Source organism: Ambystoma mexicanum, chromosome 7q (assembly GCF_040938575.1).
Source record: "Ambystoma mexicanum isolate Mex_15411 chromosome 7q, UKY_AmexF1_1, whole genome shotgun sequence".
In the NCBI taxonomy this organism is placed as follows: Eukaryota; Metazoa; Chordata; class Amphibia; order Caudata; family Ambystomatidae; genus Ambystoma; species Ambystoma mexicanum.
The window spans coordinates 401632704-401704792 of NC_090941.1; positions in this window are offsets into that span (position 1 = coordinate 401632704).

Below are 72089 nucleotides of genomic sequence, written 5' to 3' on the forward strand. Positions count from 1 at the left end.
GTTGCAAAAAAATCAATTATTTGATTAAAAATTGCAAAATAAAAAAAAAAAATAAAAAAAAAATATATATTCACTGAAAAAAACCATTGTTAAAAGGACGTTATGGTTAAGCTGAACTAATAAAAACCTAAACAATTCAATGAAAAAACTTTGTTAAAGGGATGTTATGGTTACAAGTTAAACTGAAAACCCTATGAAAGTCTCCAGTTATGGTAAGCTAAGCAACCATAACTTGTGCCACCACTGTGCACTGCTAAGACTAACACCCAAGACATCAAAGATGACATCACAAATGTCACTGATGACATCACATGTGAAATAGAATTTCAGAGGTTTTCAGTAGTGCAACTTAACCATAACGTCCCTTCAACAAAATGTTTTAAAGAATATTTAATAGGTTTTTATTAGTGCAACTTAACCATAATGTCCCTTTGACCAAGTTTTTTCAGTGCATGCTAATTTCCTACAACTTACTAATATCATACTTACACCAAAATAGCAACATGTATGTCCAATTTACAAAGTTTCACCTTAAAACTCTGTCATTCCCCACCTTCTAGAATAATTTTGAACAGTTCGTCACACTTTTTGCAACTTTTTCCACTGCTTTTGCATCTGTCGACGTCCGCCATTGTCTGACCTCATCGCAGACTTTCCAGTCTCACGTGACCTTGTGCGCGTGCGGGCGGAATGATGAACTGCATTTTCTGCTGATCTAGCAACTTTCAAGCTCAAAATTTACCCCTGCACTGCTACTACACTTATTCTTACCCATTATCCATTAAATATCTAGTACAGAGCACATACTTGGAAGAATATTAGCAAGACTGCTATTTGTTTTAGAAATGGCATGAGCTATTGCCATTCCTCCTCCCCAAGAGCTGCCACCAACACCACCACCACCAGCTGGAAAACCCACACAACAAAAGTGCAGTACTTCCAAAGACAATGAAGAGGACCAAGAAGATGAGTTAGAGAAAGTGACTACCTCTAGCACCCAGAGTGAATAATGTGTGTGGCAGTTTTGTACCACTGTTGGGAATGTACCAAAGGCTAAAGCTGCTAAAGTGAAATGCACTGATTGCAACATTGTACTCAGTCACAGACTACCTGCACAGTACTCCTATGGGACCGTCTCTATTTACTGACACACCCAATCCAATCACTGCAATGCTCTCAGAAAGGTTGTCCCTTTCTCAGCAACTAGTAGGCTGTCTTCCTCCACCTTATCTTCCCCAACCAATACTGTAACCACAAAGCCTACTTCTGTGGGACACAAAATTCCACAAGCTACCTAGAAAGCGATAAAAGAGGCTGTTGATCCATATCTTTCGAAGACAACAGTCCTCTGTGTATACTTCAACACACCACTCTGCAGGGGGGAGAAATTTTGAAGTGCTTTTGAAGCTGTAATCAAGGAGCATGAGAAACACTACCCTCTACCTTAAATGTCACACACACGCAACATCTTCCCCTGTCCACCAGCCCCTCCATATCAGTGCTTGGTGCCTCTTCCCTCATGTCCCTCCCCACCTTACTTTCTGACCTCGCCTGCAAAATAAAAAAAAATACATTTAAAAAAAGGTTGTTTTAGGAACGAGCTTGCACAGATAAAAAATAGAACTAAAAGAAATACTCATATAGACTCCATCTACTTTAGATTGCTCAATAAACTAGATAGACTCTATAAGATTCTCCAAAATTTCCATTAGCATTCTATGTTATGCTATTGGAAATATTGTGGCGTTTATTCCCCATTGCAGAGGCCGGAACAGGGTATTATGGCCCGGCAGCCCAAGTTATCGGCCAAAATGAAGCAAGGGCAGATAACGAGAGCTCTGGGCTGTTATCCCCTGTTCCAGCCTCTGCAACGGGGGATGAAGGTCATTATCCCCCCGGGTTGCCAAAGCAGTAAACTGGGCTGCGAAAGAAAAACATGTTCCTTACTACAGCGGGACAAGTGTGGCGTCCCACTGTAGTAAGGAAAATCCTTTTCCAGGATGGCCACCATTGAAAGGGAAGGTGGGGTTTCATACGGATTGCCTCTTGCCTTTCTATGGCATCCTGAGGCAGGTGAAGAGAAGGAGCGAATGCGGCAGTGGCACCCACTGCCACCTAATAATGTAGGTAGGGGAGGTGAGGGGTTAAAAAAAAGAAATGGAGTGGAGAGTGGGAGGGAGATGGTGGTGTGGTGAGTCAGCCATCAGGCTCTTTGTACGAGGGCTTGTACTGGAAGTTAAAGCCCACGTTCCTAGCCACCTGATTGGCTGACTTCCCCGCCCAGGGTGCTAATGTACAATTGTATACTAGAGAAACATATGAAAGGACAGAAACATATGACAGAAACAATTTTGTGTCCCAAATACTTTTCTTTAGCATACAATAAGGACCATAATAGATAAACCTTTATAACTATGCACAGTCCTCACAGTCCCCTTTCCAGGCCATGGATCATTAAAAGACGTGGATGGCACGTACACACCATTGCTCAGGGCAGCCCTTCTACCCTTTTGTTTTTATTTTATATTTGTAACTGTCCCTCAATGCCTGCTTTCAAACAGTCACTCATCCATCCACCAATCACTTCCAAAAACTGTATACATAATCCTATGACCATAATAAGCTTACACACACCAACTGCCACTTAACAATCTTCTACAAATCTTTTGCATCTGCATTTTGGATGACAAGTTGGGACGCCACTGGCTAACTACTAGTGGAGGAGAGGATTCCCAAGGGTTGGATGCATCTTAACCATACGATACTTTCCTTTTAATAAAATGTTTTTCTGTCAATTTAATAGGTTTTTATAAGTGAACATGTGTTCATGGTATAACATCACTGTATATAAGTTATTAATAATTTCTCTTTTTATATAAATGAAAGAACTATAAACTCATTTAAGAAACATATTTTTTGCAACACATACTTATATCTGTTGTTATCAGCAATGCATGTTGGGGATGGAAGTCATCTTTCAATTGCCTATGGCATAGCGTTCAACCATGAACTCAGCCAAACCACCCCTATTATTCACTGCATCTAACCTGCATCCTAGCTCAGTCTCCACTATACCCTGATAAATGTAACCAATGTCCAGTGGTCATAGCTTGTAGCCAGGGCCAGTCTCCAAATCCATGGGGCATGGACTTCGGCCATGCCACATTCCCCAATAAGCAAATCAGAGTACACATTTGCGTTTGCCGAAGGCCAGGCCCACTACCCAGACACCGAAAGTATATCATTAGTGTTTCTACTTACATTCCTACACTTTGGAAAAATAAATCACAAGACATATTTCCAAAAACATGCTTTTAGGTCCTTGCTAATGCTCAAGTTTGTTGTAATCTAGTCCACCACTGCAGACTAGAAACAAGCAGAATCTTTTTCCCATTCAAACCTATTGCTTTTTTTTGTACCTGCATTATGACACTTTTCAAAAAATAAAACACAGACATATTTGCAAAACCATGCATTCAGGTCCTTGCCAATCCTCCTTGCATGAATTTGCTGCAAATCCGCCCATGTTTTATTTTTTGAAAAGTGTCAAAATGTACATACATGAAATAGTCATATATCTTAACCCCCACTTAACAAAATCCATTCAGACTTTGCAAAAGCACTTAGAGTTGGGTCTATTATCGGTTCGAAAATTGTTCTACAAATTCATCAAACGGCAACTTAGCTATAAGCCATCTAATAATGTTGAGACCCCACATTTAATTTTGTTCCCTCTTGACAAAACACAACCACACTTTGCAGAACCATTCAGAGTCAGGTCTAGAATGAAATTCAAGGATTTCATGCAGTTTCATTGAATGGTGCTACCACATGCGTTGCTAGAGGGGGGCTGAGGGGGCTATAGCCCCAGGTCTTTTGGTTGTATCCCTGGATATCCCTGGATAGAAGGTCAGGGACTACAAACAAAAGGCTATAGCTAGCCCCAAATCCCACCAGTCCCAACATTAGCTTAGCCCCTGATCTTTTCCAGACCTAGCAACACCCCTGGACGCCAGTGTTATAAGCTATGCAAAAACTGCTTTTCACCAACCCCGTAATGTAGGAATATGCATTGATGTCCCCGAACATCTTAGGTGTTTGCGAAAAAAATCACAGGACTGCTCTGGATATCAGGACTGTTTGCAGACGTCGGGAGTTGAAAAAGCACCTGGATAGACGCAATGTACTGTTTAATACACACCTTTTCAGATCAACAAACAAATTGTTTCTGTTGTGTCTGTCCAGAACAAGGTTTTTGAATAATAGAAAAACAGTTATCATAACATTGATTTCATGCGAATCACACATGTTATAAAGGTACACTTTCTCTCCCTAAACAGGTCAATCACTACTGAGCGCAGTGTGTGAGGATACCTATTTTTGTTTCTGTAGTTTCAGGTGACAGTGAGAAGTCGCCCTCCTTCCTCATTGCTGCTGCACACCTTAAAATATATTTATTTTTCTAGATATTTTTCAATTGGGTTTGCGCACAACCAGCTTTAGGATATTCTTACTCCAAATTCAATCTGTCAGGGCCATATACTGTTTTGCAAAGTTTCATGAGGATTCATCCAGGGAGGGCTTAGTTATAAGCCGTCCAAAAAGTGCTCTTCCTATGGGTTGAGCAACTTAACCATAACTATAGGGCCGCTACCGCAGGCCCTGTAAATAATATATATAAAATGTGGTGTTCATTTGTAAAATAAAGGTTTTTGCCACTTAGTTGTTGAGGATTCCAATCGGGTGTCACACACCAGACCAGGACTCTTGCCCTTAGCCTAGGAGGTAGCGCACAATTAAAATACTTTTTCGTTATTTCCTAGAATTCGGATTGAGCTGGCACACAACCCGTCTCACACCCCCTTTTACAAACACCCCGGGTCACAATGGACCATGAACCAGGCCAGGGGGTGATAATACAATATTTATTTATTTTACATTCAAAGAAAATAACACGCATTTAATATTGGGCAGCAATCACCAATGGGGTGATAATTACACTGTACAATGATAGAATTCACTGAATTTGACCTTCTACTATAACATATCCAAAGCACAAATGAATGGTAGCAATTTTACTGTTCGGGTAAATAGTATCTGAGTTAAGATTTTCCCCTGCAATGCTCCCTCACACCCCTATTAATCAAATTTTGAGTGGATAGAAAGGGGCAGCAAGGCGTCAGGTACACTAGGCAGCAAACAGAATTAAAATCCGATCTTCCCCCATAAAATGTTTTTTAAAACCCTTTGCAATTGCATGAATAACACTCGGAATTGGTAAATAATGAATTGTGCACTTGAATAAATGAGGTAAATATGAGTTCTAACAGTATCAGGGTTATAAGAACACTAGCAACTACAAGGCAAGGTACCAACAAAGGGTATACAGTTCAAAAAACAACTTTGAAGTGACAACACAGTGCAGCCAAAATCACACACTTCGAAATTTCACTTTCTTACTTTCACAGCTGTAAACGTCAAAACGGTTTGAAAAACGGGTGAAAAGTAAATTTGGTTTGAAAAATAAAAGCAGTTAACATAGAAAATCGGCTTGGAAAGGAAAGGACAAGTTTCACTTAAAATAGATTTAGTGGCTAGAAAAGAGAAATGCCACCAGTGAATAGAAAAGTTATGCTGCAGTTGTAACCCTTCATGCAGTGTGTCTCTTTTTAGGGAGAATTAATTTATTTAATCAAAATATTAATAAGGATTTATAAATGATGGAAATGAGTAGAAAAATAGCGCTAAGACTAGGAATCAAGGACATGATGCACAGAGAATTCTGACAGTTTTAAACAAGTTATCAGGGTATTGATGGGATTACTTAGAGAGTGGAACAAAGACAAGGTATCAGGATGGGGTATGCTACATGTTGCTATGGTATGGGATGATACTCACATCAGCACTTGAGTTTGGGGTTTGGGACAGCCAACCGGGTTTCTGGACACCAAGGCAATGTCTGGTCACTGGTCACTGTGGTGGGGCTCTCCTATAAGAAAAGAGCTTGGCCTGTCTGGTCACTTAATAGTAAGGGTACATCTGGCATGCTGGTAGTGGGAAAAGAAGCGAGTCTGGTCACAGTATACTCTGAAAAAAGGGTACCACAGCTGAGTTATTGGGATTTTCAGTGGGTTTCTTTTTGGATCCTGCCTGGATAGGGTCAGCTATGCTCTGGCATGACAGTGGGATCTGGAATCTGGCAGGATGAATATGGAATATCAGGATACACAGGAGCTGGAAAATTCAGAAAAGTGTCTCCCTTGTCTCTGTGAGCTTCTCCCTTTTATGAGGTGGGTGACATCACAGGATTTATTGTTATGCAGAACTAAGCTAGACCTACCCCTAAGAATCGGATAGGTCAGCCTATGTTATGTCACCTCCTCCTTAGAAGCAGATAGGACTGAAGGAGGGGAATCTGTTTTATGGGGTTGGGTTTTTGCGAGGTATAGAGCCATCCCACAGTAAATTTGGATTTTTGCCAAAAATCAGTCAGGTCATAAATCACACATTTTTACAGCCGTGGCACTTTTGCAAATCACATAAGCAAATGACATATTCCACACAGAGCATAACATTCCAAATCCCAAGTCTGTATGACATTGTTTCATCCTTCTAATAGTCTTTTGCCATTTTTGGTGGGAAATATTTCACCTAAAATTCTATAACTTTACACATGTGTACATATTATCATAGAGCATGGTTGCTCTAATTTTCAACGTTCCACCATGGATACCTTTCCCATAATTTACATTTTCTGCTGTTTGCATCCCCTACATCCTAGGGAAAGCTACAATATCTTGCTTTAATGCCCCCAAAATCATATTTAAACTGTTAAACTTTTGCATTACTGCATTGTCTGGTTGCAGAAATAAAAGTCCAAAGTTTATTAATTCAGAACAGTTGTTCGTCCCAAATGGGCTAGCTTTTGTCTCCCATATAAGGACATGCTTCCAAATGTTGCAGTGGAGTGGTGTTTGAGGCTCCCTGGTTTAAGTTGAGGGGAGGTAATACTAACAAATTCACACCTATGTGTCCCAGAATCTATCGTATCAGGTTGAAGTACTGCCACAGAGTCTGATGAGTGTGTTACATTCTCCCTCTTGGTCCATTCATAGTTTCCAGATGCTGGTCCCTTTGGGGGGAGACAGTATGCTGTTCCCAGGAAGCAAATGTCCTTTGAAGCCAGGCCAGGAACCTGTTCTGTGGCTTCAGCACAGTAAATGCATTTATTTAATTATTTATTTATTATTTTTCTCTTTCTGAACCAGAAAACAAATCTGTTGGAATTAAATATCCCATATATGTTTACCAACAAACCCCCCATCGCATTCTGTGCAAAGACAGTTCCTTAACTCAACATTTCACTTTTAAACAACATTGTCTTTGTTTGTCAAAAGCACATTTTACACGTGGGTTAATTTTGCTGGGCTGTCACTTTCAAATGCGGCCTTCTCACATTCATTTTCTGAATCTTTCCAAAGCCCCAATCATGTTTCCAATGCACAGGCATCTGTCCAAATAAAGGTCCCTTGAAACTGACATGAGCTAGGAGAGAGAGAGAGAACTTTTTTATAAAGAATTTTAGTTGTGATATTTTGTTGCAAAGTAAAGCATTTTGCGCACAGCTTGAAGTGAAGTCTCTTTGTTATTTAGGAGATCTTGCCTGACACAGCCTGTCATTCAGTGCTTAATGCTTTCTTTTGTTGGAGCACAACCTGAATATGGCTGGGCATAGCTTGGTCTCACTCGAACCAACTGAGTACTATTGAACAGATGAAAAAGAGCATCAGGCACAGTCACTTTAAATGTAAAATGTTTCCTTTTTCAATGGGAAATTTTGAGTTGCATCAAAGCAGCGCTGCTTTTCAATTCTTTTCTTTGGTGCACATAAGGAAAACACTGACAGCCTTTCTCTGGGTGTTCCATGTTCCATCTCACCCAATATGTGTTTGGCAAAGACAGAACAGCCATCATTTTTGTAGCTGCAAAACGCAGTTTTGATGTAAGGCAATGGTGCTCAAAGGAGCCAGCGCAGCCATTCTGCTGGTCCTACTGAATTACAGCTTAAGGATGGAGGGGAATTCTGCAGGGTTGGTAAATGTGCCCCACATAGTACTTTTTGAGTGCAAAACTGGCATGTTAAAACACAATTAAATGCTTGTGGGTGGATTCATCCCTCCCATAATTTCTACTTCATAACTCTGGGGGCCTATCCACAGAGAGAGGCTGGGAGTGGAGGGTGGAGAGGACAGTAGAGATGCAATTAAAATTCAGGGCTAATAAGCTAGCTCCTCTTAATAATAATATTTTGGAGGTGTGGCTTTGAGGTTAAAAAGTGGTTGCACAATCCAGAGAAGGGAAGAACTGTGTAAAAGGCATCTGGGTGAATAAGAGGGCTGCAGAATTTAACCTTGCCAGGACAGCTACTTAAAGTCATCCATGGGCCACTATTGAAAAATTATGGAGATTTAACTTTGCCTCGCATACAGGATTATTATTGCCTAGGCTCCATGTTTTAGCAAGGTAAGGCAACCTGCCTGACCCCTGTATTGATATCTTGCCAGCTTAGGGCTTTTAGAAATATTTAGGGCTTTGCACATTGGAATATATTGCACTAGCACCATCTACTGCCACTTTCTGCTTGGAAGCCTGCTCCCTTCTTCCAGCCCTCCCACCTCCTGTGTTTGGTCTGCATAATCCATTTAGACCAACCTCCCAGACCACCCCCTTGCCTGAGTTTCGAAATAGGGATTGCCTTACTGCCACAGGTTCTACAGGCTAAATATAATGGAACAACAAAAATGAACCTGGGCGAAATGAGATCAGAACATCTGTACACATTTAAACAATACCAAGTCTTGTCAAAAAAATATATATTTATTTATAAGCAATTTACACAAATATGTATTGTTCTCAACATCCACATTTAATAACCACCATTCATTCCATCATTCATTCACAATCTCACTATATATGTCAATATTCCACACTTGTGGTACTAAGACCACCTAGAACCAATATATTAACATAAATTTCAACACCTCTTGGGGTACCAGAATAAGAACATATCCGGACTCGGGCCACATGAGGTGAGGCGAATTGATAGGAGGTTTTGATTACCTCCAGTGTTGTAGCCCACATCTGTCAATCTGTCATTATGCTTATATTCTGTGATAAATGTTGCTCCTGTCCATTACTGCTGTATTCCAATTGTAGACGTTTCCTGTGAGAAACCTGAGGGTGTCCTCACATCTACTCCCCTTTGGTCCTCAACTCAGGTGGCCAGGGAAAGGCCATTGCTTTTGGATCCTGACCCTGGAGGTGGAAAATGGAGGGAGGATCACCTGGGTAAAGGTCCTTGGTGATTGGGAATGCAATGTCCTTATGCGAGACAGAATATTCTGCATTTCCCCTTTCAGGAAGAACCCTCTAGCCCAGAGACAGTTTTGGGGTATTGCTATCCCCATCCTACTGACCAAGAAACTTCCCAGAGATATTACCACTCTAGAAGCACCAAAAAGAAGGTAAAGAAGAGAGGGGTCAACGGTGACACAGTCGAGACATTTTATTCCCCTTTGCCTATTGATGACCAACCTAACCCTCCTTTGGACTTTATGGGCTATTGTCATACATCTCCCCTATATTTCCCACAATTTCCCTATGACAGTACTGGGACGAGAAAGAAGCAACTGTGAGTAATGAACGGTAAATCCTAATTTTACCACTCTAGTACTGGTATGAGAAAGATGCCTGCAGAATACTATGAAGGTCAGGCATATCCCAGTCCAATTGGAAGCCCACACCTGCAACCAGTCAAGTGCTTGCAGGTGTATAAGAAGGGACGAAAGGAGCAACAAAGACAGCAACAGGGAGGTCTGTGTGGGAGAGACCAGCAGGGAACACTTCTCATGAAGAGGCAGGCATGGAGGGTCCGGAGAGGAAGCCAGGACGCCAGCAGATGTCCCAGAAGACCTATGGAGCACAGGGTGATTTGGGCCGCTCAACTTCCCGAAGTGTGAGAGCCTCTGTGGTCAAGAGAGAGCGCTGGAGCTGCAGACAGGGAAGAAGAAAGAGAGGACCATATCCGTGGAAAGAAGCAGAGCTGCCAGCATGTGCAAGGAAGCACCCGGAGTGCGAGCAAGTCTGGCAGTGTCCGGCCTCCAGCCACCAAAGCACAAGGGCAGCCGCTGAGCCACCAGAGAGAAATGCCAAAGATGGGTGTGTGCAGAGAAATGTCACGCGAGGCCGGGGCAATCCTAAGGGCTATGCATAAGTAATGAAGTGCCGAATGAATCAAATTGAATATCAAACGTTATTAAAACTTGAAGCAAATTTAAATTATCCATATTGAATAATGACCTGAAGGAAACCTTTGTGGGCAAAGCTATTCAATGATTAAAGTTAAAAGGAAGAATGCCCATTTGAAATCAACCTACGAAATAAGAGTGCATTTATGTAAGACCATGACAAAAAGGTGGGGAATAAATAAGACCACCACAGAGTGACCTTTGTGAATGGATACAGTGCAGCAAGCCCAAAGACTGGAGTAAGATTTGTGACATGTTGGGGCAAAACCAAGACGCTAACTAGGAGAAGCCAGGTGAGTGTGAACCTGCACATAAAGCCACTAGGCCAACAAGCAGAGGCTACGTGAATGTGAATTTGTACACATGGGTAAATACAGAAGAAACTGTGTTGGCTGATGGGCCTAGTGTTCCTGGTTGTGTGACCTGTGATGGGTGGACCGTGTGGTTTGACAACTGTGCTTAGACCACAGAGCCCTAAATTGTGAAAGCCAAAAACATTAGGAAAAAACCCAGAAAGAGCTCTGTAAGTGAACAGTTAATACAATTTAGAAGAAGGGCCAAGCTGACCTAAAGTTATGTTGAACATTATAATACTTAAACAAGTACAAGTTGCTATGTTAAAGTCTTGAGGTAGGGAACCCTGAGACTTGATGAACTGAACATGTTGTCCTGAGCACGGAGCCTCAAGATCCTTTCTTTTTTTAACTGTGTGCCTTGAACTTGGGGAAGGGAACCTCAGGGATCTGTGGAACTGTTTGAACTTGAGGAAGGTAATCTCAAGACTTTTGTGGAACCTTCTTGAACTTGAGGAAGGGGAGCTGAAAAGGTAACTAAAAGCTGGAAGAAGCTCAGAACCTTGTGTTGATTACCATTTCTTTTATTATTGACATACCCACACATTGGTTAGTTTTAGTTGTGAGGGCAAGGATGGGTTTTGGACGCAGAAAGACAAACAAGTTGAACTCTTTGACTCAGACTTTCCTTAGTTTTGTTCAGGTGGGGAAATCACACCTTAGCATAGGGCAAGTTAGGCCTTCTATCATCCTGACATTTGAGTTAATTAAACCATTTCAATTTTAACTTTTAATCTGTTTTCTTTGTTTTGCTTTATGATGCCTTCACATTCTGCACTGCTACTATTTTTCCAAACTAGGTGTTTTTCCAGTTACTGCTCTGTTTCACATCTCAGTGTTTCCCCTCTTGTGCTGTGTTTCAAATCTAGGCGTTTGTCCCATTTCCCCTGTACTCCAATTTTAAGTGTTTCCTTACTGCTGCTGTGTTTTACCACTACTGCTGGCCTAAATATAATTTGATAAATAGTAGTTAAATTAATTCCCCAATAGGCAAATAACACAGGGTGATTTTGTAAACATTCAAAATTAACAAAATTCACTTCCAATGTGAATAGAAATGATAATTTTTCTCATGTAATTGGGTTCATCTATTTTCCATGTCAACTCCGTAATCCCCTAAGAGAAGGGGTGGCATTGTCTAAAATCGAAATGTTTTACTGTCACAATTCCTCAGATCTGCCCTTTAAGCAGATGTTTGCTGAATGTAACTGAAGGTCTGGGTTTGGTGTTGGGTAGAACAATGCTTTGCTAAATTAATCAAAGTGTAATTCCTAATTGAACAAGCATTTACAATGCAAATAGATGTTTTTTAATTTTTTTGTTGTTATTGTTGTTTGGCTGAGATCAATGCTCAACCTTTCAACGTATAAAAAAACAAGTATACATCAGTATTTATATACAATATTAACATAGCTAAAGAGAAAAATTAAAAAATAAAATGTGAACAATAACACATACAAATTAATATATATTCCATCCGAACTCTCAACTTTGTGGTTACAGTGGGGGTCACTACTCAATAACAAATTCTTCATTATTTTACAAGTCACCGGGATATTCTTAAGGTTTTCATTGCCAGTTGTTATACATCTTCCTTTAGATTCAGCTTTTGTAAATAGTTAACAATAGCATATCTGATCAGTCTCATATCTGCGTGGAACAATGCTTGCCATAACTGATGATGGGTTAAATCTGCATATACCTCAAAGTGGGATTTAAAATAATTACACCTTTGGGATAACAGTTCAGGACATTCTATCATCAGGTGTCTTAAAGTTTCAGGAGCTCGATGACAAAATTGACAATGTTTATTTGTGCTTAGCTCAATTCTTCCATTACACAATATTTCTTTAATTGCCCACACATTCAATCTAAAGCGAAGAAAATCTGAACGATGCTGTGGGTTTGGCGACTTTATCAAATATGCCACTGTAACTCCAAATTTTTTTGTGGGCAAAAGCATTTTGTTTAAAGTTTTTATAATGCATGCAATGCTCACTTCTGTTTGGCTTTGTCAGGGTTCTCAATTAAGAGGATGGCAAATAGATTTGGCATTTACTGACATCATTTGCATTTTGCATTTATAGTTACCAGGGTGAAAGGAGAGTGCACATTTAGAAAGGTGGGTGCCAATATGGGGGCAGGTGTCTATTAAAATGAGAAGAGGAATAGAGTAGGGAGGAATCCATTGATAGAGGGTGCCATCAATGATGAGCAAGAGGAAACATGAGTGGAAAAGGGTAAGAAATAAAGAGAGAGTGTGAGAGGAAGGATGAGAGGGGTTGGAGAGAGGAGGTAAGAGAAGGAATTATGGGGTAGGATAGGTGGTTGGGCTAAAGAGAGAGGTGGTAGGCTTAAGTAAAGAAACAGGGGGTAGAGTGAGTGGATGGGGCATGGCGAGGGGGGTGGGTGGTGGGGTAGAGAGATTGGGGTAGGGTGTGTAACAAGATATTGAGAGACCACCCTTACCTGGTGAGTGCCTTCCCCTCAGTCAAGGTGCCACACAATACATCATTTATGTGTAAGTGACATTCCTGAATGCTCTCATGGTTACAAAATTGTTCCCCATAGTAGTCAGCTGGCAGGGCTGATAGCAATTTATCAAGCTGGCATCACTACCATAAACCACCAACTCATCAAACTGGTATTTATCACTTATTCTGACTACATCTGTAGCACGTTGGTGGAACTCCTGATTAACTGGAATAATTAAGGGATGCTTTTTGTAAACAATACACATTAAAATGATGTTCAAACAATATGACCATCTATTGGAAATTGATCAAATGTCATTCAGAATTAGAAGGTCCCAACAGGACAGGACACTATTTAGATCACCAACTAGACAAAACAGGACCTTGAGAGGGTATTTCAGAGATACTGAACCTCTCCTAGGACAAATACAGGTCATGGTGCTGACCAGAGAACAACCTCCACTAACAATGAATGTCCAGCTGTTCAAATGAACAGAGATACTCTGGTTTCAGGCTGGATCACGGTTCACGGATCATTAGTTTCTAATTTTGGGAAATCCTACCAACCCCTCTTTCCTTTTTGGAAGCACAATCTCCAGGGACAGAGCTCCTGGTCCAGATGAAATTCCAGAAAATATTTTAAATACAAGATGAACTGTTGGTGAGGAAACTCTGATCTACATATGATCAGTGAGTAGCTTACTACATAATTCTGCAGTATAATGGTAAATCATGACCATGATGCAACAACAACCAGTCATAACAGATGTCGAAAGACTTTGGAAATCTGAAATGAGGTTTCTCACTGGCTATTGATGGGTCAAACTAATGAAATGATGAATCATTCTGCTCAAGGAAACAAATGTATGTTAGCAGTGCCATGCCTGCTCACAAAGTGGATTTAAAGAGTATCTGCCCAAAGGATGAGTCTGACAGAGATAGTCATTTTACCAGTGAGGTGATGACAAAGATGTTGGAAGAAAGAAAACTCTACTTTGCCCAGTGCGCCACATCCACTGCATGCATGGAGAGATGATATCAATCAAGTGTGCATATTACGCCATATCATCTGCATCCTGCTCCTACAAAGGACACCTTAAAGATGTTTAATAAAGTGAAAAATATGGCTTCTGAAATCCATAAATATGTTCGAGGCATTGAACGTTTCTGGCACATTTTTAGCAACGCGTAATATCCTGGTGGGCGGCATACTGCTTTTATTGGCATGCCGGGATGTAAACATGCTTTCTATTCCTCAGGGAATTAATTGACAATTCAGATAATGTCATTGAACCCAGCAGCAGGAGGTCACACTTTCTGAAGAATGATATGCGAGATTCTCTTCTGCGGCCTCTTTTAAGTGCAATTTCAATAGGGATCTAAGAGGCACGGCTTACTCTTGACCTTCATGATATTGTACTGCCGTTAGAATTTGTGGTTACTGTTAATGAGTTTTCATTTCATAACAAATATATTTCTGTAAAATACAAAGAGGAACTCTTAGGTAGATGCTGGCAGCCTGCATGAAAAATATTCATAAGAAAAGAGAGACCCAGGATGAGACTGCGGCCAGTTTTACAAAAATGGTTTAATATATATAAATGCCCCTTAAAATGGCACTTGTTTCGGTCCCTATATAGACCTTTCTCAAATCAGGGCTCGGTTTCTCTAATGCCCCTTTATTTTGGTTTAGCAGAGAATATCCGCTATTCCAATGTTGGGTTAGATCCCTTTTCCTATGTGTCTCACGTTCAATCGCATGCAGCCGAATGTCCGGAGGGGCCATGAAAAATACTCATGAATGGAGATCTCACAGACTACCCAAGTTATGGAGAAAGACATGTGCATTTTCACCTGAAAACAAAATTCCAATTAAAAAACCTGCACAGTCTTAAGGTATTATTCAAAAACTGTACATATGTGTGCGATTCTATAGGACGCCAACAGCACTGTTCACTTGTCCAGATAGCCTTCTTTTTTTTTCTTTTTTTTATTTACTTGTCTACAATCAAAAGAAAAATTTGATTTTTACAAGAGATCACATCCCATATCTCAGATGTGAATAGATCATCAGAGCTGTTAAATTGCAGAACAGATAGGATCAAAAGAAAGATAAAGAAGAAGAAGAAGAAGACAGTGCAGCATGAAGAGAGAAGAGATGAGATGTAGGACTGCATCGTGGAGATTTTGTTAAATGGAACCGAGTGCGGACCCACTCTCTGATGCTCGTTTAAGAGCCGCCTCCAAAATGTTTACAGCCGCGGTTGCCCATTTAGTTTTTTCGCCTGCAAACAGTCTACACCACCATGTATCTTCTTCTCGGAGTGACGCGTCATGCATTAATGGTAGCAAAAAAGCTTCACGCAAATATGCTGTTTTTGCACAGTTTAAAAGTAGGTGCTTTACAGTTTCCTCCTCTTGAGTCTCTGGGCATAGTCTGCATGTTTTTATGGTGGATTTTGACCGGATGGCTTTGATTTCCTGAGTTAGCATGAGATTAAGTCTCAATTTCATGAAGTTCTTCTGTAGCCTTTTGTCAGGGAATTTGATACAGTAATTCAAAGGTCTGTTCAGCTTGTTAGTAGTTGGCGGCAAGTGAGCAAGTAATTTATTTTCCGTCGCTGCCTCGCATGTTTGAATCCAGTCCTCCTGGGCTATTTTTCTCTTTAGCTTGGCAGGATTGTGGATTAGGTCTTCTGATGTAAAAGCCAAATCAGCCAGATTTTTCTGTAATTCTTGCTCCCATTTCTTCAGAGCGATGCAATGGCCTTGGGTAAGTTCCTTCTGAATTGCTTTGAATAAAGGTAAAGCATCTGGAGAAATGATTTTACACAGAAGTCTCATTTGGCTTTGCTTGACTGACGCTTTCATCGATAGGAGGCCCAATTCACGCCTGATAGCTGAGATAGATGTTGATTTTGGAAGGCCTCTTTGGACCTTTCCTGACTGTCTCTTCAGTGTCAGGACCGGCAGGAGGCATGGCAATAACTACCCCCCCGGACCCCCAAGCATCCCTCCATCACTGTGTGCTCCTCAAAACCTGTTGGCCTGGTTTCACAGCGGACATAATCACATTATTAATAATGAAACATAAATTATACATAGGAGATGGCTGAACGTAATGCTGCTGCTCGTGGCAGCCCATAGGTTGCTTGCTCTTCTTAGACAACTAAGTATTGCTCCACCAAGACTGCATGTCCCATGTACTTCTGCTTTCTATAACACAGTGATGGAGTCTGGGTAAGTTGAGTCCTGCTGCCCATGAACCCAGCCAGACCGCAGAACTTGACTGAGGCAGCAGGCTCAAGATAAGGTCAACATTATATGTGTGCATCAATGCAAGTTTTGAATGTTTGGAATTTGTATTTATTTGTAAGAGTTTGAATGAGCATGTGTGGGTGTGCACAGGCATGCAGGATGGGTGCATTTGTTTATTTGGCAGTGGAGGGGTCCATACCAGTAGCATAAAAGTAAAACACAATGAAACTGCTGGAGTAGAACATCTTCAAAGTTATTTATGGTATGACGACTTCTGCCATATACTGTGAACATAGCTTCTTGCAATGATTTACGCTGGAAATGTTGTTATATATGGTGAGCAGGATGCAGGATGGGTGCATTTGTTTATTTGGCAGTGAAGGGGTCCATGCAAGTAATTTATTTTCCGTCGCTGCCTCGCATGTTTGAATCCAGTCCTCCTGGGCTATTTTTCTCTTTAGCTTGGCAGGATTGTGGATTAGGTCTTCTGATGTAAAAGCCAAATCAGCCAGATTTTTCTGTAATTCTTGCTCCCATTTCTTCAGAGCGATGCAATGGCCTTGGGTAAGTTCCTTCTGAATTGCTTTGAATAAAGGTAAAGCATCTGGAGAAATGATTTTACACAGAAGTCTCATTTGGCTTTGCTTGACTGACGCTTTCATCGATAGGAGGCCCAATTCACGCCTGATAGCTGAGATAGATGTTGATTTTGGAAGGCCCAGTACTGCTTTCCACAAAAAGCCCTCCAATTTCGGCCATATCGAGTCTTGGATGTTTAGTGCTGCATCCATTGCGTAGATCATTGATGGGACCACCTTTTGTTTATAGAATTGTATCGCTGGAAGGAGGGAAAATTTTCCCTATTTCCGATCAACAAGTTTGGTCTGAGTGGTTAATGATTTTATTTTCAGCCACAAAGCCACTAGCAACTGTTTTGATCTTCTTGTTGTTCAGGAACCAGCGATCGTTGCTACGTGTAGATGGACAAGTTTTCCCCATGACCAGAATCTTAGATTTGGCGGTGTTTATTTCCAAATCGTTCTCCTCAACGTATTTGGCCAGGTTGTTAAGTTGGTGTTGAAGCCCAATTTGTGTCTGATCCATAAGGATTAGGTCATCCGCGTAGAGTAGTCTAGATATTGCGGTGTTTCCTACTTTTGGTGGAAAGACTCTTAACGCCGTTTGGGTGTGTTGGTAGTCACCCAGAAATGCTATGAAAAGGGCTGGGGCAAGCGGACATCCCTGCTTCATGCCTCGTTCCGATGGAAATTGCGCTGACATCAGGCCTTGTTTGTTGAGACGAACTCTCAGCTTTGTGTCCGTATGGAGAGCGATCATCGGTCCTAGGATTTCTCCCGGGCAATTCCAGTTCGATAATTTTGACCAGAGCTTCCGTCGCCCAATTCTATCGAAAGCCTGCATCAGATCAACGAACGCTATGAATACTTTCGGTGCACCATTCTTCACATTTTCTTTTATGATATTTAGTATCATAATGTTTATACTTGTACTCGTGTTTTTCACAAAGCCTGTTTGAAGTTCGTCAAGGCATGGTGCGGTTCTTGCCCACCCGTGAAAGCGCGAGAGGAGAAGAGTTGCGAAGATCTTGCCCATGATGTCTAGCAGGGCTATAAGCCTATAATTCGCTGGATTGTCTCTACTTCCCTTTTTAAAGATGGGCACTATCAGTGCTTCTGTCCATGTTCTGGGGATCTGTTTCTTTACCTGACATTCATTGAAGATTTTGGATATTAAAAAAGGACCATTCTTTGGGATGTTGCTTTAAGTCCATGTTTGTTAAGCCATCGGGGCCCGGTGCCCTAGAAGTTTTCAGCTTAAGAATTGCGGTCAAAATTTCTTCTCGATCTGCAAGATCTGCCCATGTGGTCATTATCGGAAGAGCAGATGGTTCTGATGTTTCAGGCAGAGATGCAAATTGAGCAGAAAAGAAGGATGTCCAAGTCGATTCTGGTATAACATTAGATAGTTGGTTAGCTTTCTCATTGCTTTTGTTTTTGATCAGCGCCCAGAAATCTTTCGAATTTTTGGTCATCAAGGTTTTAAGCATTTTTTCGGCATCATTCTGATACATGACTCCTTTGTGGTGTTTCAGCCATGCTTTGTATGATTTTGCGGCGGCTATAGCAGTTTCTTTTTGCTTGTTATTGTCAGAGACTCTAGCCAAACGCCTCAGTTTACGGAGTTCTCTTCTTCTCAGTAGTAGTTGAGAATCATATTCATGGGATCTGTTGTCATTTGATGGGTTTTGGATTCTTTGCTTTTTCCTGTACTTCACAAGTAACGGCAGGTAGTTTGGTCTGGTTTGCGAGGAAGTATTGTTGTCATCTACCTCGTCAAATTTCCGGGCAATATCTATGATATTTGATGCTGAAAGTTGTATTCGCGAAAGGTTGCTTGAAACCTCCAAATCAAATGGATAGAAATCTTTTGGAGTCCACACTGACTTCAGTGTCATAGACAGCAGATTATGGTCGCTGGCTTTTGTACGGTAGACTTCATAGGAGTCAATAAATGACAGAAGGGAATGAGAAGCAAAAATGTAGTCCAGAGTTGCGAAGGTGTCGAGTCGTTCCCAAGTTGGAATCAATGGAGGGCTGCCACGCCACACTGCTACATTGTGGAAATTTCTAGAGTCCATGAAATCCGACCAAAGGACACCTCATTCCGAGGATGGTAATAAATGAAGGCTTGTCTTAGATTGTTCACACCTAGCGTTCAGGTCTCCGCAGATAAGGATATAGTCAGTGGCCAATTCGATGGTAAATTTGTCTAAGATGTCTGTGACCGCGTTGCAGAACTCCGAATTTGTTGTTCTTTGTGGGTTCCAATAAACATTTATGATGGCTAAACTGGATTTAGTTTTCTTTCGCGATGGATTTTCATGGTGGATCCATTCTGTTTGTAAAGCCAAAATACCGTAGGATTCTGCCACTTTCTTTTTAATGGAAATGCCTGATCCGAGTTTAACTGTGGTTAGAAGGCCAGACGATGGTCTGCCAAACAGGCCCTTACTTGCCGGAGAAATACAGGTTTCATAGCCGTCGATCGTTGGAAGGTCCATCAACCAAGTCTCTTGGAGGCAGATGATGTCGAACTGTGCTAGGTCAAAAGCATCTAGCTTGGTTAAATGTTCATGGCCTCTCGTGTTCCACGAACACATTGATGCTTCTTTTGATACAAGAGATTGGCGAGATTCATGCGCTGTGTTGTCGGTTGGCGTTTGTAAGGTGTTTCGTTGTTATGTTTGAGTGTTAGGATTTAGCACCTTCTTTAGCCATCTCCATGGCCCCGAGGATTCGCGTTTTTTGTTGTGGGACCATTCCGCACTTTGCTCCGTCGATGCACCATGTCTTCGTTTATTCTCCCATCTGTCGTTCTTACTCATATTTTCTATGTAGTTTGATCTCTTATGACCTTGGTTCTCCATTGTTACATAATGTCTAGACTGAAATCTACCTCGTCGGCTCTCCCCGTCCCTCCTGTACGTGTAATCTCTTTTCTTTGTCATCTGGAATTCTGTGCCCGATCGATGATCGTGCTGGATTTCTGTCAGTCCACGCGGGGAATGCAAGCGTTTTTCAAATGGCGACGACAATGGTTTTGTAATTTCTTCCAGGGCGAAATCCATTTCCTTCAAGGATAGACTCACGTCTGGTTTAAGATGGTTGCTTGCTGCCTTTGTTACGTGAAGATACGCTTTGGCCATCTTGTGTCTATGATAGGGTTCAATCAACACGAGATCTGCCGTCCCCAAGGTTTTCAGCTTCGGTATTTTTGCTAAGATCTTAAGAATTGTTTTCCTGTTTAATACTACATAGTTTTTCCCGGCCGTCAATTGCTCCATCTTGAAGGTTCGTGCTTGGGGGAGCCTTGCACTCATGGATAGACCAGACCGAGGTTTCACCATGTTTTGTTCCTTACCAGGATTCTGCCTTTGTTTAGGGATTTCAATTTTTGCTGCAGTAGAGTTCTCGTTTTGTTGAATTTTCTTTGAAGGGGCCAATATAGCTCTCTTTGCTTCTTCACCCGAGATGTCTGTAGGTCTCTGAGTTTCAGATATGATTGTAGTTATAAGTGGTTCTCTCAGATTTACCTGAGTAGCAATGTTTTCTGGTGTGTTCGTTTGCAAATCTCGATGTTGATCAGAATCATCTTGCGAGTCATGGGTTCCTTCATAATCCAGGTGAACTGTTAGGTCTGAAAGTGATATATTTCCCGATGAATCGGCTAAAGATGTGCAGGAATTGTCCAATCCAATTATCTCTTGTTCCTTTATTGGGTTTTGACAGACCGGACCTTTAGACATAGTAGTAGTTTTAGGTGGTAGTGCAGAATTGATGGAAATTGGCAAAGTTGCCTTTGCAGTATTGAAGATTGTCGCTATTTTAGTTTGGTTTTCACTTTTTTTTTTCCCATTTCGGCATTTTAGACCAGGGCGTTGGGTCATCTTAATAGGAATGATATTTATCCTGTCAGTTTTTGGGTCCTTCGGAATCGACGTTAAAATTTGCTCCTTTTGGGTCATCGAGTGTGCTTCTTAAAGGAAGTTGCAGTAATTTTAGCTTCAATTAGGTTTTGAAGCTGAGCAAATTTGACATCTTGTTGTTTTTCTTTCTCTGTGTTTTGTTGGATTAACGCTGTAATAAAGCCCTCTAAGAACGTTACTTTGGTGTTTATTGAGGTTGACAGAGTTATAGATTCTTTCATTGAGTCATTTATTGACTCATACCGCTTAACAAAAGGAGCTAGTCCCACCGTGATTGCTGACATAATAGTGAGAAGATCCGTTTTTTTTGATGGAGTCTCTTTATGCAAGGTTCCAGAACTACTGCTGGATCTTTCGTTTCTTAGTGGAGTTGAGATATTGTATTGAAGGCCACTTTGAAATGAAGGTCTCCTGACTGGGGAGTCTGTGTTGTTCATTCTTTGGCCCGACTGGGACGGGACTGGTTGGCTCTGTAGTGAAGAGCGTGAACTTCTTTGCTCCCGTCCCTCAATTGCAGAGGTATTAATTGACGGAATTAGAAGCTCGTTTCCAAGTCCCGACCTCTCCGTGCAGTAGGATGGAACATCATCATCGAGCAGGTTGATTTGAGGCAGGACTGTGTCTGTAGGCGGTAAATTTTGAACGTTTTCTATCTCCTTCATCTCAACATAGGTTTCTGGATCTGGGACGGCGTCCTGCGCCCCTGTAGGGGCTTCTTGAAGTGGAGGGAATGATGCAGGTATGGTCTTTCCCTGATTAGAAACTAAAAAAGCTGGGGGAGCTTCAGCGACTGCATCTAATAATTCGGCATCTGAAAGTTCAACCTCAGATTCTGATTTCCTTTTGGTTTGTTTAAAAAAGAAATCTTTTAAGGAGTGAGTCGTCAAAGGGTTTTGTAAAAATAGTTTTCCTGATTCTCCCTTTTGGGTTGTTCCTCTAGAACCTTTTCTTTGGTGTTGGCGATCTTGGTTTAAGAGTTCTCCTTGTTCCTTGAGGATCTTTTTTGTTAGCGCTCTTTTTTTTAACAGCGCCAATGCTGTATCTCTTTTCTGCTTGATTAGTTAATTTGTAGTCGCATTCAATGGGGTGAGTGTTGGTTCTCAATCAAAATCTGAGTCCGTATATTCCTTCCCCTCTGAATTATGGGGGGTGTTTTGAGTGCTTTTCCTCTCTTTGTTTAGGAGAATGGGGCGCAGTGCGACCGCCAAGACAGCAGAGGGCGCCTCCATTCCAGCGCCGCATTCGCCAGGCGGCTTTCCCATCTGACTGGGCTGGGGCTCCGTCAGGGGAGCGGTACGCGAAAACTCTCCCTTAGCCGCTTTACCCGTGCCCGGGTCCGATTCCTGGATTGCACACTCATGACCCGCGGCCGCTTTCTGTGCAAGGTCGCACAGGGCACCACCCGACCCCCTGCCCACTGAGGACTCACCGGCCCGCGGGCGGAGGTTTGCCTCGATGCGTCCTCCGACACCGATTGGCTCCGCCTCACTCGCCACGGTGGAGGCCCTCGGACCGTGAGCAAGCAACAGCGGGAGGGGTCGAGCCGATACGGGCTCCTCCACCGGGAAAGGCGGCAGCAGTTTGGATGGCGAAGACGAAGACGGCGAAGACTCTACGGAGTGGCACACCGCATCCAGTACTGCAGGTAAGGGCAAGGGCGTCGATTTTACGAGCAGAGCAGTAGAAATTAATTGGGGAGATGGTGAGTCAAATGGTCGGAAGGATGTTTTGGTGGAAGGTGAATCGTCCCCACTCGTGTCCTCGTAGCTCTCCTCTCCCTCCTCCACGTCCTGCGAGTCCTGCAAGTTTTTAGTCACATCTTCTGGGAGGCAGGGGGTTGTCTCAGAAGGAATTGAGCACATTTGTGCCGACACGATAGATGCTGTTTTTTGTATGGGTATGCTCAAAGTGGATTTGGTAACGCCATCAGACCCCGCACTCAAATACGAGCACGGTTTCGAACTTTTACTAATTTCTTTCCGATTTAACATGGGGGCATACTTACTCCTCAGCACTCTACCGGAGGGGCTTTTTTGTAGAGCCTGGGGATCCGGTTTGTCCAAGATGAGTGGATTATCACAGTGTGATTGCGTCGTTTTGGGGAGCAGCAGCAGGGTTCTAGAATCGGCTTGCACCGACATGTCCTCTCGCCTCCGAGCCTCTGTAGACTGCTGAAGACTGCTCGCAACTCAGCGAGCCAACTCCACATGCCGCTCCGCGTAGTTTCAGGGGATTTTAACCTCTGATGCAGGTCCAGTAGACAGGGTAGACAGACTACCAGCAGGAAAGCAGGGACTGCTGAAGACTGCTCGCACCTCAGCGAGCCAACTCCGCGTGCCGACCGCGTAGTTTCAGGGGATTTTAACCTCTGATGCAGGTCCAGTAGACAGGGTAGACAGACTACCAACAGGAAAGCAGGGACTTCTATTCTGGCACAGAGGTAAATTGAGCTATTTTAAATATTAGTCGCAAACCATTTAAGAATAGGACATGCATGCTTATTCTTACAAACAGAACAATATATAAGTCAAACAGAAATAAAATGCACACTTTAAAAAAATAAACACTAGACAACATAGAGAAAACAGCTCAAAGGCATGCAGAGCACTTAGACTCTCCTGCAATTTCTCCAAATTTTTAAGGACCAGAGATAGAATAGTAATCCATACCCATCCTAAAATATGTGGGGAAGGTTTTTAGTGGTGCAAGGAAAAAAATTGCATACCTGGCGACATTTTCCCAGGTAATATTTTCACATAGGACCGGTTATTATCATTTGTAATTGGTAGTTGCCTAGTAAGTGCTTACTAAGTGGAACTTGGATCTCTTTTGAGTTTATTTGCCAAAAGCAGGACCTGGCCGCTTAAACAATAAGACATCCACAGAGTGACCTTTTCAAAAAGGGAAGGCTTTCTCCAGTGAATACATTTGTTTACAAACAGAAATACATGACTGTTAAAAGCGTTTTTATTATTTTAAAGTTTCGTTTTGGTTCCATTCAAGCAAAGCCTATATCAGAAGGAACGGTTGCATGCCAATGAGCATGTGTGCAGACCCTGATCTGCCTCCACAGAGGCGATTCATCTAAGCCTTTTCATCCACTATCATATTTCTTTCTCGAGTGTGGAGGCGGTTCTGAAAGAGGAAAGGTCACTACATCCTCACAAATTCATATTTGCACTTTTACATGATTCGTTCTTGACCAGAAGGAGTGTTTCCTTTGTAAAAGAAAATGACCTCAGTGTTGGGACAACAAATTACTGGAAGCAATTAGCTCAGATCTTATTATATGATATTTATAACGCGCTTAATACCCAGAGGTTTCTAAGCACGGACCCGGGGATCGAAACTGTGCTGCCCCGTGTCGTTTTGCTTCCAAGGCGAGCACGTTGCAGCTGAACAATCCTCCCGGGAGTGATAGCCTTCTTTGGACCATTCCTGACTGTCTCTTCAGTGGCAGGACCAGCAGGAGGCATGGAGATAACCCCCCTCAAGCCTCCCTCCATCCCTGTGTGCTCCTCAACACCTGTTGGGCTGGTTTCACAGCAGACATAATCACATTATTAATAATGAAAAATAAATGATACATTGGAGTTGGCTGAGCGTACTGCTGCTGCTCGCGGCAGCCCATAAGTTGTATGCTCTTGCTAGGCAAATAGGTATTGCTCGCCCAAGACTGCATGTTCGTGTACTTCTGCTCTCTGCAGCACAGTGATGGAGTCTTGGTAAATTGAGTCGCCATGAACCCAGCAAGACCGAAGAACTTGACTGGAGCAGCAAGTTCAAAATAAGGTCAACATTGTATATGTGCATCAATGCAAGTTTTGAATGTTTGGAATGTGTGTGTATTTGTAAGAGTTTCAATGAGCATGTGTGGGTGTGCACAGGCATGCAGGATGGGTGCATTTGTTTATCTGACAGTGAAGGGGCCCATACTATCAGCATGAAAGTAAAACACAATGTAACTGTTGGAATCATCTTCAAAGTTATTTATTGTATGAAGACTTCTGTCATATACTGTGAACACAGCTTCATGCAAGTGATTTACGCTGGAAGTGTTGGTATGTATTGTGAGCAGAGCTTTATAAAAGTGATTTACAAAATCAATACTGGCATATATTGTGAGAAGAGCTTCATAAAAGTAATTGAGAGGGTCTATGGAGGCAACTCCTTTGAGCACAGGCTGGCGTGTATTGTGAGTGCAGCTTCTAAAAAGTGATTTACAGGTTCAGTAATGATCAATATTGTGAACGCATCATCATGGAATCAATTTACCTTGGCTAAGATGACTGAGATGTGTTGTGTTGTCTTGAAAATGTTATAAAATATTCCTGAGTGTTGTTGGAGGTCTGCCAGCATTTGTTCGGGTGTTATCCTAGAGAATGGATTGCAACTCGTCAACTCGTGTTACTTTTAACCCTATTTTCCTCAAATATTTTGCTGTAAAATACAGCATTTCTATCCAAGATTTCAAAATGTTCTTGAGGTGAGAACCCCCCCCCACAAACCCCACTACAGTATTTGGAGCTCCCTCGTTATGTTTGTTCACTTGCACTAATTCAGTCATTTTTGACCATCCACTGAAAAAATGACCAGCCACCAATTGACTCTGAATCATTTAAAATTCTGATTAAGAGCTACCCACCCTCGCACCAAAAGTTGCATCTGTCGCTGTGACCTTTTGCCACCATTCCCCCACAGCCAATCCAATCTTTGAAGAGCACTAAAAGATAAGGGCAGAGAAAGTGAGTCTTATAGAATAGACTTAGAGAACCCCGCCCATCTCAGTAGAAGTAGAAGACATATTACCGACCGACATAGGAGGCATGCTACAGTAACAAAGTGGTAGAAAGTACTTCACTCAACACAGATTTCGAATACATCTGAAAACACCTTATAGATCCAATGAGCCAGTTATGTGGAGAACAGAAAGATAGTAATCTGAGCATTTGAAGATGCTGGCTTCTGAAGAACTTGATGCAGTAGCGACCAGCTTGACTTGTAGACTTGATTTGTCTACATCATTGCCAATATTAGTGGACGGAGGATAACACTGGGGCAACACCAAGCAACTGAGGTTCGAATCCCGTATCGCTTAGAAACCGAACTGTTTAGTTATAAAAAAATAAATAAATAATTAAATAAATATTATCAATGTATAGGATGAACATCATTACCCTGTATAGCTTGCTATAGTCAAGTGGGATGATCCAGATCTTCAATAGGTTTATCATGTTTGGTTTGGTGAAAGTGGGGGACTATTTATATGCAGTATTTTTGTCGTTTTGGCTCACAGCTGCACCTACTCAGCGGCCGTTTGGCTCACAGACGGGGGGGCTTTAGCGCCTCTGTTGGTTTTGGCCACTGGGCAGCACTTTATTTCCAAACAGAGGGAGTCAATGTTATTTTTATAGATAGGCAGTGTGGCATGCAGGCCACAGTGCGAATTGAAAGGAAATGAGACGAAGGATGAGGCTAGGGAGTGCAGACTGCCTCTTCGACCTCTGCATGGGATCATTGAGGACATGGCAAACGTGTGTGTGTGCTCCTGCATGCAACACACTCATGATGGCACGCATCTTTTTACGCCCCATTGTTGTTCATGTTGTGTCTTTGGGCAGCCTGTATACAATTTTTAAAGGGTCCTTATACTCATGAAAACTTCTCTTAACCTCCCATAGGCGACTAGCTGCCACGCGATCCGTGCGATTTGTAAAGTGTACGCCTGCTGTAGCAACAGCTTCTCTGGTGTGAAGAGGCATCATGGCGGTTATTTCAATCGTTTCTCATTGTGTACTCCATATCCAGAAGCTGTAGTTAAGGGGGAGAGCCATGTAAGACGGCAGCCGAGGACTTATATATAATGCACATGATATCATTTAATCCCGTGTCCACACATGCGAGGACTTGTCCTTCTATGGGACAGTTTCGAATCATAATACAAGTACATGTACGCATACATAACGCAGTTGCTTGTTCCAAATTTACAATCACAGCCCACTCCACAAAGACCTCTTAAAAACGTTGCATTGGTCATTGAAAAGTACCACCTGCAGAGCTATTTCAGTTGGTCATAATCAATGGGTGATCGGTGCTATATCGGAAATATACTATATACAAATTCAAAATAGCGCACTGTTAGGCAGAATCACCTGGGAACACTACAGGCAATTAGGACTACAAGTGTAAGCACAATTTCACCTTTAGTACAAGCCTGTACTACACAGTAAAGTGGTAGCGATGGCTGAGCAGCCAGACTTATCTCAAGTTTTAAGTGAGCATTAGAACAAGTTACACATAGGACCAACCAATACAGTGATTCAAGTACACACTTACTCAAGGTTTCTTGGTAAAAGAATATACATTTATTTACTCAGTTATAAAACATTACACCAGCATAAGCAGCTGAATATCACACAAAGATACAACACAAAAATCCAACCGGTAAGTAACTAAACAAGTTTAGCTCAAAAATTAAGTGTGAGCAAAATGGCACTTTAGATACTTAGAAAAGGAGGGAAAAGACAATGTTATATGAATAGACAGCCCAAATACAATCATAGCCAGGGCAAAGGGTTCAAGTTAAATACAACCAGCAATTCTTCTCAACAGGCCTGGGCCAAAGTCAATGGTTCAGAGTCATTTGTATAGGATAGCACAGTTCTGGTATATAATGGTTAAGTCTTTGCCACTGACTTTTGAAGGATTTGGCTAGGTGAAAAGTTTGACAAATGTTCAGGGAAGGAAAAGCCTTTGTGGTTGAGGAAAGTTTCACTCACTTTCTCGATGGCCGAAAAGACTTCCGGACTGTGTTTGCACATTACCTTTTTAAGTGAAGAAAGCTGTAGCTGAGGCAGTTGTTCCTGGCAGCAAGTATCGCTGTCCTGTGCTTCAGTCATGCGGACAATTAGGAGGACGTCAGGAGGTTCCTGCACTGCCCAGGAAAGAGGCCAAAAGCTGTAGCAAGACGTCAGCTTAAGGTTTGAGTGCCTTAAAGTCCCTCTGGTTTCCTTCCCTCTGGCTATCCTGTTTTCAACAGCACTCTGAAGAAAATTCGACCATAATAGGACGGTGTCCAGGTGGCTTACGAGTTGGTTGTTCCCATCAAACCCAAGGGAAGAAGTTAACCTTGAAGGGCTTCTCTGTCGATTGGAGTTTCAGGCAATTCGGACCTGCAGCCGGGTTTCACTGGTTGTCCAGGAGTTGCAGAAGTTGCAGAAGTCCTCTTCCTTCAGCTCGTCTTCGGTTCTTTCGTTCCAGTGGTAGACTCTGCTTTCCACACAGAAAAAGATGATGCCGCTGGGGTTGTTTTAAAACTCCATAACCAAAGAACACAAAAGTAAAACACACACAAAATACATGGAAGAGTGGGAAAAAAAGGCTCACACTCTTCCCAGATAAAAAATCACATTTGGAGAATTCTCCCTAACACGCACTCATCGTTATGCATTGTCAGCTCACTTGAAAGCAAAATACTGGGTTCAAGTGGCAGCCATTTCACAATTCTTTTGTTTATGTATGTCCATGACAGTCAACACGCCCACAAAGAATAAAACAATCAAGATGGCCGGCAAACTAATTACAAACTCCTTATGCACCCTGACCCCAATCAGAAGAGAGCATTGACACAAGAGACTCCATTCTACCCAATTTAAGTGCACAGAAGTCACATTGATGCCAAGGTTAACGGCAAACGTTATTTCCAGGTTTCTATGTGGCTTCATCAACCACCTTTTTGTTTGAGTACAGTTGATAATATGATTGTTTTGCCTTTTAATGGGGGTCCCACATACCGCTTCTATACTTGCCTAACTCTTTCAACCCAATACCCACAATTAACCTGAACATGCATTCATATGTATGTTGGTCATACGGCCAACAAGATTCGAACAAAATTGGTCGAGGTAACTGTGATCGATTAAAGCACTGACAACCTATTTTCTAGAATTTCTAATCTTTGCGTTTCTGTACTCTCCTCACATACACAAACACACACTGCGCAATTAAACATTTACCCTTCAATGGTGTTATCGTAGCATTCCATATATCACGATCAATCTGCTGAGTAATGTATAATGATGTGAAGTAAGCACCGGGACAGAAACATTGACTTGCACATGATGCCATCGTCAACATGTCTGCCATCGACTCTTCATAACACGTTAGTAATCAGGTACTTCGCATTGCTATCACTGCACTGTTGAATGGTATAGTTGGTTTAGTGTCTGCCGTGGATAACTGTGTGTACCCTGTAGATCAGACTCCCATTCTGGCAAGGCTGGCTCAGCCGTTTTCTTTCTGGACTTGTTAAAGGAAGCACAGATGAGCCTAGTGTTATTAGCTGAGTTCCAATCTGTTTGAATCTGTGACCTTTCCATTATATCCTAGCAGCAGTGCTGCAATCAATAAAGCTTGACCTACTAATTTCTGTCAATACCTTCACCAAGCCAAAAATGCAATGTACAAGTGTGGATTCGTTCAATCAGACCTGGTTTGGCAGGATTGCACAACACAACTCAGTGTAAAAACCGACTCTTACTATCCTGGAGGATCCTAATCACTCTTGCAAATTGTGCTACTTTGCACGCCCGTCGTAGTGTCATTGAAAAGTGTTCCAAGCATACTGCTACTGCAACAAATATGCCAGTCTGCAGTGCAAGGAAACAACCTAACAAAGTATGCCGTCAGAAAAAGTGAAGCTTCGAATGAACAGAACAGACCCTTCACATAGGATCTTTCAACGTTCTAACAAACCAAACGCTGTAGTTTATTACCTTACCTATCTATTGCTTTCCCATGACCTTGTAGAGATTTAAAAGTTACCAACATAGTACCATATCCTGCAATCTCTTCCTTATATATCCCCAATTTATTTGGTCACGTGTATCATTTCTCGCTTGCACATCCTCACACTGGCCCTCATTACAACACCGGCGCTAAACCATGGCGCTATTAGCACCATGGTTGGTGCCGGTATTGTAACAAGTCCGCCAATGTTCAATGGGGAATTACCACCCCATTCCAAGGTTGGCGGGGCGGTAATTCCCCATTGAACATTGGCCCTTCCCCATTCCCATTTTTGCCCCATTGGGCTCAATGGGACTGGGGAAGGCGGTAAGTACGGTACCGCAAATTGTGGTACCGTACTTACCTCGAGAGTCCCTTTGCGGGTCCCTACTTTAACGGCTGGTCTAGACCAGCCGTTCAGGTCGGGTCCCGCAAAGGGACCTCATAGTAAGGCGCTGAGTGGTTAACGGCACCGCAGCCTTTTACGGCACCGTTAACCACTTAGCGCCAGGGTCATAATGAGGCCCACTATCTACTCTCATTCTATGAGACCTTCTGCGGTCCAGTCTCTGCAGTGCCTTATGAGCCTTTGCCACATTATGCATACAATGCCTTGGGGACTTTCCCACTTCTATGTGCCAACCAACATGGACTACCATTCTCATTATCTCCTTATTTTATTTCACGGGAGTTGAAAAGTACATTTTGTTAAAACAATCCCCCCTTTTGTGCTTTGTGCATGTCATCCATCAAAATACATTATCTGTTTATTTTCAGCTAGCAGAAGTACCCATTCTCCGAATGGGTTCTGTAGACAGACATGATAACACTGATCCTGTAGGTCACTATTCCTATTCGGTTATCGCTTGATGTGTTTTGCATCCTGAAGTAAACTGCACTGAGAATGGGCACGTGGCTGGCTGACATATCCCGCAGCAGATGTTGAGGGGAGACGAGAGTTGGCGTGCTTCTGGATACTGGGATGATCTGTGTCTCTCTCCACCTGTCGCCACACCCTGGCGTGGTGCAGTTCATTGCGGTGCACTGCGGTGCATATATCTTGGAAACTGTGCATCCTGGGTACTGAACCTCGAGTTTTGTTCCTCGTTTCGGAACCGATCCTTCTACAACCACATTTATGTTTTGCTGATTTTAGGCAACTGTCTCATGTGAGAAGGGTGTGGTGTCCAAATGTCATGTAGCTAGTAGTGTCCACACGGTCCTTACAGGTAACCATGCAAAATTTGGTGCAGATTGGTGAAACGGTGTGGAATTGTCGTGGCATAAATGACATCTTAGACAATGTCTATCCACAGGATTTACCATAAAACCGTACCATTTTTATTCCTTCAGGTTGTGTACGGAAAGGTAATGAACTTCTTTTGTGGCCATGATTTTGCCAACAACAATATAGCACAACACTTAAAAGTAATATTAACATTAATGCCATGTCCCAAAAAGAATGCAAGGCTGATCTACTGATTTTGCTGCAGAGAACAGGATATCCATTGAGGTGCATAAGGTGGCTGTTCAATGTGGTGCCTGGAAGGCTCGTTTCTCAGTGTCGTATGTAGCGGGGGAATCATACTACTCGCCTTATTGGGAGACCGTTGTAGGCGGGCACACAGTATAAATCTTAGACCTTAACTTAGAACTTGACCTGCCTCTTACCTGGACACGGCTCCAGTGGGATATGCGCCAGTTGTTTTCGATAGAACGGCTCATAGACAATGGTCACCTGTGAGCTGCTATCCAGAGGCGCTGGTACCTCTCTTCCAACCATGTCAATTTTCATGGTGGTGGCAGTACTACAAGCCCGTTAGGCATTGCCCATGATGTTTGGGTGCAGCACTTGCTGGTAGTTTGACTATATGTGATCTTCCTCTTGAGTGGACTAGCCATTATGGGTGGATGCTGGTTTCCAGATGACTTGCTCACTAGTGGTGTCACTGCAGCCTGGGGCCCATCTGGTGGCAAAAACATGTTGTTTCTGAGCATAGTAGTATTGAGGATTCAGGTGCTCGACTTCCTGATCCTGGCTGGTGTTTCCCACCATTGCATGTGTTCGAGTGTTCAAGGCCTGAAACCTTGCCACGACTCAGATATAATCCAGTTGGTTCATGCACATACGGATGGTGTGGCCCTCCTGTACACACCTGTGGCAGAACTGCCAAGGCTGGAACGGTGCATTATGCCATTGGTTGACTTGGGGCGGCCATGGATCTTGAGCGCGCTGGAAGACCTGGTGTGCTCAATCTCAGGATGGCGGCGTAGAGCCTCTTTAATGCTCTGGCGGCCTGGATGTCACTACAGGCAGTGATTTGACTGGCACCCTCTGCAGCTGCATCACCTGGATGGTTTGGCACAACTCTTCCAAGTGATGTTCCAAGTCAGACTCTGGGGCAGTGTATGGAGACACCAGTTGATTCGGTAGACGGTAGACTGCATCATCCAACTCGCCTTCAGCAGTACACACCTCCCAAACCAGTTCATCAAAGGGCGGTGCTTTCTGGGTCTGGTTCTGGAATCGGATCTGCAAAAGCATGAGCATCAGTGATTTGGAACCATCATTCTCTGTTGCAGCCTGACCAGGATCAGGCTGTTCAGCTCAATCCCCTTCCGTTGGAAAGCCAGCTGTAGAATCTGTTTGGTCCGGCCAGATATTCTGACAGCCGCTCACCCTGTCATATTATTTCACCATCATTTTCATGCAGGATTCAGTGGTTCCAAACACTCCATCCAACGGGTACATGTTGTCCTTTGCTTTGGGGTCTATATATGTGGCAGAGAGCGCCTGAATGACTCTTAATTCAAGACCACACAGACTCTCAATGACGTAAGGCCTCCTTGACCAATCTGGAGCTTTCCAGTCATGTATCATCTAAATTTGTGTGGTCTGCCCACATTCGGTGCTCTTCTTCACACCTCAGGGTTGGTTTCTACTCAGAGAAGGGTTTGAAGTGGAAATAGGGGCCATGCTCAGATGGTTCGGTGATGGCCTTGTGTAAAACGTCCTTGAAGGTATCCACCATGGAGGAAGCAATCAGTTTGGTACGTCTGCCAAATGCCTGGGTGCAGCACTGAGCAAGACAGGATTCATGTTAGGAATCAATGTTTTGACTGGTATACTAGCCTGCAACCCTGTGTTCAATGCTCAAAGAGGATGAGACACTATAGGGTCTGCCCCATAGATGGTAAGGACAGTGTCTCAAGGCTGACTTCCTTAGGTACATAGGAAACCAGGATACTGGTTCCTGCAAGACTTTAGTCAGACGTTTGACCTGGCCGGTGAGGTACTCTAAGGACTCCGTCGACTTGAACATCTCATGTAGAGCTATGCTCCAAGTGACTTCACCTATCATAAGCAATTGTGAGACTTAATCCCCTCACCCTGAGCCGAGCTGGCTATCTGAAGCTGATACATGAGGATGGTGCCTGTCTCTCAAGTGGGTGACAAATGGGGTCAAATCAAATCAAAAACACAATGATTATCACAATATATACAAATTCCTATCCACAACAAAAAACTGATTTACAGGAAAACAATAAAAAACGTGCACTAGAAATCTGTACACTACACCGAGGGCAAAAGGGAAAGTATGAGGTAAGTAGGTAGGATAGGAAGGGTATAGGCACACCAAAGGTGATCTTAGCATTGCCTCCAAAAAGTGTAGCAGGGTAATCATACTACGCACTTTATTGGGAGACCGTTGTTTTCAGGCAGCAATATACATCTAATATGTTATGTTATCTTACTTTGCATTTATATAGCACCTTATATACCATTGGTATGGTCTGAAGGCGCTGGTAGGTTGAACGCCCTTGGGAACCGAAGTTCAGGTCAGTAGAGAGAGTAGAGAGAGTCAAAGGTGCGTGTGAGCACCGGATATGTGTGCAGCTGGTGTGGTAATCGTGTAATAGCTGCTTCTTAGTGGTAGGTGTGGTGGTTGAGCGATCAAGAGTATGTGTTCGTTCTGGTAGGATTTATCCAGACCGATTGTGGCTGCGTTAGGCCTGAGGAGAACGCCTGACTGGGGGGGGGGGGTGTGTAACCAGCAGTGTTTAGTTAGAGTGATGGGTAGTATGAGATAGATGTTAGTATGAGAACAGTTATACCGAATGGTGTCATAGTATCTCTGTGTTCTAGTTGAGTGGTGGTGTAAAGAAGAGAGTATGCGTGGTGATGTGATATGGTGAGTTACATGCTCTTCAACGTTCCATGCACTCCAAACAATTCCATGTCAGTCACGCAATTCTATGCACTCCAGTCCGCTCCATGCTCTCCAGTCCGCTCCACGCACTCCAGTCCGCTCCACGCAGTCCAATTCCTTCTTCGCACTCCAATCGGTTCTACGCACTCCAATCGGTTCCACGCACTCAATCGGTTCCACGCACTCCAATCGGATCCAGGCACTCCAGTCGGCTACACGCACTCCAATCGGCTACACGCACTCCAATCCGTTCTACGTACTCCAATCCGTTCCATGTACTCCGAAACGTTCAGAGTATTTCCAAGTTGATATGCGCACTTGATCCAGGTATTCCACCCGTGCCATCTACATACTTCCTGGTACCTTTCACATATTACACAAGTACTTTCTACATGCTTAGTCTGTTCCATCCACATATTTCACCCCATCCATCCACATATTTCACCGTTTCATCCACATACATCACTCGATCCATCCACATACATCACCTGTTCTATCGACATACATCATCCGTTCCATCAACATACATCACCCGTTCCATCCCCATACCTCACTCGTTCTATCTACATACGTCACCCATTGCATCCACAAACTTTTTTAGTTTTGTCGGCTCTAGGCACTCAACGGCTCTACGTAGACATCTGCTCTACGCACTCATCCGCTCTATGCACTCATCTGTTCTAAGCACTCATCTGTTCTAAGCAATCATCTGCTCTAGGCACTCATCCGCTCTAGGTACTCATCTGCTCTACGCACTAATTCGCTCTAGGTGCTCAGACGCTCTAGGTGCTCATCCGCTCTAGGTACTCATCCACTCTGCATGTTCTAAGCACTCATCTGCCCTACGCACTCATCTGCTCTATGCACTCATCCGCCCTACGCAGTTATCCGCCCTACGCATTCATCGGCTCTATGCGTTTGTCCGTTCATGGCACTCGTCCGCTTTATGCCCTCTCGTGCTTTACGCATTCACCCGCACTACGCACTCACTCGCTCCCATGCACCCCTCCGCTCTCACGCACCCCTCTGTTCTCACGCACTCATTCGCTCTTACGCACTCGTCTGCTCCATATTCTCGTCTGCTCTACCCACTAGTCTGTTCTACGCATTCATCTACTCAACACATTCCACTGCTCTTTCACACTCCTCCGTTCTACACACTCTTCCGGTCTGCGCACTCTTCCATTCTGTGCACTCCTCCGCTCTGCGCACTATTCCTCTCTGCGCACCTGTCATGCGCTGCGCACTTATCACGTTGTGCGCACTAATTTGTTCTGCGCACCCATCCGTTCTACTCACTCATCCATTCCCGGCACTCATTCGCTCTCTGCACTCATTCTTTTTGCGCGCTCACCTGCTATATGTACTTATCTGTTCTACAAAGTCGTTCGGTCATACGCACTGATCCGCTCTATAAACTCTTCCGCTCAAATCACTTATCCGCTCTATACACTCATCCGCTCTATACACTCGTCTGCTCTATATACTCGTCTGCTCTATACACTCATCTGCTCTATACATTCATCTGTTCTATACACTCATCTGCTCTATACACTCGTCTGCTCTATGCACTCATCTGCTCTACACACAACACACTCCTTCACTCTATTCACTCATCTGCTCTATACACTCAACACACTCATCCGCTCTATACACTCGTCCGCTCTACACAGTCATCCATTCTATGCATTCATCCGTTCTAAACCCATCCGCTCGACACACTCATCCGCACAATATAGTCATGCGTTCTATACACTCATCCGGTCAGCGAAACCTTCATCCGCTCAGTACATTCATCTGTTCTATGCACTCCTGCATTCTACATACTCCTCTGCACTTACGTACTCATCCGCCCTACACACTAGTCCGCTCTACACCCTGGTCCGCTCTAAACTCGTCCCCTCTGCACATTCGTCTGGTTTATGCACTTCTGCGTTCTACACACTCCTCCACACTTATGCACTCATCTGCTCTACACACTCGCCCGCTCTACACACTCGTCCGCTCTACACACTCGTCTGCTCTACACCCCATCCGCTCAACACACTCATCTGCACAACATAGTCATGCGTTCCATATACTCATCCGGTCAGTACACATTCATCCACTCAGAGCACTCATCTCTTCCATTGCACTCATTGTCTCTTGTATTCATCTTTCCATCCTCTTCTCTTTATTAATTTTGTTCATTTTGTTCATGTGTCCATTGTACTCATTACATCGATTTCATTAATTTAAACCTCATTACTGTTTTTGTACGATTTGTTCTTTCATCTACTTCACTGCTTCTATTCTGTTAGTCCTTTTAGTTTATCCTAGCGGTTATTTGTTGTCGCTTTCTCGCATGGATCTTGATGTTGTATTGTTATTTGTCTTATTGTTGTTCACGATCTAGTAGTTTGTTGGGTTGGTGTCATTGAGATGCTGTTATTCATTTTGGGTTAGTTTGCGTACGGGTTGGTTTTAGGGGAAGAGCCAAGTTTTCAGAAGTTTGCAGAAACACATTAGATCTTCAGTTAGGCGGATGTGGGGTGGGAGTGCCTTCCACAGCACGGGGGCCAGCGCTGAGAATGATGATCCGCCTAACCTGACTGAGTTTGTTTTAGGTATGACTAGGAGGCTAGCTGAGCTTGATCTTAGAGTACATCGAGGGTGATAGGGTTTTAGCTTGTCTTGAAGATATTGAGGTCCGGTTTTATGCACTGCTCGATGAGAGATGCATAAGGTTTTGAAAGTCACCCTTCCGGCCACTGGAAGCCAGTGCAGAGTTTTAAGTGCTGGGGAGATGCGGTCTCTCGGGCCGAGCGCTAGTAGCAGTTTGGCTGCAGCGTTTTGTGCTCTTTGGAGTTTATTCAGTTGGTAAGCGTGGACTCCGAGGTAGAGGGGGTTAGCGTAGTCTAGTCTTGATATGACAATTGATTGGACCGCAGAGAGTCTGTTGGGGAAGGAGAGATATGGAAAGATGCGCCCAAGGGTTAAACTTAGAACTTGACTCACCTCTTACCTGTCTCCAAACCCCATTTACCAGGGTTTAAGATCACCCCGGTGAGCCCCGCTGTGACATGGAGAAGGGATGGGAAGGCAAGTTTAGGGCACAATTTCCCCAAATATCCATAAGGAGAAAGGGACTGGGTTACAATAATTGGCACATGGAGGACAAAGGAATGTTTGTGTACAGATTGTAATTGTTGTTTCTTTTGCTTATACTTGTTTTTCTGGTACACCAGCAGGGTTTTTATCAGTTTGTCTATAAAAAGGGAAAAGCACAAGACACTATATACAAACATGATTAATCCAAACCTAAGGTGCTGTGTATCTAAAAGAAACATTTCATAAATATAAAAATACAAATAAAGAGTGCTTTAAAGAGTTCTTTAAAAAATATAACAAAAACATCCTTAAAAATATGTGTCCCTAAGTGCACTGTACAAAAAACTACATATAGGTTTCCTTACTTCAGAGACAGCCTGGCAAGGGTTGTTTCAGTGTCCTTGCTGCTGCTCTTTCTTAATCTTCTCCTGTTGGTGTTGATGGTTTTCTGACAGTTCCTAGCTCTTATGAATGGGGAGGCAGCTGGCAGCAGCAGCAGTGTGTGGGGGATCCAACGTCTTTGCTGTGGCTGCTCTTGCAAGGTGCATCCAAGAAATCAGATGCAGCATGGGGGTGGCCCCCAACTCTCCTTGACCTGGGCCATGTCTCCCAGGTGTGGCCCAGGGAATGCTGGTGGGCCACCTGTTAAGGGTGGCTGCTTTAAATAGAATTTGTGCCTCAGGAGGCTTTGTTAATGTTGGGAGGTCCACAGGAACGGCATGAAGAAGAGGACACCTAGGTGGCAGGGGTGGTGAGTATGGGCACTGTACACTGTGGGGAGTGACTTTCTACAGGCCGGAGCAGCAGCGTTGAATCCTGCACGAGAGGAGCGCCATCAACCCTCTTTGGGGAGGTTCGGGGGTGAAACTGTTGTGCCCTGGCACCCTGCCACACTGGCTCAAACATTTTCACCCCTTATAGAAGACCAACACTTGTGTAGTCACAGGTGGGGTACTTTACTCTATTTCTTCCCCTTTTTCGGTTCCTTGCACGGCTTCTCGCACCGGTAATCTGTTCAGATATATTGTTTGTATGCCCCAGGGCCGCAGGGGCGTAACACATCTGTTAACTGCAAGACATGTAATTGTTATTCTACATCTGAAATCTTCTCTATCGATGGTAAGAGCTCTAGTAGATTGTGGAAAGCCTGAGATATTAAGGTTGTCAAATAAAGCCGCAAGGAGAAGGCCAGAGGACAAGGCCTGCACTCCTCTTTGCAGCTCCGCTGCGAGTGCCATCATCCGCTTAGCTGGACCAGATGATCTCTACATACAATTTCACTTTCGATGTCTTGCGCACACTGCAGAGCCCCTCCTAATGGAAGGCTCGGTCGCTGTGTCTACAACAACTGAAAAAGCATCTTTTGAATCTCCTGCCGCTTCTGAGCCCGTTCCCGCCAGCAGCCCGCAGACTGATTCGGCTCCCTGCCCTGCCGGCTCCCACCCCCCCACCATAAAGGGAGAGGGAGTGAACCACCAGGCGAAGCCGCGAGCAGAAGGCCAGAGGACAAGACCTGCACTGCTCTTTGCAGCTCTTCACTGCTCGTTTGCCGTTTGCCACGAGGCTATGCCGCATCCTGGAGGTAAGGAGCCTGACTATTGCCAAATCAATTCACACCCAGATTTGTCCACCATGAGCTCCAGACTATGTGCCCGCACTATAGAGGCCACCATCAGCTCCGAGCCCCTCCCCACGAGCATCCGCAATGCACGACTATGCTCCCGTATCACGCAACCCACTTTACCTGCTTACATGGCCAGACACATCCGCCCAACCATAAAGCCAACAGCCATTATAACTGCTTCCAATATAGCTGCCAATGATGCACTTTACCCCACCTCCAATTGTACTGCCTCTATATGCAATGTGACTCCACTTGTGCCCACCACCAATGAAAATGTGCCCCCCAGTGCAAAATCTGTGATGTGCAATTCTTCTACCCCCATTTTGAATGTTATTGTGCCAAATGTGATCCCACCTATGTCCACCACCAATGAAAATGTGCCCCTAGTGCAAAATCTGTGATGTGCAATTCTTCTACCACCATTTTGAATGCTATTGTGCCACCTGTGTCCACCACCACTGAAAATGAGAACCCCAGTGCCAAATCTGTGATGTGCAATTCTTCTACCCCCATTTTGAATGCTATTGTGCCAAATGTGATCCCAACTGTGTCCACCACCTCTGAAAATAAGCCCCCAGTGCAAAATCTGTGATGTGCAATTCTTCTACCGCCATTTTGAATGCTATTGTGCCAAATGTGATCCCACCTGTGTCTACCACCACTGAAAATGAGCCCCCCAGTGCAAAATCTGTGATGTGCAATTCTTCTACCCCCATTTTGAATGCTGTTGTGCCAAATGTGATCCCACCTGTGCCCACCACCACTGAAAATGAGCCCCCAGTGCAAAATCTGTGATGTGCAATTCTTCTACCCCCATTTTGAAAGCTACTGTGCCAAATGTGATCCCACCTGTGTCTGCCACCACTGAAAATTAGTTCCCCAGTGCAAAATCAATCGGTGATGTGCATTTCCTCTACCGCCCCCAGCATGACACCGCCCATGCCCACCACCTCACCCACTCTTCCCACGGACCCCTCCCCAGCCGTTACAGAACTCCACCTCAAATGCGCCATGATCAATGCTAGGTCCATCAATGCCCACGCTCTGAACATCCACAACCTCATAACCACCCATGACCTAGACCTGTTCATGATATCAGAAATTGTTACATGAGACCTCCGGCCCTGCGCTCTACCTTGCACTGCCTCCTGGCTACTGCATCACTAGACAAGATCGCCTCTCTAAAGGTGGAGGTGTAGCAATCATTGCCAACGACTGCCTCACCATTAGAAAGGTAGACAAATCCTTACACAACAACGACGACTACCTCCAAGTCAAAATTAACCTCTCCCCCCATTGTACCATTGCTGTTCATATTGTCTATCGCCCTCCAGGCCCAACAGGAGACTTCCAAGCCTCCCTCATCCACCTCCTAACTGACAACCTCAAAAAACACTTGAAAGCCATTCTCCTTGGGGACATCAACCTAGGCCTCCTGGACAGCAAAGACCCAGCAGCCAAATCCCTTGACCCAGCCCTAAAAACACTAGGCTACAAGAACACTATCTTTAGCCCAACTCACACCCAGGGCAGAACGCTCGACTGGATCGCTCAGCATAACTGCCTACTCATCATCACTGGAAACACTCCCACCCCATGGTCTGACCACCATATCATCACCTTTAGCATCCTCACCACCAGCTCCTCAACTCCATCATCCCAACCCCTTCCACCCTGCCTCGCAAGAAGCTCCCGTCAGCTCACTAAGGAAAGGCTACGGCCCTTCCTCCAAGGCCCAGCTTTCAGACCGCCTTTCTCTACAGACCAAGAAACTCTCGCATCAACCTACGATGTTGCCATCAAATCAGCTATCAATTCCATTGCCCCACTTAAACCCTATAAATCCAACCCCACCATCCACTCTAACTCCTGGTTCACCCCGGACCTGCTCACACTCCACAATGAAAAAAAGTCTGCACTTACACAGTGGCAAACGTCCCACACCGACAAAGTTAAGCTGATCTTTAAAGCCCGCTCTACGGATTACAAAAAAAAGCAATCAACCAAGCAAAAGCCAAATCTTTTGAATCCAGAATCTCAAAAGCCCAATCTAGCACAAAAGAAATCTTCACCATTTTCAGGGAGCTAGAGACTCCCACTTCCACCCCCAGAACTTCACCAAAGACAAAGCATGGTGCGATGAAATTCAAACGGCCATGCAAACCAAACTGAACCGTCTCCAAGACAAAATACTAGCTACTAAACAAGCCCTGCCTAATATGCATATCCCTGTCCCACCACCAGCCTCAGACCCCCCCAACCCTTCTCCTTCAAATCCATACAGGAAAAAGACATCATTAATATAATGAGGAATATCAAACCCTCTAACTGTAAAGGTGATGCCTGCCCAGCCACTGTCATCAAGGAATGTACTGAAGCGCTTGCTCCCTTCCTGACAGTCTTTGTCAATGCCTCATTTGCCACAGGGAAAGTCCCTGCCTCCCTCAAGGAAGCATGGGTCCACCCCCTTTTAAAAAAACAACTCTCGATCCCACCTCCCCTAACCTCCCCTAACAACTATAGACCCATCGCCACTGTCCATTTCCTCCTCAAAATACTGGACAAAGCAGCCTACCTGCAGGTTCAGCACTTCATCGAAGAGAACAAACTCCTGGGACTCCACCAATCTGGCTTCCGCCCCAGACATGGGACTGAAACCGCCCTATTTGACCTGAAAAACCAGATGGATGATGCCAGAGACATGGGCAAACCAGCACTTCTCCTACTTCTTGACCTATCCACGGCGTTCGATCTCGTAGATCATGACGTCCTATGCCATCACCTCTCCTCCACCACCTTGAAGCCACAGCATGGATCACCTCCTTCCTACAAGACAGAACCATGCAAGTATTCTCTGACTTAGCCTCCGCCTCACCATCATACTCTGTGGTGTGCCCCAAGGCTCCTGCCTCTCCCCCACCCTCTACAACCTCTTCACACGACCCCTCTTCCTCATCCTCGACGCTATGGGTAACTCCTACACTAACTACGCGGATGATACCCAGATCCTCCTCACTGTCACTGGCAACTATGACACTGACTCTATGACCCTTAACAACCTCTACAACACCATCCAAGCCTGGATGGCAGACAATGGACTATGCCTCAACTCTGACAAGACCGAACTCCTACTGGTACGCTAAAAAGTCTTGACTCCCAATTTAGTCACTTCACCATCGACACCATCAAAATACCTGTCTCAGACTCAGTCAAAACTCTTGGAGTCTATTTGGATTCCAACCTATCCATGGACAGACAAGTCAACGCAATTGCCTCCTCAGCCGCATATCATGCTAAACTGATCAATGCAGTCAGGCCTTTTCTCTCCAAAGAGAACAGCACCAACATAGCTAGAGCCATCACCGGCTCCAGGCTAGACTACTGCAATGTACTCTTTCTAGGAACATCCAAAAAAAACCTGGAGAGGCTACAAGTCATCCAGAATAGTACTCTCCGTGCAGCCCAAGGCATTGCTAAAAGGGACCACATCTCGGAGGCCAGAAAACTAGCCCAATGTCTCCCAAAAAAGGGGAGAATCATCTTCAAAGCTCTGACACTGACACACAAGTGCATCCACCTCACTGCTCCCGACTACCTCTCACAAAGAATCCACCCCGTCGCCTCTACAAGACCAACCAGAGCACCCTATACCAACAAGCTCTGTGTGCCACAAGTAAAAAGAGCTAGAGCGGGCGTATCCAGCTTCCCATATCTCGCACCCACTCACTGGAATGCGTTACCTCCCACTATCCGAGGTGAGGCCTCCCTCCTCGCTTTCTGTAAAGCAATGAAAACCATCCTCTTCTCATAAGGTCCCTCGTAGCAGCATGAATACTAACCATAGGACCCACTGCTTAAGCTGTAATGACCAATCGCATAAGCTGTAATGATAACTATGTCTGTATTTATCTATAATGTGCGAACTACTGCTACCACGCCAAACTACTGCTACCACGCCTGTACCTCTATAACTAAGCTCATGCAAGTAACAGCGCCTCAATGCCCTTGTGCTGCTTGCGCGCTATATAAATAAATAAATAAATAAATAAATAAATAAATAAGATGTTGCAACTTATACTTATGAACAGGATGTTGTGTGCAAGGGTAGATTTTACCCAGATACAGGTATCCTTGACACCAAATCCTTTATTTCCATTTATCCATTTAGGGAAAACATTTACCCATTGTTGCCTAAACATTGGAATAATGGTTTGAAGAGAGCATGAAAATGTTTTGAAGCGAGCATGAAAATGTTTTTTATACTGGCATATATTGTGGGCAAAGGCATGAAAATGCTTTGGGAAATGTTCATGTCCACTGTTTGTGACTTACATCTATTGGATTTTCATGAGTTACCAAACAAAACCAAATATACACTGTCAGCTTTTTACCAACTTTTTCACAAAAGTGAGCTTTATAATTAGGTACTATGGCTTTCAGTGTTTGTTTTGTCAATTTCAGTGGTGTTTTTCATGTGTGTTCACAACATGTAAAAATCTGTGTAAATCAGTGTTTTTACACTGTATGCAGAAATTAATGGAGTGCAACAGTGTTTTGCCAGTGTATATGAAAAACTAGCTGGGGTACCCAGCGTGGCCCATGTCCTGATCAAGTGGTGTCTCATGCACCCTGGAGGATGTTGCTCTTGTCCTCTTGTTGAGAAGTCTCACTTCAGTTTGCTCTGGTGTCACATGTGCCCTGGAGGATGTTGCTCTTGTCCTCATGTCAGCAAGTCTTGCTTCAGTTTTCCCTGGCATCTCATTTGCCCTGGAGAAAGTCGCTCTTGTCCTCTGGTTGATAAGTTGTGCTGCTGTTTGTTGTTGTTTTTCAGTAGCACTTGATATTGATTTTCGCTTTGCATCAGATGGAGCTTTTCCAAGTGATGTTAATTGTTTTGAGTCACTCAGTGGCTTCTGCACGTTTGAGAAAATGTCCAAGAAAGATTGATTGATTGTGCTCTCTTCTTGTCAATGAAATTAAGTAAACTGTACCCTTGCTATTCCCCATAGTTGTAGTGGTGTGATAAAAAAAAAAATATATATTATTCTTTTTTTAATTCCCTTTAGAAATTAACATTTTCGAAAATGTATACAGTAGTAATACACTTCAAAGGAATAACCAACACATTGAACATCTTGCTTCAGACACTTTTCCAAATTGTGCCTCCTTCTAGTACCTACTATAGTGAATGGGGTTAAGCATCATTAAATTAGGGTGTCTATGGAGTGAATTGTTTGCATCCAAACATAGACTACAATCTTGCCCCAGACAAATGAGTAATTCATGCAAAATTTGGTAGCACTGGCTTCAACGGTATGGATTTCTATAGCCAGACAAACATACATACACACACACATAACACATTTTCTTCTGCATATAAGATTTTTTCATCCAAACATAGAATACGATCTTGCCCCAGACAAAAGAGGAATCCATGCAAAATTTGGTAGATGTGGTTTCAACTATGTGGATTTGTATAGCTGGACATACATATACACATGCATACATTCAGCTTTATATATAAAGATGTGCATTTATTACCATACATGCTGTTTGGCGTAGACACATCATGGGATATTCAATGTTCTCAGTGGTCAGGCTATTGAGTGAACAGTCTCTCAAAAGGGGTAGCCAACAGACTTCTTCTGAGAAAGCCGGCAAGAGGTGTTAGTCAGACGGTGCTTCTGGAACGGATGTAGGCAATTTTGTATACGGAATAGTGCCCTTTATCAATATTCAGGGCAGGTTCTATGATGTGTGAGGGTCTCTCTGATAGAGAATGTGCATTGGATCCTAATTTGCATATTTATTGACATCAGTTTGAAATCACAGAAACTGATGCTACAGGAAGTGACATGAGGCTCTGTGATGTGTAATATGTTATGTTGTGCTATGTTGATGTATACCCCACATCTGCCAAGTTTCTGAATGGTCACTGTTATTATTTATGGAGTAACAGAATGAGTGGGACATTTTGTTTCTAGAGTACAATGTGGACAGAATCATTTCTACGTACTTCTACCTTTTGTGCATAAGCCACAGTGAGCCACAGTGAGATAACCTGATTTGTATAAGATCGCACAATTCAGTTAAGTGGTGATGCAGGGGAACATAGAATCTTGACCACATATATTTTCCATGCTGTAGTTGGTAAAAAAGTGCATTTTTGCCTTTTAAGAATACTCTATACACAAATCAGAAAAGATCAATCCGACAAACATATACATCCTTGTGGAAATGGGTTAAGCAAAAAGAAGATAATTGTAGCTTTTTTTTCAAAATCTTGAAAAGAAGCCTGAATGTATCAGAATGCAATGCATTGTGAGACTAAAGAATTATTTTTTAGTTTTGTAAATTAACTTTCAAGACTTAGGTGCAACAAAATATGTTGATGGGGCCACCTAGTATAGTCGTAGTTTTACAAAAGCATTCAAGTTGAGACTAGGGTGGGTTGGCAGGACCTCTGTAAACTGGAGTAGGAAGGACTTTAAAAGTGTAACAGCATTGTGCAACAGTGTACTTTGTTGCAGACAGGTTAGACACCCACCTGCCTCACACCAGTTACTTGCCTTATCTCATCATCTTTGCAGAAACAAAAGCAAAGGGCCTGTGAGAATGAATGCAGATTCTGCAAACACAGTTTTGCATTATGCAACTCTGGAAGTCGGAGCGTTTTCTACAGCTGCTGCATCACTCGTGGACTTGCCCTGCTCTCGGACGGAGGACGTCTTTCCATGTAACACCCGACCTGCCTGATTAAAAGAACAGCAACAAAGGTGACTGTGCGTGAAGCTCGTTGTGCACGTTGTGCACTTTTATTCAGCATTCACGTTGTGCACTTCTAATCAGCCCCCACGTTGTGTACTTTGTGTTGGTGTGTCACTTCTAACCACCGTGGCTGGCCCCTAATACAGCTCTCCGTTTTCTTTCTCCTCTTTTTTCCTTAAAGGACTGTTACGCCCTCGACCACGCCCACCGCCAAGCCTGCTTTGCTTGGCCCTTATTAGTCCATGTCATAGCGCACCCGCGCGCGCACTCGGCAAGTACTATAAGTACTGTTTGCTGTTCGCGGGTCGCGAGGTCCTGGTCAAAGGTATAATTATTTTTTTTATTTTTCTTCATTACTTTTCTTGCTATTTTCTATTTATTTATATATTTTTCGTTTTCATCCTTTTATTGTGTGGCCAATTGCATGATTCCCTACACATTAACCACCAGCATGCCGCCCATATCAGAGACCAGGACAAAATTGATGGAAATTGGGCGTGCAAGTGCTACGAAAAAAATTCTTCTCCAACCACGACTCACAAGCCTATTACCATATGTGGGACGTGCTACAACTCAACGTTCACACTCAGTCTCTGATAATATGCATCTATGCCCAACTGAGGGGCTCATGTCTGAGATAGAGGGTCAGTCTGGCCCCCAGCCTCCAATAATTCAACCTGTTCTTATGAGGCCCAACACCCGAGATCAACCCTCTAGCCCCAGTACTCCTGACCCCATGCTCATAACTGCTATTGATATGCCACCTCGAGAAACCAGCTCATGTAATGCCCCCACTGATAACACAATAATAGCAGCCTGTGTTGCAGGCGATTTACGAACAACTCCAGCTCTCTTTCCGGGGGACACTATGCCCCAACCTGTTCAATGCTCAGTTCTGGCCCAACACAAACTGAGACAAGCATACACTCATATGACTGTGATTGGGGAATTAGAGGAGGAGGATATTGATTTTATGAACCTCTCCAATCGGACTGAGGAGCGCTCTGAAGACGTTTTTTATGTGTGTTCAAATACCGGTGACTTAATTCAGCTAGAACGAGATATTAATAACCATTTTGGTGCAAATGGTGAGAACCCATCACCTGTGTTGCCTCATGATAACACGGCAATGGTTGAATCGACGGGCTCGCCTGTTACACACCCGTCTCGTCCCCCTGAATTAACAGAGGAAGCTGATTCCTATATAGCACCCACTCCGAGACAACCACGCTTTGATCAGGTTCCCCGAGTCTCTGATTTCTTTCTCAACCCTAATCTCAGAGAGAGATACTCTTTTCCAGAGTCTCCGGCCCTAAACAATACGTTGTCAGCAATGAATACAGCCCTGTTAGCTATTGCAAAACTGTACGAAAGTTTGGATGCAAAAGTTTCCAAACAGACTTCCTGTCTTAAACAGTTACTCTCCCTGTACTCAAAAATCGCACCACAAACCAATCTATTAAGTCAGAATCAAGAGCTCTTTAGCTCAAAAGTCACCTATGCAGCCTACACGCAGACGCATGATAATAATCTGCCCTCACAAATAGAAGGGGCGCCAATCCAATCCAATTTGTCTACGATGTCGAACACAGATTTATTTCCTACTATAATCGAAAATGTCAATTCCCTTGACAGTACCACTAAGACAATGGCAGGTTCTGTCATGATACCATCAACTGGCTGTACAAATGCTCCCACGCCCGTGCTTGCCTCTATACCAGTGCCAAATGTCCATGCGGACGTTCATGCACCTGCCGTAAGTTCAAAGACAAACCAATCCACCTGTCCACTACTGCAAAAGAATATGTTTGAGGTTTTTGGCATAACTGCTGCCAAACCCACTACATTACGGTCCATCAAAAGAAGGAAAGTTCAATTCGTTAAGCCCAAGACTCCTGCCATAAAATCAACAGTGAGTAAAAAACGAAAAAATCAGGAGGATTTACCAATTGATCAGTCGACCGTTTCTATTTCTGATCTTGGCTTCTCGAACCCGGATGCGGCTCTTATAGCTGTGCCGGTTGTTCCGCACAAGCCATTGGACGATCTGGTGCAGATGGTCGAATGTAATAGCAAACAGCAAGACCCTCAGTTAAAAAGTCCTGATAGAATTCTCCCAATTTCCTTAATTGCTGCTGTCACATCCCCAGTGGAGTCTGTGTCCCAATCGCCTGATCTCCAGAATGCTCCTATGTCGAAGGAGATTCAGTTGCAAGTACAGAAATCCATTGACTTATACTTGAAATCCCTGCCAAAAAAAAAGTCCTCCCAGTTTTTAACTCGGGAGTCCTGCGACGCCGTACCCTTTATATCTGTGGATGATCAGACCAAGATCCACCCCTTACAATCTGACATCAGACGGGCTCCACAGTCTAATGGCCAATCGGAACAGAGCCTAGATGCCCATAATGCCCTGCCAAGAGAAGAGAGCTTCCCGATAAACACGGAGGATCAAATCAGAGCCTCAGTGGAGGCATACTTGAAGCGTAATGCCAGTCTTAACCCTCAGATAAACGTTTTACATCAGCCTCAAGCCTCTATTCCCACTCCTGTCCCTATTTTCAATCAAACTTCAGTTTCTCGACAGGAGCTACGAGATGAGATCAAAGCCTCTATTGAAGCTTATATTCATCAATCAAATGAGATGAATTCATCTGAACTGGCAGAAAAAGGGTTTCCTTCGCTTAAACCCCTTATACAGGGACCAAAGGCGATTGTTGCCATTGACCAAGACAGAAGAGCCCGTTCTCCAGCCAGACCATCAATGCTGTCGAGAGATCGACCGGCGCAGACCAAACCGAAACAAGACCTAACTCATCATCGTTTTATAATAAAATGTCGAGACGCCCCATTTAAACCCTATGATCTGAATCGGTCGAGTATTCTTAACATCTGTGCAGAAATTCCAGCCCTCTCAGCTATCCTATCACTGGATATTGAACAGATCGACTTTATAAATCATGCGGACCTGTCTGTTGCCCGCCTGTACATTCGATCTCTATTGGTAGCTGAGACCTTGTGGCAGGCCAGAATGGCATTATTTGACCTGGGGTTCATATTATCTCAAGAAACAATGCCTGGTCCTATAACACTACAGGGCCACATGTCATGTATATTCACATCATCCTCTAATGACTCTTCGCAACAAGATGTGATGAATCGAACAAGACAAGCATAACTATGCCATGAAATGAAGCTTCTAACTTTAATCTCGTGGAATACACGAGGTCATAGCCATTTGAATTCTATACCAAGCAAGGATTTATGTGACAGTGATATTGTTGCCCTTCAGGAGACATGGCTTGTCCGGTCCCCGATTTGGGACTCGCATGCTATCCATTTCACCCCCGCAGAAAAAGGCGCCCACGGCAGACCTAAAGGAGGGCTCATATTAGCAGTAAAAAAAACCTGTGGACTAGAGGCAACCATGTGCAAGGTTCCCTCTGGCTCATTCCAGGTCGTAAAGCTATCTAATACTCGCCACAGAATAGCAATTGTTAATATCTATTGCTGTAGTAACACATTAACCTCTGAAGAATTTTTCCAGCAACTTATAGAAATTTTAGATGGATTGGCAACCGGAAATGCCTTAACACATATTCTTATACTGGGCGATCTCAATCTACATCTTATCTCAAAAGGGCTCTTGCCCTTATCGGAAGATGAAATTAAATGGTCATCTATTATGGCCGAACGCAACTTCTTGAGGTTAAATGGAAATGTGAGGGGTGACTGCCCCGCCCAGCCAACCTGGCAAAGAGGTGCCCAATATGCTATAATTGATTACATCTATATTAATGCTAAAAAGTTTAACTCAGTTCAAAAGTTTGAAGTTCTTAACACACATTTAAGTGATCATCATAAACTTAAACTGTCATTACAGATTGGCCATGCACAAGCAACACAATGGTTTAACACATATGTAAGTGGGGCTGTCGTGAATAATGGGAGAAATAGATTGTCTTGGGACAAAGAAAAACTGAGAACTCTTAATTGCCACCTTGAGACCATGTACCGGAGTAATCTTGTAGTTAAAGATTACACAGCTGCCATGCAGATATTTACTCGAATTATTCCAAGCCATGGGCAGCATGAACAGCGGCACACTCATGCCCATGATTTGGAAATACGTTATCGTAAATCTGATCTAAGACGAGAAATCCGACATTTGCGGAACTTACAAAAAATAAATATGGCTGAAGAAATAAGAACAGCCAAACGAAAGTATAAAAAATGGCTCCAAGTCAAAAGAGCCAAGTTGTACGAACTGGAGGGGAAAACAATGCTCAAACAATTAATTACAAAATCTACAGCCGGCATCTGGGCCCTACTCAATCGTACATCTGACATTTCCCTACATGCAGCCCAAATAAACTCAATCTCATCCGAGACATGGCAGTCGTACTTTCAGAAACTGTATCTTTCTCCCTTTCCTGACATCCAACTGAATCTCTGTTTGTCAGTGGCAACAAAAGAACTCACCTTTGATATTGACGACATCAAATCATGCATCTTGAAATTGAGCTCGTCCCGGGAAGTAGGCCCAGATGGGCTGCATAACACTATGTTAAAAAAGCACATTGACGAATGGGCAGGTATCCTTCATCGTATTTTCAATCATGTGTCGAATTCTGGTGTCATTCCTGAAACCTGGAAAAAATCTATCATTCTCCCAATTTACAAAAAGGGTAATCATGAGAATCCTAAATCATATAGGCCAATTGCATTACTAGATTGTCCTGGCAAATTATTTGCCAGATTACTCCTGAAACAATTTACCATATGGCTAGAGAATAGCAATTTACGAGATCCATTCCAAACGGGGTTTTTGCAAGGGATAGGCACTGGCATAAACATCATCACCTTATCAAGTCTTATCCAACGAGCCTACCAAAGAAAACAGCCCCTGTACCTTGCCTTTATCGACTTTCAAATGGCATTTGATGCGGTGCCAAGAGAGCTCTTGTACAAAAAATTGTTTGATGTTAACTGTCCATGGCACATTCTGAAATGGATAATCCAACTATACACCAACACCACAATTCAAGTGAAACTCACCAATGATGGCCTCTTAACACCACCAATTGTCACAGCTAGAGGCCTGAAGCAGGGCTGTTTACTAGCTTCAGCCCTGTTTAATTTCTTTGTCTCCGACATTCACCAAAATTTCAATAAAGTAATATCTGATTCTCCTAGACTCATGGGAGTTCAGATTCAATGGCTACTCTATGCTGATGATATGGTCCTAATGTCACATACCCCCAAAGGCTTACGTCAACTACTAGGTTCCCTTGACGTCTATACAAAAGCAAATGGCATAACAATTAACATTGCTAAGACAAATGTCGTCCAATTTGGCACCAAGAGGCAAAGCATATCTCAGCTATATTGGCCCCTTCAAAAAAGTAAGATCATTGTTACTAATGACTATGTGTATTTAGGTATGGTCATTTCCAATCTGTGTGCCCCTGATCAGTATAATAAAAAAGGGCTTCATAAACTGCAAATGTGCATCTCACAAGCCAAAGTCATTAAGGCAAGATACTGTAAATTCTCTCTTTTACCGATCCTCACGTACTTCAAACAAAAAGTGGTTCCAGTCATTTTATATGGCGCCGAGACCCGCTGCATTATGACATACACCTACTGGGCCATCAGGGAGGGCCGGTTTTGGAGACAAATTTTACAGTTACCAACCTCACAACCATTGCCACTTGTAAGATATGAGTTGGGGTTAATCTCACTATATGCAATCTATAAGTGGAATTTATGTGCCTTATACCGCAAATGCCTCTTAAATCAAGCCACAACAGGGATTACCAATATCATATCCATCTACCTACTAAGATCTATGGACACCTTTCCGAAAGCATGGCGGCAAAAAATCCAATCTATTCTAGAAAAAGCACAGATAGATCCAGCCTTATTACTAGAGAATCCAGACAAAGCGAAATCAAAAATCTGGGAGGCCGACTGGATTCACACACGTCTAGCCTGTACTAACTATAAAAACTTTGAGGTTTTTCCATTTGAACTTAAAAGTTATAATACAGTGGCTGACTACCTGGTGAGGTCTCCCAACTCAAGTCACCGTAATGGTTTCTTGAGATTTAGGCTAAATTTATGGTTGACCAACGAAGTGTTGAATCGCAGGGACAATGTCAACAGCAATTTGCCCTGCCGATTTTGTGAACAACACCCAGAAACGCTTCAGCATCTATGCACTGAATGTGATAGACTAGTATCAACTCGCTGTACTCATTTTAAACCCCTATTTTTGGCCCAAGAGATCCTGACCCCAAAACACTTATGGGTCCTATTACTCCACACCAACAGAAAGGCCGTCAGATATGCTGTGGTAAATTACCTGTATCAGCTCAAAATACCAATGTATGCAAAGCCAAAAGTTCATGGCAATGTTTAAGCACATTGTATAATATTCCTGATCTCTTTTTTTATTTTTTCCTGTATATATACTGTATTTATGTAAATTGTTGTGAATTTGTACATACATGATTTATCACTTGCTTTTAAAGTTGAAAGGTCTCGATTGATCGCGACCAAATCAACTACTAATAAAAAAAAAATATATATATTTTTATTTGTAAAAGAAAAAATATATTTGTCTGTGGTTGGGGCTGTTTAGGGGACGAATGGCACATTTCAGGGCAATTTTTATTTCTGGTTTCAAATGAATGCGTGTAAAGAGAGAAGAACCACAAATACTCCACTTGTTGCGCTCCAAATCAGAATTGTATTCAAAAAGAGAATTATACAGAATTACTTCATTCCATTTTTTTATGCTTTTTTTCCAATTTTTCAATTAGTTCATTCCATTTGTTTTCATTATTTACCGATGTTTGAAAAATGCAGATTCATTTTCATTCACATTTCTTACTTTATGAAGAAAAAAGATTTTCCTTTGTTTACGTTCAATAATGTGGTTAGTTGTTTGTGCTAACACCCTCTGTAGTTGGTTATTTGAGCTGACACCCTCTACACATGTTTCACCATGCTATGTTTTGCATGTTTCTTCAGGAGGGATTTAGGTAGCTTTTATTTATGAGAAGACTGTCTGTGTTGCCATTAATGCAGTTGTTTTGTGATATGCTTGAAAATGTGATGCGTTTCCTAGGTGCATTCCTTTGTTGCCTGCATAGTCAAGTATTGCTGGTTTAGCAATTCACCACTCGTGCTCTGGGTTAGTTACGGCTGTTATCCTGCTCAATTCTGGCACGATTTTGAGGAGATGCATCGGATTCGATTGTTCCCGAAATGAATGCGTGGTCGCAAAACTGGCTAAGTGATTGCTCGAATTTCTCAAAACCACGCCTGTCCACTGACAAATATTGAATTAATAAAAAATGATATAACAGTTATTTTTCCATGCCTTTGTGGTCTTTTCCTAACACTACATATATTGGAATAGTCAAAAGGATAGCTTTGGGGCTCCAATACGTATGCTGAAAAATCTATGTTACATCCTTGTTTAGTTGAACAAAAAAAAAATATTTGTCACTAGTACAGAGCTATTTTGTGGAATTGTGGTGTGAATTGATGGTCACATAAAAAGGATCAAAATTAGCTGAACTAACTCAAAGTAGCACCTGCCCACTGAAAGATATTTCTTTTACAATAAAATACATTTTGTGTGTCTGTGCATGTCTTATTATCCCAACATTCAAACAGAAAAGAACAAGGAGGGCCCAGGGCGGGGACACATATAGAGACCCTATAAAATCCTTGTTGAACCATTTTGTGTAAATACAAACATTTGTCAGTGATCAAGGACTATTTTGGGAATTTGAGTCACTTTTGAGACATGAATCGGCAGCCACAAACATGGATCAAATTTGTCTACAATTCCTCTAATTAGCCCCTGGCTACTGCCATATGTTTGCATGTTTAGTCCCAAAAAAATGGAACATAAAATGTGCAGTGTTTTTTAATAAGGCCTGGGGACAGGAGAGGAAGCAATGGGAGAAAATATACAGGTAAACTGAGGGTTGTGAGGAGTAGGGATCTTTCCCTATTATATGCATGGTCCCCTCTCCAGCCACCTCTTCATCCTCCCCTCAAAGCTCCCCCCAACCTTGCTCACACTAAGGCACCAATTGGAGGGGAAAAAACCCTGTGTTTTTAGGTTTAAATTAAGGCGCCACTTGGGTTTATCAGATTCAACTGAAATAGATCCTTTATTGACTGGCAGCCGGTGTAGGGATATTAGTTCTGGTGTGATGTGCTCTCTCTTGCTGAATCTTATAAGGAGTCTTGCTGCTGTATTCTGAACCCGTTGTAGTCTTTTAGTGAGGTAGTCAGGCATTCCAACATAGATAATGTTGATGTAGTCTATTCATGACATGTCTAGAGTGGTGATGGCAAGTGTTCTGTATGGAAAGGTGAGAAAGGGTAATATACTCTACTATGTAAGTGGAAGTCCCAATTTCGTTACTAGTGTGTGGAAATGAGGTTCCAGTGTTAAGTCATTGTCGTTCAAACTTCTGAGATTTGTAACTATTTTGGATGCTTCATGTCTGGTTGCATTTCAGCAGGCCATGGCATATGTGGTTGCATATAGAGGTTGTTGGGCATGATCATGCTTTCAGTGTTGTTCGTGTTCAGTTTAAGTCTGTTGTTGCTCAACCAGGTATTGATTTGCGAGAGGCAGTTAACAAGGGTCCGGTGCACGTCCTTGCTGGTATCAATTTTGCAGATGATATGAATATTATCCGTTTAGTTGTGCCATGTGAGTTTGTGTCCCTTGAAGAGTTTCATACGTGGGTCATGTAAATGTTGAAACGTAGTGGTGAGAGAGATCAGCTTTGTGGAACACAAATTGTGAGTGTGTGTGTGATGTTGAGTTGAAGGGTGGGAGCCAGGTGGGTTACATTCTTTCTGTTAGGAAGGATTTCATTCACTGTAGTAGAACGTTTCTTATCCCAGATTATCATATCCTTTTAATGAGGGTTGTATGGTGTTTCAAATGCTTTTAAAAGGTTTAATAGTATAAGGATGAAGGTGACATTGTTGTCTTAAGTTCATTTTTAGGTCATCCGAGATGTGGACTAAGGCTGATTCTGTTCCTCTCATAGGCCGGAAGCCGACTTGTGCCTGGTCCTGTAGGTGGTTGGTTTCCATGAGTGTCAGGATTTGTTCATACAAGTAGGTTTCAACAGTTTGGCCAGGTAAGGGATGTTTAAAATAAGCTGGTAATTGGTAGGGTTGTCAGTGTTTTCTGAGCGATCTTTCAGAAGTGGTTTAACGTAGGCAGTTTTGAAACTCATAGGTACTGTTCCTGATTCCAGCGAATAGTTTATGAGGTTGCAAAAGTATTTTTCAGGTGTCTCTTTGATGAGAATGTGTTTGTAGATGTATGGTGGGCAAGGGTCCACTCGTGAATCAGCTTTGTTGTTTTCTTTCACTGGTTTAGTGAAGTCTTCTGTTGAGATCGGTGTGAAGAAGTTCAGTATTGTGGTTTGACTGTGGGTTTGCGTCATGGGGGATATTGTTGCTTATGTCCTTGCGAATAGTCTTGATGATTTGTTGGATTTATTGTATTTATTTTATTTTATTTATTGGATATTTATAAGGTGCTTCTACAGCAAGATGGTGTTTCAAAGTGTAACAAAGCAAAAGGGAAGGGAACAATGGAGCAAATAAACATTGAAAGTTGACAGTGAATAAAAAGAAACAACAAAGGTCCTAAAAGGCTTTGTGACATTCATAGCATGCAAATGCAGTGAAGAGAAAGAAGAAAAGGGGCGGGTAAGTGCTATTAGTGTCCCCCAGCGGTGGAGGAAGTGCCATAGGTGCCTGTTGAAGGCATCAGGGAAGTGCATGGGTGGAGACTTTCCAGGCGAAGAGAGGAGGTCTACCACCCAACAGGTGGTTCAGAGGGCAGTGCAGGGAGGGGGATGCTTGTGGTGATTGGGCAGAGGGCCAGGATCCTATTGAACTCTTGAGGGATCAGGCCACCAATCTCAGCAAAAGTGGGGATAGTTAGCACAGGAGGGGTAGAGGGAAGGGGAGGGGAACAGAACGGTCTTGAGTTGTTTGCAGAATTTGAGGTGGTCCAGATCCAGATGGAGAGAGAGGGGAAAAAGTTCCATAGGAGGGAGCCAGCTGAGGAGAGGGATCTGCCCCCAGCTCTCTGTTTGGAGAAACGTTTGACCAGCAAAGAACTGGAGCAAGAAGATTGAAGTGCATGGGTGGAGACGTTCCAGGCGAAGAGAGGAGGTCTACCACCCAACAGGTGGTTCAGAGGGCAGTGCAGGGTGGGGGATGCTTGTGGTGATTGGGCAGAGGGCCAGGATCCTATTGAACTCTTGAGGGATCAGGCCACCAATCTCAGCAAAAGTGGGGATAGTTAGCACGGGAGGGGTAGAGGGAAGGGGAGGGGAACAGAACGGTCTTGAGTTGTTTGCAGAACTTGAGGTGGTCCAGATCCAGATGGAGAGAGAGGGGAAAAAGTTCCATAGGAGGGAGCCAGCTGAGGAGAGGGATCTGCCCCCAGCTCTCTGTTTGGAGAAACGTTTGACCAGCAAAGAACTGGAGCAAGAAGATTGACGGGATCTGGGAGGAGAGTATTTAGTAATAGAGAGCTACAGGTAGTGTGGTCCCAGGCCCAGACCACCTTGTAGATGATGCAAAGGATCTTGAATTTGATCCTTGCAGCAACAGGGAGCCAGTGGAGAGATTTTAGGGCTGGAGAGATATGGTCCCTGGGCCTGAGGCCAAGGGTAAGTCTTGCAGCCCTATTCTGGATTAGTTGAAGAGGGCAGAGTGAAGAAAGAGGCTGGTTGATGGAGAGGCTGTTACAGTATTGCAGCCTGAAGAGGACCAGAGCTCTAGAGACATGGAGCTTCTGTGGGAAGGCGAGGAAAGCAAGAATGCCTATAAGGAGGTAAAGATGAAAGTGAGTCTTATTGGCAAGGTCCAAAATGTGAGGAGTAAAGGAGAGAGAGGAGACGAAGATGACCCCAAGGTTTCTGGCTTCAGTGGAATGAGAGTAAAGTGAGCCCATAGACGACAGCCAGAGTGTTCGAGAGAAACGGGGAACAGGTGTCCCAATAGGAAGAATCTCAGTCTTACTGGCATTAAGACAGAGATCATTGGAGGCACATCAAGACTGAAAAACAGACAGGCAGTCAGAAATGACAGAGGAGGAGAAAGAAGAGGAGCAATAGGGGAGCTTGAAGAAGAGTTGTGTGTCATCTGTGTAGCACCGTAAATGAGGCGAGAAGGCAGAGATCAGGTGTGCAAGAGGTGCAAGTTAGATGTTGAAAAGCTAAGGCGCGAGGATGGAGCCCTGGGGACCACCAAATGTAGAGAAAATGGTGGTGGAGGAGAAGGAGCCCAGGAGCACCAGTGGAGAGCGATCAGCGAGGAAGGAGTTGAGCCAGAACAGTGCCCCGTCTGAGATACTGAGGGTATCATGCAGCTGCTTTGTGAGAATAGAGTGATTGATCGTGTCAAAGGAGAATGAGTACAGCAGGAGAGTTAATATCAAGATTTGTGAGCAGTACTTCACAGGTGTTCAGGAGAGCAGTTTCCATGCCTCTGGATGCTCAGAATCATCCAGATTGCTGGTCATGTAAACAACCAGTGAGCTCAGTGTATTGGGACATTTGGTGGAAGATGTTTTTGATTTTGTTTTTAAAGTGGTTTACAAGGTGATAAGAGTTTCTGCGAGGGAGTGGGTATGTTATGGAAAGAGGCCAAGCTTTGTATCACATTAATAATGTTGAACATCTCTTTCTGTGCGTTGCTTGCTTTTGAGGTGCGTTCAGCTTAGTGCAGTTTCTTTGCTTTTTGCATGTCTGCTTTATAGAGCTGTATCTGTTTTGGGTATGTGATTTTGTCTGGTTGGTTGTAATGTTCCCTCCAAGCTTGTCCGAGTTTCCTGTTTAGTTTCTTCAGGGCTTTGAGGTGGGGCATAAACCATCTAGCAGACATTTTCTTTTGGGAGAGGCAAAGTGTTTCTTCAGTGCTATACCGTCTAGAGCTTCTGGTATCTATCAATTTTCAGAGCGTATACATTAATTTTTCTGGTGGAAGTGTGTCCAGGAGGGGATTTAGTGGTTTTATTGATTCCAGTCGGATGTTAAGATTTATGGTGTTGAGGGATTTATCATTTCTTTTTTCAACTGGAGTTGATTTATGTGCTGGCATGCATTCGCCTTGTAGCGTAAATCACAAATGGTATCATAAGGCGGTCACTGAAAAAGAATGTGCATTGGGGTGCAATTGTAGTTGGGCATTTTTTTTGCAGAAGATTGCAACTAAAGTAGGTTGGCTGCTTGGGTTGCCCACTTCACCATTTTTTGTAGGTGCCTTGTGGATAGTTGTGAGGTCAGTGAGTATGTCGATTTGGCATTCTCCTTTCTGAACCAGATGTTAAAGTGTCCTAGTATAATCAGGTAGTTGTGTTCTATTGCGATGCCAATTATGGCATCTGCACATTTCTCTGCGAAGGTCAGGTGGTATATTGGTGTTCTGTAGCTGAATAGTAAGGATAGATTGGTTTGATGGTTGAGAGCTAGGTGAATGAAGAGTGATTCCAGTCTGGGATCTTTAATTATGGTTCTGTTGTGATTCTTAGGTAATTGTTATATGCTACAGCCAGGCCGCCTCCTCTATGATATCATATGATAGGTTATTTATAACGCGCTTAATACCCAGAGGTTTCTAAGCACAGACCCGTGGATCGAACCTGTGTTGCTCTGTGTCGTCTTGCTTCCCAGACGAGCACATTGCCGCTGAGCTATCCTCCCGAGACTTCCTTTCTGTTCCTTCCTTTCTGGTTGGCTTGCCGAGTTTGAAGTTGTATGGGAGTGATTCATATGCAACTATCTTAAAGTCATCCCTTAGATATGTTTCTGTAGGAAAACATGTCTGTTCCCCTTCACAGAGGAGCTAATGTACCTCTGTGCTATGCTTTGACTTTGATCTGGCAGTGAATCTTTGTTGGTCCTTTGGGGGATTTGACAATGTAGAGATTGGAGACTGGTTTCTCCTGCCATTTGATTGAGTAATTGCATTTTGTGGTTGGGTTAGGGTGTGGACCGGTGTTGCTTCCGGTTCTTTTTTGAGAAGCTTGAGTAGGTTACGTGTCAGTTCCATGTCGTTTTTGGGGGTGCTTGACAGTTTCTAAGTTGGAATTCTGTACTCTTGCCAGTCCCTGGTGATGGATGGTGTGTTCAGGTGGCTAGATTCTTTTCTAATAATTTGTTCCTTATTAGTCCATCGGCAGTGCGTGCTTCTTCTCTCCATGTGTGGGTAAGATTTCTTTGAATGGCTGGTTGTGAGGGTTCGTAGGTGGGTAGGTATCACAGAAAACAAAGTTCTAGAGACTACTCAGCTTTGTTTTCGGGAGGAATTGGATACCAACCAACAAGCTTTATGTTTATAATGATAATCTTGCATGATACTATTCTTAAGAAAGAACGGGTGTACATAGCATTCATGGATCTTTGATCCACATTTAATGATGAAACCGAAACAAATTGTGGCTCAAGCTGAGACACTTGAATTGTCCAGAGGAACTTGTGAGACATTTAATTATATTACATCAAGATAAGAAGGCCTCCATATACTCTGGCCCAAATGGCCATTTCACTCCATGTTTCGGGTACAGTCCGGGGGGCCGCAGGGCTGTGACTCTTGCACTGGTCTATTTTTGCTTTAGCTTGATGGGTTGTAGCAGCACTTGCTCAATTGTATCTCTGATTTCCCACACTTTGGTAATACACTCATTTATGTCCTTTCATGTGCCAATGATTCTGTCTTAATTGCAAGCAGTCTGTTAGCCTTACAGCATTTGATAACTGACAATGTAAATTATATTTAGAAATTGTTCTATCAGTTAAGGCTTCCGCATTGGCAGGCAGAGTGTGCCAAACTTATTAAACTTCCTATTTTTCAAAGCTGGTAATAAATCTATTAAAACATGCACTACATATGTATACCCGGAAGTTACTTTTAATTAAAGGTTGAATGACACCTTACATATTGAGAAACAACACTTAAAAATAACACAAGCGACAAAGGGAATATACAGATTTGCTGGGGACTTTAAGGCACAATCATTCTCAATGGCCCTAGGAATATATGTTTGAAATCCCAAGGCGATAGCAAATATGTGAGCTTATGGGGATTTACTATTTGACATGACTACAGAGAGAAGACATTTGTTTTTAGTTTACTTTTATCCACCCCTACTTATTCTGCCTGGTGAATTGGGTGCCTTACACCTGGAACATGACTTACACTGTGGACCAGTGAAGCTCTGGCTTAAAATATTGTCTAACAATAAAGCTGTATTGTCGTAATTGAAACTAAATCATGTTATTACAAGTTAGGCTAACCGCGTGTCTATTCCTTGGTTTTCATTTGTGGGAAATTCCATTGCCAAGATAAACACAGTTGTTCATTTCAGGCACCCAACTAACATAACCAAAACCAATTGGTGAAAAAAATGTGAGGACTCTGAGAACATCACTTTCTATGGAGCGTGAAAAAATTGAATGAACTAAAACAGCTAACTGAGCATATGTCGACTAACTGTCAAACAAGATATATGACTATCTGACCTCGTCCATTATTAAATCTGAGAGGAATCTAATAACTAAGGCAAGAATTAACCTATTACCACTCACATATGTTACTGGTAAACGCTATAGTAAAGGTACATCGAGCATTTACAAGACAAGCTGCCCAATGTGTAATGTGGACCTAGCAGATTTAATGTAAATTCTTTATTTTGTCTGGCACACTCAAATATTAAGAAATGCACATTGGTACTGATGTTGTGAAATATGATTATAAGACAATGTAGGGCAGCTTTATATGCACTTTTGGTGGTTGAGTCTTCCTTGATCCCCTAAACTATACTTACCTATCTGAGACAGGGATTAACATTCATAAATATAATGATGAATTGCCTATCACAGCGAGACCAGATTTAAGAAATTGATTACACATTGTGTTTACTAGTTTAGAAAATAGACTCTAATTTCTTTAAATTTGTATGTTTATGTGTATGTGTTTTAAAAAAATGTATTTATATATTTCACAATAAAAACAACTGATTCAAGCATTGGATACAATATATAATTCAGCACCAGGATAAACATCAACCACAATGCTAATCACAGAATATACTAACATACCCAAAAAGACCTAAAGAATGCATTAAATAGTATAATAACATACTGAACTCAACTTAATCCAATTCAAAACATGCTTATCCCAGCTAGGAACCCGACATAAAACATAAGACAAAAAATAACAAAAAAAAAAGGAAAGTGAGACATCACACTCACCAACACACACAATTGTACAATACATAGATAGACAACGTTACTACCCTTGGTTTCTTCTGACAACTAAAACCACATACAGTATAACCAGCTCTCACATACCATACAGACTATTGAAAGGGTGTCCAGAGTTCTAAATAACTTTCTTCTTGATTTCTGCTTTTGAAAACCTTCTTGAATATTCAAAATATCTGCACATCATTCACCCAGCTCTTTACCGGTGGCTTTATTCTCGTTTTCCACAACTTCAAAATCTGTTTTGCCACTACAGCTAGTACTGCCTAGCAATACTACACCTTCCCCTACTTGATAACAAAAGAGTTTGAAGAGTGAGTCTAGGAAAGTTTCTTGATGATATTATGTCCAATCTGTCTAATACATTTCCCCCAAAATCCTTTGACCTAGCACAATTTCACAACATTTGTATAAGGGTGCCCCTCTCTTTACCTCGTCCCCAAACAAGTGGTGTTGTCCATCAAATCCAAGCCATACATAGGCACCGGAATCCAGTACAGGCATCTCAAAATGTTCTAATGCATGAGTTTCAGACTCAAAGCCAACTTGCTTCTAAAACTTGTCCACAGTATTTCCATCCATAATTTGACAACCCAAATCCTCCACCCTCAGCCTTCTCAACTTTTCCCAAGACTCAATAATGAAAGCATCCATAGGCATTAAGATAAGATATGTTAATACCATGCACAGCCATGCTGCACATATAGCATATCCATTTGGCTCACTCTCTATTGGAATAAACATGTCCAGTCTGTGCAATAGTAGAGTATGTGTATGTATTTTAAGCTGTATATTTATTAAATTCATTTTTCATGTTTTTAAATCGTGTACTTACGTTGTAACTCTGTGACTAATTATGTCTATGCACTTCAATGAATTTTTAAATTCTGAATGAAATGTATTGTTGGATGTCATCATGAGACATAGAGCGATTTTAGTCAAGATATCACAAATGGCTCCCTTCTTTGAAGAGGTTTTTTGTGTGAGATTTTCCAGAGAATTCAGGTTCCATCTAGTCATTGCTTTCGTTGTCTGGCTTTCTTCTCTTGTGATTGTGCCATTATGGGTAATTCTTCTCAGGCAGTCTTTCCTAAATTGAGGCATTTGAACATGAACATGCCAAGAAACAGCAGCCTGAATAGAATCCAGCTTGGGTGGAGCCACAGCAACATGAAGAAAAACCAGCCTGACCAGGGCCACCCTATTTAAGGGAGCCACGACAGACCTCTGTGTCTCTTAGACATTGACCTGCTCTTGACCTGATCTTGTGAAGACACAGCTCCCGCTATCTATCCTTCTCTTCAGACATTGGACCAGGATATACACCCAGCCAGTACCACACCAATAAAGAACTTGTCATCTCAGAACAGAGCTACGAGCAGAACATGCAGAAGGCAGCTGTCACATTAACACTGCCAGAGTAATTTCCAATATGTTGTTTGATGCAGTAGAGCTTCTTCTTGTTATTAGTGACATTATGCGGTTTGGAACTAAGAGTGGCAATAAGCCAAATGATGGCATAAACAAAACAAAAACAAAACACAAATGTACTTATGCTTCGACTGATCAGGGGAGTTGTTGTCATATTAAAGACGTTTCAATGCAACTTCTAATCAAAACAGACAGTGAATCAAGGCATAATGATTTTTTATAGTTGGATGCATGATTGAATGCAAACACAATATAGTAGGAAGCAATGGGAGAAAATATACAGGTAAACTGAGGGTTGTGAGGAGTAGGGATCTTTCCCTATGATATGCATGGTCCCCTCTCCAGCCACCTCTTCATCCTCCCCCCAAAGCTCCCCCCAACCTTGCTCACACTAAGGCACCAATTGGAGGGGAAAAAACCCTGTGTTTTTAGGTTTAAATTAAGGCGCCACTTGGGTTTATCAGATTCAACTGAAATAGATCCTTTATTGACTGGCAGCCGGTGTAGGGATATTAGTTCTGGTGTGATGTGCTCTCTCTTGCTGAATCTTATAAGGAGTCTTGCTGCTGTATTCTGAACCTGTTGTAGTCTTTTAGTGAGGTAGTCAGGCATTCCAACATAGATAATGTTGATGTAGTCTATTCATGACATGTCTAGAGTGGTGATGGCAAGTGTTCTGTATGGAAAGGTGAGAAAGGGTAATATACTCTACTATGTAAGTGGAAGTCCCAATTTCGTTACTAGTGTGTGGAAATGAGGTTCCAGTGTTAAGTCATTGTCGTTCAAACTTCTGAGATTTGTAACTATTTTGGATGCTTCATGTCTGGTTTGCATTTCAGCAGGCCATGGCATATGTGGTTGCATATAGAGGTTGTTGGGCATGATCATGCTTTCAGTTTTGTTCGTGTTCAGTTTAAGTCTGTTGTTGCTCAACCAGGTATTGATTTGCGAGAGGCAGTTAACAAGCGTTTGGTGCACGTCCTTGCTGGTATCAATTTTGCAGATGATATGAATATTATCTGTTTAGTTGTGCCATGTGAGTTTGTGTCCCTTGAAGAGTTTCATACGTGGGTCATGTAAATGTTTAAACGTAGTGGTGAGAGAGATCAGCTTTGTGGAACACAAATTGTGAGTGTGTGTGTGATGTTGAGTTGAAGGGTGGGAGCCAGGTGGGTTTCATTCTTTCTGTTAGGAAGGATTTCATTCACTGCAGTAGAACGTTTCTTATCCCAGATTCTCATATCCTTTTAATGAGGGTTGTATGGTGTTTCAAATGCTTTTAAAAGGTTTAATAGTATAAGGGTGACAGTGACATTGTTGTCTTAAGTTCATTTTTAGGTCATCCGAGATGTGGACTAAGGCTGATTCTGTTCCTCTCATAGGCCGGAAGCCGACTTGTGCCTGGTCCTGTAGGTGGTTGGTTTCCATGAGTGTCAGGATTTGTTCATACAAGTAGGTTTCAACAGTTTGGCCAGGTAAGGGATGTTTGAAATAAGCTGGTAATTGGTAGGGTTGTCAGTGTTTTCTGAGCGATCTTTCAGAAGTGGTTTAACGTAGGCAGTTTTGAAACTCATAGGTACTGTTCCTGATTCCAGCGAATAGTTTATGAGGTTGCAAAAGTATTTTTCAGGTGTCTCTTTGATGAGAATGTGTTTGTAGATGTATGGTGGGCAAGGGTCCACTCGTGAATCAGCTTTGTTGTTTTCTTTCACTGGTTTAGTGAAGTCTTCTATTGAGATCGGTGTGAAGAAGTTCAGTATTGTGGTTTGACTGTGGGTTTGCGTCATGGGGGATATTGTTGCTTATGTCCTTGCGAATAGTCTTGATGATTTGTTGGATTTATTGTATTTATTTTATTTTATTTATTGGATATTTATAAGGTGCTTCTACAGCAAGATGGTGTTTCAAAGTGTAACAAAGCAAAAGGGAAGGGAACAATGGAGCAAATAAATATTGAAAGTTGACAGTGAATAAAAAGAAACAACAAAGGTCCTACTAGGCTTTGTGACATTCATAGCATGCAAATGCAGTGAAGAGAAAGAAGAAAAGGGGCGGGTAAGTGCTATTAGTGTCCCCCAGTGGTGGAGGAAGTGCCATAGGTGCCTGTTGAAGGCATCAGGGAAGTGCATGGGTGGAGATGTCCCAGGCGAAGAGAGGAGGTCTACCACCCAACAGGTGGTTCAGAGGGCAGTGCAGGGTGGGGGATGCTTGTGGTGATTGGGCAGAGGGCCAGGATCCTATTGAACTCTTGAGGGATCAGGCCACCAATCTCAGCAAAAGTGGGGATAGTTAGCACGGGTGGGGTAGAGGGAAGGGGAGGAGAACAGAACGGTCTTGAGTTGTTTGCAGAACTTGAGGTGGTCCAGATCCAGATGGAGAGAGAGGGGAAAAAGTTCCATAGGAGGGAGCCAGCTGAGGAGAGGGATCTGCCCCCAGCTCTCTGTTTGGAGAAGCGTTTGACCAGCAAAGAACTGGAGCAAGAAGATTGACGGGATCTGGGAGGATAGTATTTAGTAATAGAGAGCTACAGGTAGTGTGGTCCCAGGCCCAGACCACCTTGTAGATGATGCAAAGGATCTTGAATTTGATCCTTGCAGCAACAGGGAGCCAGTGGAGAGATTTTGGGGCTGGAGAGATATGGTCCCTGGGCCTGAGGCCAAGGGCAAGTCTTGCAGCCCTATTCTGGATTAGTTGAAGAGGGAAGAGTGAAGAAAGAGGCTGGTTGATGGAGAGGCTGTTACAGTATTGCAGCCTGAAGAGGACCAGAGCTCTAGAGACATGGAGCTTCTGTGGGAAGGCGAGGAAAGCAAGAATGCCTATAAGGAGGTAAAGATGAAAGTGAGTCTTATTGGCAAGGTCCAAAATGTGAGGAGTAAAGGAGAGAGGGGAGACAAAGATGACCCCAAGGTTTCTGGCTTCAGTGGAATGAGAGTAAAGTGAGCCCATAGACGACAGCCAGAGTGTTTGAGAGAAACGGGAAACAGGTGTCTCAATAGGAAGAATCTCAGTCTTACTGGCATTAAGACAGAGATCATTGGAGGCGCATCAAGACTGAAAAACAGACAGGCAGTCAGAAATGACAGAGGAGGAGAAAGAAGAGGAGCAATAGGGGAGCTTGAAGAAGAGTTGTGTGTCATCTGTGTAGCACCGTAAATGAGGCGAGAAGGCAGAGATCAGGTGTGCAAGAAGTGCAAGTTAGATGTTGAAAAGCTAAGGCGAGAGGATGGAGCCCTGGGGACCACCAAATGTAGAGAAAATGGTGGTGGAGGAGAAGGAGCCCAGGAGCACCAGTGGAGAGCGATCAGCGAGGAAGGAGTTGAGCCAGAACAGTGCCCCGTCTGAGATACTGAGGGTATCATGCAGCTGCTTTGTGAGAATAGAGTGATTGATCGTGTCAAAGGAGAATGAGTACAGCAGGAGAGTTAATATCAATATTTGTGAGCAGTACTTCACAGGTGTTCAAGAGAGCAGTTTCCATGCCTCTGGATGCTCAGAATCATCCAGATTGCTGGTCATGTAAACAACCAGTGAGCTCAGTGTATTGGGTCATTTGGTGGAAGATGTTTTTGATTTTGTTTTTAAAGTGGTTTACAAGGTGATAAGAGTTTCTGCGAGGGAGTGGGTATGTTATGGAAAGAGGCCAAGCTTTGTATCACATTAATAATGTTGAACATCTCTTTCTGTGTGTTGCTTGCTTTTGAGGTGCGTTCAGCTTAGTGCAGTTTCTTTGCTTTTTGCATGTCTGCTTTATAGAGCTGTATCTGTTTTGGGTATGTGATTTTGTCTGGTTGGTTGTAATGTTCCCGCCAAGCTTGTCCGAGTTTCCTGTTTAGTTTCTTCAGGGCTTTGAGGTGGGGCATAAACCATCTAGCAGACATTTTCTTTTGGGAGAGGCAAAGTGTTTCTTCAGTGCTATACCGTCTAGAGCTTCTGGTATCTATCAATTTTCAGAGCGTATACATTAATTTTTCTGGTGGAAGTGTGTCCAGGAGGGGATTTAGTGGTTTTATTGATTCCAGTCGGATGTTAAGATTTATGGTGTTGAGGGATTTATCATTTCTTTTTTCAACTGGAGTTGATTTATGTGCTGGCATGCATTCGCCTTGTAGCGTAAATCACAAATGGTATCATAAGGCGGTCACTGAAAAAGAATGTGTATTGGGGTGCAATTGTAGTTGGGCATTTTTTTTGCAGAAGATTGCAACTAAAGTAGGTTGGCTGCTTGGGTTGCCCACTTCACCATTTTTTGTAGGTGCCTTGTGGATAGTTGTGAGGTCAGTGAGTATGTCGATTTGGCATTCTCCTTTCTGAACCAGATGTTAAAGTGTCCTAGTATAATCAGGTAGTTGTGTTCTATTGCGATGCCAATTATGGCATCTGCACATTTCTCTGCGAAGGTCAGGTGGTATATTGGTGTTCTGTAGCTGAATAGCAAGGATAGATTGGTTTGATGGTTGAGAGCTAGGTGAATGAAGAGTGATTCCAGTCTGGGATCTTTAATTATGGTTCTGTTGTGATTCTTAGGTAATTGTTATATGCTACAGCCAGGCCGCCTCCTCTATGATATCATATGATAGGTTATTTATAACGCGCTTAATACCCAGAGGTTTCTAAGCACAGACCCGTGGATCGAACCTGTGTTGCTCTGTGTCGTCTTGCTTCCCAGACGAGCACATTGCCGCTGAGCTATCCTCCCGAGACTTCCTTTCTGTTCCTTCCTTTCTGGTTGGCTTGCCGAGTTTGAAGTTGTATGGGAGTGATTCATATGCAACTATCTTAAAGTCATCCCTTAGATATGTTTCTGTAGGAAAACATGTCTGTTCCCCTTCACAGAGGAGCTAATGTACCTCTGTGCTATGCTTTGACTTTGATCTGGCAGTGAATCTTTGTTGGTCCTTTGGGGGATTTGACAATGTAGAGATTGGAGACTGGTTTCTCCTGCCATTTGATTGAGTAATTGCATTTTGTGGTTGGGTTAGGGTGTGGACCGGTGTTGCTTCCGGTTCTTCTTTGAGAAGCTTGAGTAGGTTACGTGTCAGTTCCATGTCGTTTTTGGGGGTGCTTGACAGTTTCTAAGTTGGAATTCTGTTCTCTTGCCAGTCCCTGGTGATGGATGGTGTGTTCTGGTGGCTAGATTCTTTTCTAATAATTTGTTCCTTATTAGTCCATCGGCAGTGCGTGCTTCTTCTCTCCATGTGTGGGTAAGATTTCTTTGAATGGCTGGTTGTGAGGGTTCGTAGGTGGGTAGGTATCACAGAAAACAAAGTTCTAGAGACTACTCAGCTTTGTTTTCGGGAGGAATTGGATACCAACCAACAAGCTTTATGTTTATAATGATAATCTTGCATGATACTATTCTTAAGAAAGAATGGGTGTACATAGCATTCATGGATCTTTGATCCACATTTAATGATGAAACCGAAACAAATTTTGGCTCAAGCTGAGACACTTGAATTGTCCAAAGGAACTTGTGAGACATTTAATTATATTACATCAAGATAAGAAGGCCTCCATATACTCTGGCCCAAATGGCCATTTCACTCCATGTTTCGGGTACAGTCCGGGGGGCCGCAGGGCTGTGACTCTTGCACTGGTCTATTTTTGCTTTAGCTTGATGGGTTGTAGCAGCACTTGCTCAATTGTATCTCTGATTTCCCACACTTTGGTAATACACTCATTTATGTCCTTTCATGTGCCAATGATTCTGTCTTAATTGCAAGCAGTCTGTTAGCCTTACAGCATTTGATAACTGACAATGTAAATTATATTTAGAAATTGTTCTATCAGTTAAGGCTTCCGCATTGGCAGGCAGAGTGTGCCAAACTTATTAAACTTCCTATTTTTCAAAGCTGGTAATAAATCTATTAAAACATGCACTACATATGTATACCCGGAAGTTACTTTTAATTAAAGGTTGAATGACACCTTACATATTGAGAAACAACACTTAAAAATAACACAAGCGACAAAGGGAATATGGGAATATACAGATTTGCTGGGGACTTTAAGGCACAATCATTCTCAATGGCCCTAGGAATATATGTTTGAAATCCCAAGGCGATAGCAAATATGTGAGCTTATGGGGATTTACTAATTTGACATGACTACAGAGAGAAGACATTTGTTTTTAGTTTACTTTTATCCACCCCCACTTATTCTGCCTGGTGAATTGGGTGCCTTACACCTTGAACATGACTTACACTGTGAACCAGTGAAGCTCTGGCTTAAAATATTGTCTAACAATAAAGCTGTATTGTCGTAATTGAAACTAAATCATGTTATTACAAGTTAGGCTAACCGCGTGTCTATTCCTTGGTTTTCATTTGTGGGAAATTCCATTGCCAAGATAAACACAGTTGTTCATTTCAGGCACCCAACTAACATAACCAAAACCAATTGGTGAAAAAAATGTGAGGACTCTGAGAACATCACTTTCTATGGAGCGTGAAAAAATTGAATGAACTAAAACAGCTAACTGAGCATATGTCAACTAACTGACAAACAAGATATATGACTATCTGACCTCGTCCATTATTAAATCTGAGAGGAATCTAATAACTAAGGCAAGAATTAACCTATTACCACTCACATATGTTACTGGTAAACGCTATAGTAAAGGTACATCGAGCATTTACAAGACAAGCTGCCCAATGTGTAATGTGGACCTAGCAGATTTAATGTAAATTCTTTATTTTGTCTGGCACACTCAAATATTAAGAAATGCACATTGGTACTGATGTTGTGAAATATGATTATAAGACAATGTAGGACAGCTTTATATGCACTTTTGGTGGTTGAGTCTTCCTTGATCCCCTAGACTATACTTACCTATCTGAGACAGGGATTAACATTCATAAATATAATGATGAATTGCCTATCACAGCCAGACCAGATTTAAGAAATTGATTACACATTATGTTTACTAGTTTAGAAAATAGACTCTAATTTCTTTAAATTTGTATGTTTATGTGTATGTGTTTTAAAAAAATGTATTTATATATTTCACAATAAAAACAACTGATTCAAGCATTGGATACAATATATAATTCAGCACCAGGATAAACATCAACCACAATGCTAATCACAGAATATACTAACATACCCAAAAAGACCTAAAGAATGCATTAAATAGTATAATAACATACTGAACTCAACTTAATCCAATTCAAAACATGCTTATCCCAGCTAGGAACCCGACATAAAACATAAGACAAAAAATAACAAAAAAAAAAGGAAAGTGAGACATCACACTCACCAACACACACAATTGTACAATACATAGATAGACAACGTTACTACCCTTGGTTTCTTCTGACAACTAAAACCACATACAGTATAACCAGCTCTCACATACCATACAGACTATTGAAAGGGTGTCCAGAGTTCTAAATAACTTTCTTCTTGATTTCTGCTTTTGAAAACCTTCTTGAATATTCAAAATATCTGCACATCATTCACCCAGCTCTTTACCGGTGGCTTTATTCTCGTTTTCCACAACTTCAAAATCTGTTTTTCCACTACAGCTAGTACTGCCTAGCAATACTACACCTTCCCCTACTTGATAACAAAAGAGTTTGAAGAGTGAGTCTAGGAAAGTTTCTTGATGATATTATGTCCAATCTGTCTAATACATTTCCCCCAAAATCCTTTGACCTAGCACAATTTCACAACATTTGTATAAGGGTGCCCCTCTCTTTACCTCGTCCCCAAACAAGTGGTGTTGTCCATCAAATCCAAGCCATACATAGGCACCGGAATCCAGTACAGGCATCTCAAAATGTTCTGATGCATGAGTTTCAGACTCAAAGCCAACTTGCTTCTAAAACTTGTCCACAGTATTTCCATCCATAATTTGACAACCCAAATCCTCCACCCTCAGCCTTCTCAACTTTTCCCAAGACTCAATAATGAAAGCATCCATAGGCATTAAGATAAGATATGTTAATACCATGCACAGCCATGCTGCACATATAGCATATCCATTTGGCTCACTCTCTATTGGAATAAACATGTACAGTCTGTGCAATAGTAGAGTATGTGTATGTATTTTAAGCTGTATATTTATTAAATTCATTTTTCATGTTTTTAAATCGTGTACTTACGTTGTAACTCTGTGACTAATTATGTCTATGCACTTCAATGAATTTTTAAATTCTGAATGAAATGTATTGTTGGATGTCATCATGAGACATAGAGCGACTTTAGTCAAGATATCACAAATGGGCTCCCTTCTTTGAAGAGGTTTTTTGTGTGAGGTTTTCCAGAGAATTCAGGTTCCATCTAGTCATTGCTTTCGTTGTCTGGCTTTCTTCTCTTGTGATTGTGCCATTATGGGTAATTCTTCTCAGGCAGTCTTTCCTAAATTGAGGCATTTGAACATGAACATGCCAAGAAACAGCAGCCTGAATAGAATCCAGCTTGGGTGGAGCCACAGCAACATGAAGAAAAACCAGCCTGAGCAGGGCCACCCTATTTAAGGGAGCCACGACAGACCTCTGTGTCTCTTAGACATTGACCTGCTCTTGACCTGATCTTGTGAAGACACAGCTCCCGCTATCTATCCTTCTCTTCAGACATTGGACCAGGATATACACCCAGCCAGTACCACACCAATAAAGAACTTGTCATCTCAGAACAGAGCTACGAGCAGAACATGCAGAAGGCAGCTGTCACATTAACACTGCCAGAGTAATTTCCAATATGTTGTTTGATGCAGTAGAGCTTCTTCTTGTTATTAGTGACATTATGCGGTTTGGAACTAAGAGTGGCAATAAGCCAAATGATGGCATAAACAAAACAAAAACAAAACACAAATGTACTTATGCTTCGACTGATCAGGGGAGTTGTTGTCATATTAAAGACGTTTCAATGCAACTTCTAATCAAAACAGACAGTGAATCAAGGCATAATGATTTTTTATAGTTGGATGCATGATTGAATGCAAACACAATATAGGGAGATGACCTTACAAAAAATGCAAGAGTGAATGCTAGGTGGTCATCCCTATGAACAATGTATGAGAGATGATGGAGACATCGCAAAAAATGGATAGATGAGTGAGTGCAAGTTTTGGGAAAACATCACATTGTCACGGCCCTCACCAGCAGCAGGATAACTCACATGATGTCCTGCTCGAGGCAAGCCCCGCCAATCTGCTCATATACCATACAGAGCAACATCTCCCTTTAACAGTGGCTGCCACCATTCCAGCCTCTGTGCCTGGAGCCTTGTAGCCCTGATGCCCATTGATGAACATTGGCGGTTTGACCAACTTTGCCCACTATAGAGGATGACGCAGGAAACCAGCAGGTGAAGATGGCCCCCCATGAAGGCCTACCAAAAAAAGCCTGTTACCACTGTCTGGGACTGTCTGGGCTGAGAGGGCTGTCTGACAGATCTAGTGCACAGGTATGTGCACTGCTCTGTCTCTCCTTGCTTTGCAATGCCTTTCTTGCCCAAACTATTGACCCACATTTCTGCAATCCCACCCTGCTCCTTTCTGCCTCCAGCAATTCCTGCTACCTCGGCTGCCTGCACCTCAATGTGCACTTTTGAATCTCCACAGAACCGTAATTCAAAATTATGCCCCCCCTTATGCTTCTCCAATGTTGTGGGATATTTTTACCCATGCCAATGCGCCCCACTGCACCCCTTTGCCAATGGGAGAAGAAACAGCCAAAAATGGATGCGCTAACCCCTGTGCACGCCAAATCTGCAAAACTGCGCATGGTTCATAAATCACAAAAGGTCCCTGCCACACACAGTCAAAGTTGGTGTCAAAACAGGACTCTCTGCAGGAGAATGTCAGTGGATGCTGTTACCTGTCACATGAAGCAAGGCCACAGAAGCGGGCTAAAATCCGAAAATGCCTTTAAAATGCAGTTTTCCCAATCAATTGCAATCTAAAAAAGTGCTGTTTTGGTGCTAATTTCAGTCAGTTTCCA